Below are 72089 nucleotides of genomic sequence, written 5' to 3'. Positions count from 1 at the left end.
CTCCAAGTTAAGTCCTGGCTCCAGTGGCATTCAAGTTCCAAGTCAAGTCCTGTCTCCAGCGGCATTCAAGCACCAAGTCAAGCCCTGGTCCTGGCTGCATTCAAGCACCAAGTCAAGTCCTGTCCCTGGCAGCTTCCCAGTTCTGAGTCAAGTCCTGACCCTGGTGGTCTGTGATTCCTGTCCTACCCCTTTGTCTGAATCCCTTCTCTGCCCCTCTCACCTCTAGCCCTCGTCTGCAGACCCCGGCTGCACTTCGGTCTAGTTCTATCACCAGAGCTAGATAGGTACAGTCTGGTGTTCATTCGTGTTCATCTTGTCTTGTCTTGTCCTCGCATCCATGGGGTAAGTCAGGCCATCTTGCCATTGATCCACGGGGGGTCATGTCTTGTCTTGTCTGGTTCTTGCCTCCGTGGGGGTAAGTCTGGCAGTCTTGCCATTGCCCCATGAGGAGTCATGTCTTGTCTTGTCTTGTCCTTGCCTCCCTGGGGTAAGTCAGGCCATCTTGCCGTTGCCCCGTGGGGGGTCATGTTCTGTCTTGTCTTGTCCTCGCCTCCGTGGGGTAAGTCAGGCCATCTTGCTGTTGCCCTGCGGAGGGTCATGAGTCCTGTACCCAAGGTGGATTCCCGGCTCTCTGTTCTGTGTGTGAGTTCCGGCCCTATGCCCTGTACCCAAGGAGGAGTCCCGACTCTGTGTTCTGTGTATGTGTCCATAGTTCCAGGTACCTGCTCTCCCGAGACCGAGGCTCTGTGTTCCCATGTTCCTCCTCTCCCTAGCCCATGTCACGTCCTTGCCTGGTTCTGGAGTCCGAGCCCAAGGCAAGACCTTGCCCAGTCCAAGGCTTGGACCTTGTCCAAGGCTGGTCCTTGCCCAGTCTCTGGCTCGGAGTCCATACCCTAGCCTCTTGATGTCTCCTTCAGTTCTGGGAGCTGATTCTGAGTCCAAGCCCAGACCCCTAGTCCCAGCCTAGTTGTAGTCCTGAGTCCTAGTCCAGTTTCCTATTTCCTGCTCCTGCCTTGCTCTCCTGGTATCGAACAATAAACTAAATCTAAGCAACCTCACAAGATGTGTCTTGCATTTGGTTCCACCCTTGCTCCCAATGCCCCTGCCATTGTGACATACAGGGCCCTGGTGAGACCACACCTGGAGTATTGTGTACAGTTTTGGTCTCCAAATTTGAGGAAGGACATTCATGCTATTGAGGTAGTGCAGCGGAGGTTCATGAGGTTTGTTCCCGAGATGGCGGGACTGTCATTTGTTGAAAGATTGGAGCGACTGGGCTTGTATACACTGGAATTTAGAAGGATGAGAGGGGATCTGATTGAAACATACAAGATTATTAAGGGATTGGACACGCTAGAGTCAGGAAACATGGTCCCGATGTTGGGGGAGTCCAGAACCAGAGGCCACAATTTGAGAATAAGGGGTAGCCATCTAGAACGGAGTTGAGGAAAAACTGTTTCACCCGGCGAGTTGTGGATCTGTGGAATGCTCTGCCTCAGAAAATAGTGGAGGCCAATTGTCTGGATGCTTTCAAGAAAGAGTTAGATAGAGCTCTTAATGATGGCAGAGTCAATGGATATGGGGAGAAGGCAGGAACGGGGTACTGATTGTGGTTGATCAGCCATGATCACAGTGAATGGCGATGCTGGCTCGAAGGGCCGAATGGCCTACTCCTGCACCTATTGTCTATTGTCTCCCATAGTCCAAAGATATATCAGTTGTTAAGTTAATTGGTCATTGTATATGTGTCAACATATGTTAAATTGGTGGACTGCTGTGCAGCTTGGCTCGAAGGGCTGGAAGGGCTACTCCATGCTGTATCTCAATAGATAAATAAATAATGGGGTACCGTGGTGTGAGCACACCTCTCTATCATAAAGGTGGCAGTGCATTTCTCAGGGGATGGAGCTGCTGGAAGCAAACCCACTTTACTATTAGCAATGAGGGAGATGATGTCAGTACTGGCCATTCCATTAGGGAATTCACATTTGAGTCTCATGATCCTTCCAGCAAACTCATAGTGCTCCCACTCTACCTTGTCTGCACTGACTACATTACAATTCACACAAGTATCTGTGGAAATATGGGTGGGTAAAGTTAATAAATTGCTTGCCTTGGAGAGCAAACCTGCCATCCAGGTCTTGCTTCAGATTCTTGCAAGCCAAGACCAGAAAAACAAGTGTATGCTTGATTTGAAATTGACAAACTCATGAATTGTGTGTATATTTCAATAAACTTGTACAGATGTATTTCACGAAGGAAGATCTTAAATATCCTGTGTATGACAACGGTAAATTTGAATCATTATACAGTTATCCCATTCTCAATTTTGTTTGTTGCACATCAAGCAAATATTCACTTGTTCACTGGCCAGAACGGGTCAAAATTCAATGCTCTGAAATAGTTCACTCATTCTACAGTAGTTCCTGGACGTTGATGAAACTTTGGATCAACATCTTTCAATGAAAGAATGCCACCCTTACGATTGGGAAAAGGAAATTGTCACTGAAAAGGAAAAGTGAATATCCTCAATTCACATATCCTCCCAAGTTAAACAAAACAGTTTTATTCTTTGTCTGCTCCGATTTTCCTTCTTTCTCTGAGGGCTTCAGAAGAACCAGTCCCTCTGACTCAGTGACCCCTCTTTCCGTGGGAATCCGGACAGTGATTGTGGGCAGACAAGTGCAAGTGAACCCATCTGGCCCGGTGCTGCCCTCCTCAAACAGCCAGTAATCAGGGGCACTGACAGTGGCTGAGGCTTAACTTGTAATCCCAAGCAGGGACGTTGGTTGTAGTTACTGAACTCTCCAGGGAAGATCAATTGATCTATTCTGGAATAAGTAGCATGATGCGAACCTTGTTGATCTTTGTATCTCAATAAATGATTAAGGAGAAGAAATAGATTCAAACCTGCTCTGCCATTCAATAACTATATGACTGATCTTATTGTAAAATTTATGTCCCATTACTGCAAGTTCCAGGTAAACAGAGCCTTGAGGACAAGAGTTTGAAAGGTTTATGGCCCTCTGAGAGAGAAATGAACTTAACTTCACATCTATCCTAAGTGGACAAAACCTAATTTTTAAACACGAGTGTTTTGTTTTAGATTGCCTATAAGAGGAAACATCCTTTTTATTGGCCCCCTGCCAGGACCACTCAGGAGCTGATGATCCAATCAAATAAGCTGTCAGTCTTTAAAACTCCTGTGAATACAGGCCTCAACTTCCCTCACAAGATGATCCACATATCAGAGTACTGAATCTAGCAAAAACGAAGAAAGGAGAGAGGAAGCAAATCTACTGGAGAAGAATCTTATGCACTGGATTTAGTTGCATTTGGAAAAGCATAGGCTTAGTAGTGATAGTCAGAAGGGCTTTGTGAAGGGCAGATTGTGCCTTACAGAATAGACTAAGTTCATTCGGGAGATGACAAGGGCAATTGGTGAGGTTGTAAGAGTTGTTCACGTAAATTTTAGGAAGGTTTTTGTCAAGCTCCTTCAGGGTTGTCTGATGCAGTAGATTAATTCACTTGGAATCCATGATGACTTTAAAATTGGTTGGCAGTAGAAGAGAGAGGATAGTCGTGGAAGGGTAAAGTCCGGACTGGAGGACTATGGCCAGTGGTGTTCCAGAGGGATCAGTGCTGGCTCCACTGTTGTTTACAATGTAAAGAAAATGACTGGATGAAAATGCAGAATGGCTGATTGGTCGGCTTGCAGATGGCAGAAGGAATATAAAGAGTGTTTGCAGTATACCAGATGTTATCTCTTCAGTGCTCTTTTGAACGGAAACACAGATTGCTGAGTTCATATAACCTACTTGGACCTGATAGATCAGTCACCTGAACTAAATGGACTATACCCCATGATTCTGAAAGAGGTAGCTTAAAGATTGTGGAAACATAAGTAGTCATCTTTTAAGAATCATTCTGGAGGACAGGAAAACTGCAAACATCACTCCACTCTTAAAGAAAAGAAGGATGTAAAAGACAGGAAATTGGAAGCTAGTTAGTCTGAATTTGGTGGTTGGCAAGGTGTTAGATTCCATTCTTCAGCGTGAGGTTTTGGGGTACTTGGAGACACATGATAAAACAGGCTAAAATCAGCATGGTTTCCTGAATGGGAAATCTTGCCAGAAAATTCTTTTGGAATTCTTTGAGGATGTAACAGGTAGGATCAACGAAGGAGAATCAGTGTATGTTTTTACTTGGATTTTCAGAGGGCTTTGACAAGGTGCCATACATGAGGTTCCTGGAATGAGCTGCCAGGTGTGGTGAAGGAAGCAGATATGATATTCACATTTGAGAGGCTTTTAGATAGACATGGAAATGAAAGGATTGGAGACATAGAAACAGAAACCCTACAGCACAGTACAGGCCCTTCAGCCCACAACGCTGTGCTGAGCGTAATATTTTAGAAATTACCTTGGGTTACCCATAGCTCTGTATTTTTCTAAGGTACACGTACCTATCCAGGAGCCTCTTAAAAGACCTCATTGTATCCGCCTCCACCACTGTTGCTGGAAGCCCATTCCAAGCACACCACTCTTTGCGTAAAAAACTTACCCCTGACGTCCCCTCTGTATCTACTTCCAAGCACCTTAAAACTGAGCCCCCTTGTGTCAGCCATTTCAGCCCTGGGAAAAAGCCTCTGACTATCCACACCATCAATGCCGCTCATCCTCTTATACACCTCTATCAGGTCACCTCTCATTCTTCATTGCTCCAAGGAGAGAAGGCCAAGTTCACTCAACCTATTCTCATAAGGCATGCTCCCCAATCCAGGCAACATCCTTGCAAATCTCCTCTGCACATTTTCTACAGTTTCCACATCCTTCCTCTAGTGAGGTGACCAGAACTGAGCACAGTACTCCAAGTGGGGTCTGACCAGGGTCCTGTATTGCTGTAACATTACTTCCCGGCTCTTGAACTCAATCCCATGGTTGATGAAGGCCAATGCACCATATGCCTTCTTAACCACAGAGTCAACCTGCACAGCTGCTTTGAATATCCTATGGACACAGACCCCAAGGTCCCTCTGATCCTCCACATTGCCAAGAGTCTTACCATTAATACTATATTCTGCCATCATATTTGACCTACCAAAACAAACCACCTCACACTTATCTGGGTTGATATCCATCTGCCAATTCTCAGCCCAGTTTTGCATCCTATCAATGTCCTGCTGTAATCTCTAACAGCCCTCCACACTTTCCACAACACCTCGAACTTTTTTGTCATCAGCAAATTTACTAACCTATCTCTCCACTTCCTCATCAAAGTCATTTATAAAAATCACAAAGAGAAGGTGTCCTAGAACAGATCCTTGATGCGCACAACTGGTCACGAGCCTCCATGCAGAATATGACCCACCTACAACCGCACTTTGTGTTCTGTAGGCATACCAATTCTGGATCCACAAAGCAAGGTCTCCTTGGATCACATCCCTCCTTACTTTCTCAATTAGCCTTGCATGGGGTACCTTACCAAACGCCTTGCTGAAATCCATATATACAAAACGTACAGATCGACCTTCAATGTGTTTAGCCACATCCTCAAAAAATTCAATTGGCCTCATAAGCCACAACCTGCCTTTGACAAAGCCATGCTAACTCTTCCTAATCATATTCTGCCTCTCCAAATATTCATAAATCCTGCCTCTCAGGATCTTCTCCATTAATTTACCAACCGCTGAAGTAAGCCTATAATTTCCTGGGCTATCTCTTCTCCCTTTCTTGAATAAGAGAACACATCTGAAACCCTGCAATCCTTTGGAACCTCTCCTGTCCCCGTTAATGATGTAGAGATCATTGCCAGAGGCTCAGCAATCTCCTCCCTCACCTCCCACAGTAGACTGGGGTACATCTTGCCGGGTTCTGATGACTTATCCAACTTGATGCTTTCCAAAAGCTCTGGCAGATCCTGTTTCTTAACGTCTATATGTTCAAGCTTTTCAGTCTGCTGTAAGTCATCCTTACAATTGCCAAGGTCCTTTTTTGTGGTGAATACTGAAGCAAAGTATTCATTAAGTAACTCCGCTATCGCCTCCGGTTCTGTACATACTTTCCCACTGTCACACTTAATTGGTCCTGTTCTCTCACCTCTTATCCTCTTGCTCTTCACATACTTGTAGAATGCCTTGCAATTTTCCTTAATCTTTCTCACCATGGCCTTCTCATGGCCCCTGCTTGCTCTCCTAATTTCATTGTTAAGCTCCTTATTGCATGCCTTATGATTTTCTAGATCGCTATCATTACCTAATTTTTTGACTCTTTCGTAAGCTTTTCTTTTCTTCTTGACTAGATTTTCAACAATCTTGGTACACCACGGTTCCTGTACCCAGCCATCCTTTCCCTGTCTCATTGGAACTTACCTATGCAGAAAGCCACGCAAATATCCCCTGAACAATTGCTACATTTCTGCTGGACATTTCTCTAAGAACATTTGTTCCTAATTTATATTTCCAAGTTCCTGCCTGATAGCTTCATATTTTGCCTTATTCCAATTAAACATTTTCCTTACTTATCTGTTCCTATCCTTCTCCAATGCTACGGTAAAGGAGATAGAATTGTGATCACTATCTCGAAAAGCCTCTCCCACTGAGAGATCTGACACCTGACCAGGTTCATTTCCCAATACCAGACCATTGAATGGCGGGGCAGGTTCGATGGGCCGGATGGCCTGCTCCATAGTTCTTATGTTCTTATATTCAGCCCATCTGGCCCATCGAGCCTGCTCTACCATTCAATCAAAATCAAGGCTGACCTGACTGTGGACTTATCTCCACTTAAATGCCATTTGCCCAAAACCCTTAATTCCCCTACAATGCAAACTTCTATCAAACCTTGTCTTACTGAGGTAACCTACACTGCTTCATTGGGCAGAGAATTTCACAGATTCACCACTCTTTGGGAAAAGCAGTTCCTCCTAATCTCCATCATAAATTTACTCCCCCCAAATCCTGAGCCTAGGTCCCCTAGCTCTACTCTCACCTACCAGTGGAAGCAACTTTCTTTCCACAATCTTATCTATCCCTATCAAAATTTTATACTTTCCTATGAGATCTTCTCTCCACCTTCTGAGTTCCAGTGAGTACTGTTCCAAGCAACTCAATCTCTCCTCATAGTCTAATCCCCTCATCTATGGAATCAACCTCGTGAACCTCCTATGCATCGTTTCCAAACCCAGTACATCCTTCCACAAGTAAGAAGACCAGAACTCCATGCAGTGCTCCACATACGGCCTCACCAGTACCCTGTATAGTTGCAGCAGAACCTGCCCGCTCTTAATTTCAATCCCTCTACCAATGATGGACATCATTCCATTTGCCTTCTTGATAGCCTGCTGCACCTGCAAAACAAGCTTTTGTGATTCATGCACAAGCAGTCCCAAATCTCTCTGCACAGCAACATGCTGCAATCTGTTACCATTTAAATAATAATCTGATCTTCCATTTCTCCTTCCAAAGTGAACAACCTCGCATTCACCAACATTGTACTCCATCTGCCAGACCCTTGCCACTCACTTATCTTATCTATATCTCTCTGCAAGCTCTCTGTATCCTCTGAATAATTTGCTATTCTGCTCAATTTAGCGTCAGTAGTCAACTTAGATACTCTACGCTCTGTCCCTTCTTTCAGACCATTAAGCTATATCGCGAACAGTTATGGGCCCCCAACCAGTGCGGCACACCACTCATCACTGATTGCCAACCAGAGAAACACCCATGTATGCCAACTCTCTGCTCCCTATTAGTTACCCAATCCTCTATCCATGTTAAAATATCACCCCCAACTCTATACATCATTAGCTTATGGATAAGTCTTTTATGTGGCACCTTATCTAATGCCTTCTGGAAATCAAAGTAAATAACATCCAACTGTTCCCCTTCATCCACCGAACTTGATTTTTCCTCAAAGAACTCCAGTAAGTTTGTCAAACAGGACCTGCCTTTGCTGAATCCATGCTGTGCCCTGCATGATGGCCATTTCTTTCCAGATGCCTCTCTATTCTTCAATGATAGTTGGTGGTACTGACAGAAAGGCACACAGTCGGAGAACTTAACGTGTCTGTTCATCTTGCAGAGAGAGCAACAAATCAATGCGTATGCATAATTTCTCAGTAAATAATTAACGCTAAGGGGAGTCATTGCGCTGAATGAAATGGACTCATTACATTAGAGATGTAATCTGTAAGGACGCTGTATGTCCGCCAAGAGGCGTTCAAGGTTTGAGGTACATTTTTATCAAAACATATATGCAGAATACAACACTGAGATTTGTCTTCGCCAGGCAACCGTGAAACAAAGAAAACATTGGGACCGTTCGAAGAAAAACATCAATGCCTCTCCACCCGCTCCCCCATTTACAAAAAAAAAACAAATCATACTAACGGCAACAAGAAAACATCAACCCCCCCCCACACACAAAAATTAAATCTTGCAAATGGCACCAAGAACAAAATAAACCAAACCAATTACGTAAATAGTAACAAGACAAAACGGGCGTAAATGCAGAATATAAAATATGAAATGAAAGAATCGAAATGAACTACCGTCCAATTCATAAATCCCTGACACAGAACTACGGTATCATTCAAACACAGCGACCTTCCCTCAGGAGCGGTGATCGAGAGATGGTCACATGCAGACACCTTCTCCAGCAGCAGCGAGTGAGAGGCTGCGAGACGGCGGTGAACACTCTCACACATTCAAGGTGCTCCATTTTCCACTCAGTCTAAAGATGTACAGGTTCTAATCAAGATTCTGCAAAACCTGGGCCTCCGCACCTCACTCTGCAACTGGATTCTTGTCTTCCTCACCGGAAGACCACAGTCTTGTCACAACCACGGATTCGGCAGCGCAGTAGATACGGCAATTGCGTTTGTGAATATGAACGTATCAGCTAATTATTATTTAATCCTGATGGTATTTAACTCCGTACTTGTCGTCGTAGTTCTTGTCAAGACTTGGACAGAGCACAGCAATGCTTCGCTGCCTGTTTGCATTCGGCCTTCCCTGAGAAATTGGACTTTCGAGTCAAATGACTCTGAAGACCAGCGGTATTCGTTTTATATTTCAGACGTTCTTTTCAGCCGCAGTGCAGGCTGCGTTCTCCATTTGAGAGTTTTAGTTAACGGCCCTGTTTGGACTCGCATTTATTCTTTTATTTTCTCTTTAACACTTTGCATTAAAGTCTGTGAACTGTGGACCTGCTTCAGTCTCTCTCGCTCCGTACTGAGGGCATATTCGAACCTGGTAACAGCAAGACTCGAAAACACAAAGGTGGACCCAGCAGAGAGAAAGAGCAGCTGACCTTTGTCGTGAGATTGATTGGTCAGGTAGGAGACAAGCTACAAGCAATGGAATCTGTTCTCAGTGAAGTTACGGAGGTACTGAGGCAGATAACCTTGTGCCGACAAGCCCAGTCTCACTCGGTGGAACAGGTATCCTCCCTATCCGTAGCTGTTCACAGCTGACCACAGACAATTGGACTCAAGTGTCTGCGATTTCCGCACTCATGGCTGCTGTCCATGAACTTACTGTGAACAGTCAGCATCAGCTGACAGCCATTAACGTTCTTGCCAACCCAATTCGGCAGTTTCAGGTCGCCTCAGTCCCACTCCTGGAATCTCGCTGGTCCTCTTTTACTGCTGCCCCGACAAGCTCTGCTACTAATGCTCCTGCTCCCGCGCCTGGACCAGAGCAGACTCACACGACCTTACAGGAACCGAGTATTCCACCACCAGGCAGATATTCTGGTGATCCCGATGATTGTAGGAATTTTATTACCCAATGCGAGCTGACATTCCAAGCCCAGCCTGCTCATTTTGGTGATGATGTGCGAAAATTGGCGTACATGGTCAATCTTCTTTATGGACCTCCACTCAGTCTGTTCAACGCTTTACGGGAGCAAGGATACCCCGCAGCCCAGTCGTTCCGACATTTTGTGGCGGAGTTAAGGAGGGTTTTTGATCTTCCAGTACGCGGTCAGGAGGCTGCCCACCGACTCTTGGATCTGCGCGAAGGTAGAGGAACGGTGAGAGCCTATGCAGTTAAATTCCGTACCCTTGCAGTAGAGACGGGATGAAATGAGAGATCTCGCATCACTGCCTTCCTGCGTGAACTGAACGCAAGGACGCGGCATGAGATTGTTGTCCGGGAAGAGGAAGATAGTGTGGATGAGCTGATCAATCTGGCTATTCGAGTTGACGACCAAGTAATGAATGGTGCAGAGAAAGAAAGTTTCAATCTTCCTATACGCTGCCTGATCATCGTCTTTCCTCGCCCTCTTCCCCTCCCTCACCACCCATCACCCAGCCCACGGAGGAGCCTATGCAAGTGGGACGCATGGGCCTGTCTCAGGTGGAACGAGAGTGGTGCCGGAGAACAGGTTCCTGCCTCTATTGTGGTGATCCAGGACACTTCCGGGCGACATGTTCCAAGTGCCCAGTAATAGAGAATACCCGTCAGCAGAGAAGGGAATCCTGACGGGTCGGTTCTCTCTTCAGTCAGCTTCCCCAATTCTGTAATACTCGCAGCTTCCTTGTCATGGAGGTCTCAGACCCATGAACTTAAGTCGTTTATTGACTTTGGTGCGGCCCGGAACCTTATGGACATCTCTCTTGCTCAAGGATGGGAAGTTCCAGCTCGGGAATTAAGAGAGAAGATCAAGGTCAGGGCACTGGACGGTCGACCTCTGGGAACCGGCCAGATCCACTTTTCCAACCAACCCGTCCAACGGGTGCTCGAAGGCAACCGTCATGAAGAAATATCTTTCTATCCCGTTAATTCACCTGAACTGCCACTGGTACTTGGACTCCCCTGGTTATCCCGACATATCCCTCAGATCGATTGGTCTGTGAATATGCTGCAAGAGTGGGGACCGACATGCCTGTCTACCTGTCTGGGAGCAGCTCAAGCTCCATTCGATTATCGGCCCCTGAACAATAACACTGTGAAGGACCGCTAACCCCTTCCATTGCTGGCGTCTGCGTTTGAACATCTGCAGGGAGCAATCATATATTCCAAAAATTGATCTGCACAATGCTTACAATCTAATTCGCATAGGAGAAGGGGATGAGTGGAAAGCGGCTTTCAGCACCTATAATGGCCAATATGAATACCTGGTGATGTATTTTGGTCTGGCCAGCGCCCCCACTGTACTCTAGACCTTGGTTAACCATGTACTCAGGGACATGGTGAAACAGTTTGTGTTTATGTATTTAGATGACATCCTTATCTATTCCCGCTCTTATCAGGAGCATGTCCAGCAGGTCCAGAGAGTACTCTCAGATACCTTCTTGAAAATAACCTGTACGCCAATCTTGAAAAATGTGAACTCCATTAAGAACAGGTGTCGTTTTTGGGCTATATACTTACCCCCAACAGTGTTCAAATGGAACCTAGTATAGTTCAGGCAGTTGCAGTTGCACTTCATGGGGTTTGTGAACCTCCATCATCGCTTCATCCGGAATGTCGGCTCTATCGCGGCTCCAAATAATGCACTGACCAATAAGACCTCGGCAGGATTCCACTGGACTGACGATGTCGACCAAGCATTTTTAGAGCTAAAGCGACGTTTCCCCACTGCCCCGCTGCAGCAACACCCAGACCCATGTCAGGCATCCATTGTCGATGTGGATGCATCCGGTGTAGGCATTGGAGCTGTGCTCTCTCAGCGCTCGTTTGCAGATAGCCGGCTGCACCCTTGTGCCTTTCTTTCCCGTCGCTTGACTCCGGCAGAGGGCAATTTCGATGTTGGGAACATGGGGCGTCTGGCTGTCAAGGAGGCCTTCGATGAATGGTGACACTGGCTGGAGGGGCAGAGCATCCATTCCTGGTCTGACAGATCACACTGTTCAATTTCATCCTCACTTATCGGCCCGGCAGCAAGTATACAAAGGCCGACGCTTTCTCCCGGCAGTTTGACGGATCTGAGAACAATGCCGATCCAGAGCCCATTCTTCCTCGCTCGTGTATCGCTGCTCCGGTGATCTAGGGAATAGAGGCAAACGTGAGGGACGCCCAATAATTAGATACAGGCCCGGATGGGATTCCTCCCAACCGGCTGTTTGTCCCCGGTGCGGTGCGTTCCAAAGTGTTAGAATGGGGTCACTCCTCCCGTCTGGCTTGACAAGCGGGAATTTAACGGACTCAGGAGTTTATCAAGAGGTAATTTTGGTGGCCATCTATGTCCCAGGATGTCCACGACTTTGTACCTGCCTGTCCCACCTGCGCTCGGAACAAATTATCACTCCAGCGTCCTGCGGGTCTTTTATGTCCATTGCCTGTGCCCCACCGCCCCTGGTTCCATCTCTCTGCAGATTTCATCACTGGTCTGCTCCGGTCTAATGGAAACACCACCACTTAGGTCGTTGTGGATCGATTTTCCAAGGCTGCCCACTTCATTGCCCTCCCCAAGCTCTCATCGGCTCGGGAGACTGCCACACGCATGGTTCAACACGTGTTCAGGTTCCATGGCTTTCCTCAAGACATAGTTTCTGATCGTGGACCACGGTTCACTTCCCGCTTTTGGAGGCTTTCTGGTCTCTTGCAGCAGCCACGGCCAGCCTCCCGTCTGGCCTCCACCCCAAATCTAATGGCCAGACTGAGAGAGTGAACCAGGAGTTGGAGACAACCCTGCACTGTCTTGCCTCTTCCAACTCCACGTCCTGGAGCTTCCAATTGATTTGAGCGGAGATCACCCACAATAACCTCCAGTCGTCCTCCATCGGTATGTTTTCCTTTGAATGCCATGAGGCATTCCAGCCCCCGCTCTTCCCTGATCAGAAGATCGACTAAGGAGTTCCTGCTGCTGAACAGCTGATTCAGCGCTACCAGCGTACCTGGAGACGATCCATGGCTTCTCTGCTGCACGCCCAGAAGCAACATTCCCGGCAGGCTGATCGGATCCGTCGACAGGTAAGACCATTCACGCCAGGAGAGGAGGTCTGGCTGGCATCAACGGATCTTCCCCTGAAAGACGACAACTGGAAATTGGCAAAACGCTATGTGGGACCGTTTGTGGTGGAAAAGGCTGTCAACAAGGTGTCCTATAGATGTATCTGCCACCATCACTGAAGATCCACCCAGTATTCCATGTTTCCCACCTCAAGTGGGTAACTACCTCTCCCCTGACCCCAGTCACTCCACCTCCTTCCCGCCTGGTAGATGGTTTCCTTGTCTATACTGTGCGGCACCTCCTAGCATCTCGCCAGGTACGTGGTAAGGTCCAGTACCTTGTGGACTGGGAAGGGTTTTTTCCTGGTGAAAAATACAGTTTGAGTTTTTTCTACTGAAAATCTACATCCGCAAACATAACCCACCTCCACCTCTTCATCAATTGTTCCTTGTTGTTTCCTGATTATATGCTCCATGTTCCTGTCTCTTTTCCACAAGGCCCCACTATCTGCAAACAGTGACCTACCTATATCTATATCCACTGGTATCTTTGTGAAGTTATCATTGATCATAATGATGAAAAGTAACGGGCTAATCACACTACCTTGAGGTGTGTCATTTCCCACTATGTACTATTTTGATAATTCTGATCCAATCCAAACTGGAATTTTTCCACCAAACAAAAAATCTTTCATCCAATTAAAAATCTCCCACCAACATCCATCTTGTGCAGTTTAATTAAGAATCCTTCTTTCCACATCATATCATAGGCTTTTTCAATGTCAAAAGAGGCCAGCATTGCCCTCTTCTCAAGCTCATATTATAACTTTTCTGTTATCATCCTTTCCATTATCTTACATATATTTGATGTTAATGCTATTGGTCTGTAGCTAGTGGGTTTTGACGGATCCTTGCCAGGTTTCCTTATTGGAATTACTACTGCTTCTTTCCATGCACTTGGTAATCTTCCCTCCTCCCACACTCTGTTATAAAAATGCAGCAACTTCAAGAGCGCTCATTCTCCTAGACGTTTTCACATAATATAGCATATCAGATCTTTCCCTGGGGAGGTTGTTCTCGATCTCTTTATTGCTCTCACCATTTCTGACAACGTAAATGGATCATCAATTACATCATCTGTTCCTTCCCTCCTGTTTAACACACCTGGGTGTTGACTCATTGTCCTTTCCCTTCTCCTTCTCCCTTCTTCAGACAAATTTTCTGAACTGTGTATCTGTAGAAACAACTTGGCCATGATCTCCGCCTTATCCCTACTGGAGACTGCTGCTTCTTCCTCAGATATCATTACTGGATATTCCCATTCCCTTCTATCACCCCCCCACCATCCTCTTCATCATTCCCCATACCTCTCCCACAGATGTTGTTCTTCCTATTTTGTTTCAAAAACTCCTCCAACTTGCCCTCTGAGCTTGACATATAGTTCTCACCACTGCCTGTGCCTTCTTACATTGAATCAAATCCTGCATATTATGGGTTCTTTTAACTAGCTTGAATGCTCTATTTCTGTTTTTTACAGCCTGACAACATTCCCCTGGACAGCATGGTACCAGTTTTCTATTCATCCTATATTTACTCCTGGGTATAGCTCCTTCTGCTGCCATAATAATTGCTGAAGTCACCTGACTGTTTAAGTCATCTATATTTCCAAAAATGTCAATCTTTGTCAATGCTTCTTCACTCAACTTCTGGAACTTACCCCAACCTGCTTTTCCAAACACCCACTTTGGGATTCCACCACCTGGTCTTACTTCAACTCATTCACCCACTGAACATAAAACAGGGTAGTGATCACTTCCTACTGTTGAAGCAGTCCAAACTCCCTAGTTACTAACGCCAGCCAAGGTATTACATACTAATATAATATCTAATACTGACTCAGTTCCTGTTGTTATATTTATCCTTGTTCCTCTACTATCATTCATACACACCACATCCCTTTCTTCCATCAAACCTTCAATTACCTTTCCATTTGAATCTGTGATCGTATCAACCATATTGTGCTGTGAACATTGAAATTTGCACACCACACTGCCTTATGTCTGTGTTGTCCTTGTATCCTTAATAGGCTGTCCAAATCCAACCTTTTACATGGATTGTAGTTAATTATAACCACTGCCTCCCCTCTCTCCCACACTTCCACTACTATGTATTCCTGATCATCTCCTTTTTCCAGTACCTTATATGGTATACCTTGCTTGATTAACATAGCACAACCCCCTTCTCCCCCTAGATTTCTATCTTTCCTTATAATTGTATACCCATATACCACAAAGTCTAAAGTTGGTTTCACCTAAGTTTCCTGAATACACACTACATGCGGTTTTACAACCATTTCTTTAAAAAGTACTTGAATTTCTGGCTGTTGGCCAGTAAGCCCCTTGCATTCCATTGCACAATTAGTATTAACAACCCATGACACTTCCTGGCTTGACTGATTAGTGAGGTTCTCCCTCACTTCTTCCCAAGACAGTCCTACTGACCCCAAATGGTTCACTGCTGCATTGACCACCAGCTGAATTTTGTCCCTTCTTGACTTTACCTCAGCTGTATTATTAATCACTCTGGCAACAAATGTTACCAGAGCCTTTTTGTCTACATAAACCCTGTCATTTCTTCTTTGTTGCATCTCTTGCATCCCTATTACTCCCTGTGATGGAAGGGCAATATGCAGATTTCAGGATAAATCCAGTGGTGTTCCACAGGGATCAGTGCTTGCGCCTCTGTTGTTTACCATGTACAGTAAATGACTTGGATGAAAATACAGAGTGGCTGATTAGTCAGCTTGCAGATGGTAAAAGGAATACAAAAAGTGTTTACAGCGCACTAGATGTGATCTCAGCAGAGCTTCTTTGAACAGAAAGACAGAATGCTGAATTGAGACAAGCTACTTGGTCCTGAAACATCAACCACCTGGATTAGATGGACTACGTCCCAGGGTTCTGAAAAGGTAGATGATAAGATTGTGTTAGAATTTGTAGTTATCTTTGAAGATTCATTAGATTCGGCAATGGTTTTGGTGGACTGAAAATTACACATGCCCGTCCACTCCCTAAGAAGCGAGTGGCCAAAAGGAAGGAAATTATATTATATTCTAGTGGTTGGCAAGATTTTAGAGTGCATCCTTAAGGATGAGCTTCTGGGTATTTGGAGACCTTTGCTCTAGTGTATGTGACCCCTGCCATAACAGTAGTACAATCTGTTTGGCCAGGCTGGTTTCTCACTCTTTTAGAAGTTTAACTGGTCATTGTAAATTGTCCCATGATAACGTAAGGCATAAATCAGGGGTTGCTGGGCTATGTGGGTTGAAGAGCTGGAGGGGCCTTTTCCATTCTGTATCTCTAAATAAATACTAATAAATAAACTAAGTAGACAGCTTTGTGTGGGTGTGCATGTGTGTGATGAACCCTTCGGACCAGCGAGGGTTGTCGGGTAGCGGCAGGTCTCGATGCATGTGAATGTCATTTATTTGAGATTATTGGAGTTATTTTAATAACTAATTTTATCAATGAGCTGGTTGTCATTTTCAGGATGGTTGTCATGTGAAATTGGTTACCTGTGCTTCTTGTTCTTTGGCAATCAGTTTTTGATTTTGACCGCATAGGTTTCTTGCATTTTAGGTTCAATTTAAGATTATTCTGGACCAGCGCTCATTGCTCAGTCCTAGATTTTCGTTCTGTGAGTTCTATTCCTGAGTAAGTGAGCTCTTATTATTCTTTATATTATTCTCCAAATAAATCTTCTTCATTAATTTCTTCTATCTGCTGAGTCCTGAGTTTACACTGTACCCTCTTCCACTCGTCTGAAGACTATGACAGCAGGACACAGTGGGGACTGATGGCATGAACCGCATTTCCATGAAATACTTGCATCATTGCAGAAGGTCTCTGGTTTCACACACTTGCCTGTGTGTCCTGCAACGTGTTCCCAGAACTACCATGGAGAGCCAATTAATCTGCTGCCCTGGAGTGATACAAGGGGGACGCTGAAACTTGCCATGAGTTCTTAAATCAATGCTCCCTTGTCTTTCAGTTAGAATTTTCAGGGTTCCCGTTAGATACGTGTAAAGAGGCCTATATAATTTCCTTCCACTTGGGCAGAGCCCTTTCATGGGCAATGGCTTTATGGGAGAAGGATGCTGCTGTATATTCTGATATAAAGCTATTTCTAAGAATGATGAGGGGAATATTCTGTCATCCTGCTGTGGCCCTAGAGGGAGCCAGCAGACTCCTACAGCTACATCAGGGAGTGTGGTCCATGGCTGACCATTCCATTGATTTCTGTACCTTCATGACAGAGAGCAGGTGGGACAATGCTTATACAGGGATTAAATTCCCATTTTAAAGATGCTTTTGCCTCCAGGGACCAGGCAGAGTATTTGAAGGAATTTATGAACATGACCTTAAGAATTGACAATCATATATCTGAAAGAAGACTGGAGAGATGTGGTGAGTTCTCCCGGATGATTGGTTCTCAGAAATACTCAATGCCTACTCCACTTCCTCAATCTGATAGCCAAAGCAGATCCCTGCAGTCATCTCTCGAAAATCCCATGTAACCTGGAAGAACCCGGGTCTCCACAGCAGAGAGAGGGACATATGTGGCAGAGGTGTTGCTGGTACTGTGGTAAAGCTGGCCACTTCCAAGTTTGTTGGGAAAACTCCAAGGACTGTCAAGTGAGTGGGAAACTTTTAAAGATAGTCTCAGGACTCTCTTCCGCTTTGTCAAGTTCTGGATGGTTTTACCGTTCCTATTATCTTGGGGGAGACACCAGCATTCTGTGAGAGCCTTGGAAGAATCTGGCTCATCAGAGAATTTTTTGGACATCAGGATGGCTGAGAGAATCCAAATTCCTAACGTTCGCCTCTTCAATCTTATCTGTGCTAAGGCCCTGAATGGTAGACTTTTGAAATATGGACATATCCTTCATCTTCCTGTCCTCTCAAGTTGACTATTGGAAGTCATGAAGATCCATTTCATTTCCATCTTATTCATTCACCAGACAGTCCCCTAATAAGACCATATGATATAGAAGCAGAATAAGGCCTTGGCCCATTGATTCTGCTCCACCATTTCATCATAATGGATCCATTTTCTTTCTCAGCTCCAATCTCCTGTTATCTCTTTGTATCTTTCCATGCTTCACATGATCAAGAATCTAATCAACCTCTGCCTTAAATATACCCACTGATTTAGCCTCCACATTCACCTGTGGCAATGCATTCCATGGATTCATCACTCACTGGCTGAAGAAATTCCTCCTCATCTCCATTCTAAAAGTGTGCCTGTATTTTGAGGCTGTGTCCTCTGGTCTTGTACTCCCCCACCATAGGGAACATCCTCTCCACATCCACTCTATTGAGGCCTTTCAACATTCAATGAAGTCACCCCTCATTCTTCAGAATTGCAGTGAGTTGAGGCCGAGAGCATAAAATGCTCCTCATATGATAAGCTTTTCAATCCTGGAGTCGTTCTTGTGAACCTCCTTTGTACCCTCTCCAATGTCAGCATATCCGTTCTCAGATAAGGGGCCCAAAACTGCTCATAATACTCCCCTGTGCTTTATAAAGCCTGAGCATAGCATCCTTGTTTTTGTATTGTAACCCTCTCAAAATAAATGCTAACATCACATTTGCCTTCTTCACTGCCAGCTGAACTTACAAATTCACCATTAGGGAATCTTGCAGAAAGAGTCCCAAGTCATTTTGCACCTCAGATTTTTAAAATTCCTCTCCATTTAGAAAACAGTCTACCTTTTTATTTCTTCTTCCAAAGTGCATGACCAGACATTTCCTGACACTGTACTCCATCTGCCACTTTGCCCATTCTCCTAATTTATCTAAGTCCTTTTGTATGTTTTCTACTTGCTCAAAACTACCTGCCCTCCACCTATCTTAATATTGTCCACAAACCTGGCACAAAACCTTCAATTCCATCATCCAAGTCATTGGCATATAACATAAAAATAAGCAGTCCTAACAGAGACCTCTGTGGAACAGCACGAATCACAAGCAGCCAATCAGAAAAGGCTCCCTTTCTTCTCTAGTTTTGCCTCCTGCTAATCAGCCAATGCTCCATCCATGTTTATATCTTTCCTGTCATACCATCGCTCTTAACTTGTTAAGCAGCCTCATGTGCGGCACCTTGTCAAAGGTCTTCTGAAAATCCAAGTGCACAACATCTGATTCTCCTTTATCTAATCTGTGTGTTCTTTCTTCAAAAAATCCCAACAGTATTGTCAGGCCAGGTTTTCCCTTATGAAAACCATGCTGATTAAAGTATACTTCATCACATGCCTCCAAGTAACCCAAAACCACTTCTTTAACAATCGACTCCTACATCTTCCCAATCACTGAGGTCAGACTAACCAGTCAATAATTTTTTTTTGCCTCTCTCCCTTCTTGAAGAGTGGAATGACATTTGCAATTTTCCATTCCTCTGGTACCATACCAGAATGAATTGATTCTAGAAAGATTACTACTAACGTCTCTACAACTTCTTCAGCTACCTCTTTCAGAACCCTGGGGCAGATACCATCTGGTACAGGTGACTTACCTACCTTCAGACCTTTCAGTTTCCCAAGAATCTTCTCCCTAGATATCACAACTTTATACACTTCTGCTGCATAACTAACATGAAGCTCCAGCATACTGCTGGTGTCTTCTACAGTGAACACTGTTACAAAATACTTATTCAGTTCATCTGTCATTTCCTTGACCCTCATTACTACCTCTCCTGCATCATTTTTCAGCAGTCCAGTATCTTCTCTTGTCTTTCCCCTGCACTTGACGCATCAAAAGAAACTTTTGATATACTCTTTAATATTAATTTGTGAGCTTACTTTCTTATTCCATTTTTTCTTTCTTTGTGACTTTTTAGTTGCCTTCTGTTGGTTTCAAAAAGCTTCCCAATCCTCAAACTTCCCACTAACATTTGCTCAATGATATGCCCTCAGTTTGGCTTTCATGTTGTCTTTGACTTCTTTTGTCAGCCACGGCTGTGTCATCCTAACTTTAGAGTACTTCTTCCTCTTTGGGATGTATTTTTCCTGCACTTTCCAAATTGCTCTCAGAAAGTCCATGCATTATTACTTTGCTGTCATCTCTGCCAGTGTTCTGCTCTTATCAGTTTTGGCCAGTTCCTCTCTCATGCCTCTGTAATTCCCTTCACTCCTCTGTAATACTGGTACATAAATAAATAACCAGATATATAGATAGATATGTAAGTAACAAAATGGAACAAGCAAATAAACAGATTGATAGATAATCGGTAACAGTGCCTTGGGCCCACCTCTGTACCATAAATGTGACAGTGCTTTTCTCAGGAGACAGAGCTCCAGGAAACAAACCCACACAACCAGATTTCTCTACTTTCAGCAACAAGGGAGGTGATGTCAGTACTGGCCACTCCAGTGGGGAATTCACATTTGAGTATCTTCATCCTTCCACCAATCTCTTAATGCTCCCACTCTACCTTGTCTGTACTGACCACATTACAATTCACACAAGTAGCAGTGGAAATACGGGTTCAGTAAAGTCAATAAATTACTTATCTAAGACAGAAAACCTGCAAACTCAGTCTTGCTTTAGATTCTAGTGAGCTAGGAGAGGAGAGATTACATAAGTGAGGAACATGCTTGATTTGAAATTGACATACTCATGAATTGTGAGCATATTTCAATTAGTACCTATTTAATGAAGGAAGGGTTTACATATACTGTGAATGACGATGGTAAATATGGATCATCATACAGTTATCTCATTCTCAGATGTGTTTATTACACATCAAGCAAATTTTCACTTCCTCAGTGGCAGGAATGGGTCGGAATTCAACTTTGTGAAATAGTTCACCCATTGTACAGTACTTCTTGAATGTTGATGAAACTTTGGATCAAACTCTCTCAAAGAAAGAATACTATCCTTGTGATTGGGAACAGGAAGGGTAGCTGCCCTTCACATGGTGACCTTGTTTAGTTTCCACATTTCACCTATGGACATGGCCATGCTGTTGTTTTCAGTCCCAGAGATCCTGGAACCAAAACCTGGTCGCATCTGTGTCCTTTCTCGGACATGCCCAGGTTTAACGAATAAGGGCATACAGAAAGTAGCTTCAGTTAATAATTCTATATCAGTTGTACTGAGAAGAATAACTGCACATCCACAATTTACACATGTGTTTGTGTGGTTCAATTTTCCTCTTTCTCTGAGGGCATCAGGAGCATCTAACCCAGTGACAACGCTTCCCATGGGAATCCAGACAGTGAGTGTGGGCAGACAAGGGCAAGTGAATCCATCTCACCCAGTGCTGCCCTCCTCAAACAGCCAGCAATCAGGGCCACTGACAGTGAACAGCAGTGTGGACAACCTGGCTGAGGTTTCAGTTGTAATCCTGAGCAGGGACATTGGTTGTCGTAACTGCATTTTCCTTGGAAGAACAATTGATCAATTCTGGATTAGGCAGCATGATGTGGACCTTGTTGTTCTGTACATCTGAATAAATTATAATGTATAGACACAGTCTATTTTATTAAATCTATCTATACATTGACACTGGGATCAAAGACATATGTCTTCCTTGGATCCATTGCCTCATTTATTGCATTGAACTTGGGTCAACCCATTATGGGAACGATGTGGAGGCTTTAGAGAGGGTGCAGAAGAGGTTTATGGGGATGCTGTCTAAAGTTGAAGGCAGGTGCTATAGGGAGGGTTTGGATAAATCTGGTGTATTTTTCCCATGATAAAAGTGTCTGATATGAGATAGCATACATTTATGGTGAGAGGGGTAAGTTCAAAGGAGATCTGCAGTGTACATGTTAACACAAAGTGTGGTGAGTGCCGAGAATGCACTGCCAAAGTTGGTAGTGGATGTTAATATAATAAAAGGCTCTTAGGTAGGCACCTGAATATGCATAGAAGGAAGACAAATGAAGATTGTGTAGGGAAAACAATTGTTTATGAAAGCATTAATTAACCTCGTAGCTCAAAAGGCAAGTTCCTGTTCTGTACCTTTCCTATCATCACAGAAATCCAAATATCTCTATTTCTGTTCTACTTGAGGCACTATGGGTTCACAGACTTATGACCTGGGTTTGTATTATCTGGTGGGTGATCATTAATGAATGTCAATGATGCAGTGTGCTGGAGCTTTATTTAGGAGAATTGCTCCACTGGAGTTAATTATTTCATGAGATTCCACCAGTCGCTGACATCGTGAGTGTTCTTGGAGCTAAAGATAGCTTTAAGATCTGCCACTTTAATCCTTTAAATAAACATTCCTCCAAAAGAAAGAAATCAAGGGGCAAAAACCAAACTGTGAACTCCATCAGAACCAAATGCAGGAGCTGGCCTTTATAATTTTCCTCTGTGTAAATGACATAGAAAATGTAGCAGAGCGTTACAAATTGGAAAGTTAAAGGAGGAGACAGAGTGATAGAGATAGAGGTACATTGTCACACATTGGGTTTTGCTGAGGGTCGATTGCCCTTTTTGACTTTAAAGATCAGATGGCAGGCCGCGATAGCACACTCAGTGCCAAGTTGTTTATTGTGTGTCAGAGGTAAACATATATGTTTGGGATCTTTCTTTCTTGTATGTTAAATTTAAAATGGCTTCTTTGTTATGTGAAACTTGGCAATGCTTCTCTGTTATGTTACATGCTCAAAAAGTCTCCATCTAGACATTTGCTTGGGTTAATACAGATAGCAGGGTGCTATTAACCAATGTATCTTTTTTCGGATGATAATGCTGTCTCATATGACTGGGAACAAGCTCTTTGGCGGGGAGTAGGAGGAGAGACAGGGAGGACGGCGGATGTTCGGAAAGGCTCCAAGTCGATCACTTCGAGTGGTCCCGAGCTGTGAGTCGACAGGATCCGGGTGGTCGTCAGGAATTGATTGAGCTCCAACGGTTGTGCACGAAGAACTTGGACTTTGATAAGTCTGGCGCCTCTTTTTTATCCATTACTTCCTCTTCTGTATCGAATTTATATTAATTTCGTAGACTTAGTAATATCTATAAAGTGTACTTGGTAAAACATACTGGGTGTGCTGGCTGATGATTGATGTTTGGGATTGATTCAGGCGGCAGTGGTGCAGCAACCGACTCCGTGGGAAGCGTTGAGGCAGGTGCTGGCTGGGATTTCCCCGAGACATATACGAGCCAATATAATTGAGCGTTACATATAGAAAAAGAGCAAAAATATTTATAGTGCAAAAAATGGCAAAATAACCAAAATGACAGAAGTGAAAACACAGATATATACCATCAGAACTTCAGGACTACAGCCTTAAAACATCAGTCTAAAGTAATACACCTTATGGCTGGTGGTGCAGTGAGATCAGCGCCAGGCTCGAGAACAGAGGTTCTGAGTTTGATCCAGTGACAGACCACTCCGGAGCGCACTCTCCATCCGTGCCGGGTTGATGTTGAGTTCGCAACTTGACCTCGTTAAAAAAAAACACTGCCGCCTCCAGTATAAATTCCCACGTGGAATATTGTGGAGGATCAAGTACCCAAAACACACCCTCTCTCCCTCTTCAGCTACACCAAAATGAGCCTTTAAATAAGAAGCTCCTTATTCTCAGAGAAAAGGAATGTGGTGGTGGGGGGGGGGGTGCTGGGGGGAGGTACTGTTGTTACCTTGAGCCTGAGCAACTACACAAAATCAAAACACAGGATTTCACATCCTTCTTCATCCCACTCATCAATGAGGGGCTATTCCTGAAACTGGAAGCAACAACACACATAACGCGTCACTGAATGCCACTGAGGGGCAAGGACAAATAAAAGTGCCCCCACTGTGCATTAGCCTAACGTGCACCCGATAAGCATAATGTCAGCACAGCCAGACAGGGACAATGAGAATTTTGGGGCTACTGGTGGGAAGTGGGGGTCTGAGGAGGTTAATTGTGTTCAACCAGCTCAGTCACAGCTGCCTTTCCAACTCTCCAAAGTTTGAATAATGTGTATACTTGTACAGGCATATTGGGCTGGATGTTTCAGTATCCATATCAGAGATGACAAAGAAACTGGTCAGGGTAATGAATAACATTGGAGTAATTTGGGCCGGGGTGTGGGATGGGGAGGTGGAATCCAGCTTGTCTTGTCCCCATGTGCTGGTCATTTGTTTTAATGATGCTTCTGAAGGAGCCTTGCAGTGAAACACGATCCTACTCATCCAGACTGATTCCAGCCAGGTTCAGACCACCGAAACCATGCGGGATTTCACTACCTGCACTGTCCTCGATGTAATGATCAGTTGTGGAATATGTCCTTCAGCAGTTTACTACAGAGTGGGGTGGAATAAATCTGCAGTAATTCCTCTCCCCTCACTGACTCTTCAATTGTTATCCCACAATTGATCAGCCCACTGGCTTGGACTGCAGCTGGTTTTGGCAAAACAGTGCAGAGTGTAACAGAACTCACCAGTCTCAGGGCTGCACAGGTTCCCCCTTATTCCCATCTACTTCCTACAGAAGCAGTGGGCCATGCATTGGGAAGACAGGTACAAGTATGCTTAGGTAACATGTGAAGGGTGTGGTGCCGTGCTGGTATCTCACAGCTTCAGTGACCTGGATTTGATCCTGAGCTTGCCCATGAGAAATTTGTAATTTCCCCTTAGTGCAATGAAGAAACAATAGAATCAAAGGGTACTTGATGACATTAATGAGTAAAATGGAACTGGCATCAATGGGGTTACTCTGTTGGGAGCTGCTATGGACCCAATGGGCTGAATGGCCTCATTATGTGTTTTACTAATGTAGTATTTGGTTACTGATAATTTTTCAGTATAACATTACCACAAATGATAATTATCTTCCTCCTGTAGGAGGCACTGAGATATCACTAACTGGGAACAGGTTGGTGTGAGATGGTTAGAATTGTCCAAGGAATGGCTGCATGATGCTATTTTGAAGTGAGGTCCAGTATTGCTCAGTCATGTGCAATCTTCAGTGATGTGTCATGAATGCATTTAAGTGAATTTCCACATGAACATTGATTACTCATCGCCTTGGACCTGCTCTGATATTCAATCACATTATAGCTGATCTTTTTGAAACCTTAAAGTTCCAATACTCTATGTTCCAAGTAACCTTTCACCCTCTTCCAATTTGAAAGTATCAACTGGTTTTTCTTCCAAACACCCTTGAGAAAAAAAGTACAGTTTATGACCCTCTGAGAGAGAAACAAACTTATCTTCACATCTGTGCTAAACGGACAGCCCCTGACTTTTAAACATTAGCATCTTGTTCTAGAGGCTCCTACAAGAGGAGACATCCTGTCCATAGCCACCCTGCCAAGACCCTCCAGGAGATGATGATCTATTGAATTTCCCCCTCAGTCTTCAAAATTCCAGTGGACACAGGCCTCACCTTCCCTCACAAGATGATCTACACATCAGAGTACTGAATCCAGTGCAAGGGGAGATTAGAAAGAGAAAGCAGAGTTCCTCCTTCCAAGAGAGGAATCGTAGGCATTGGATTTAGCTGTATTTGGAAAAGTATGGGCTTATTAGTGATAGTCGGGATGGCTGTGTGCAAGGCAGATCATGCCTTACAGAATAGACTGAGGTGTTTGGGGAGGTGACAAAGATGATTGATGAGGGTAGAGCAGTAAAAGTTGTCTACGTAAATTTGAGGAAGTCTTTTGATAAGCTCCTTCAGGGTAGCCTGATGCAGAAGATCAATTCACATTGGATCCATGATGACTTTGTGGACTGGATTTAAGTTTAGTTTTCCATAAAAGACAGAGTGTAATAGTGGAAGGGCAATATCTCGATTGGAGGGCTATGGCTATTGGTGTTCCACAGGTATCAGTGCTGGGACCTCTGTTTTTTATGACGAAAAGCAAATGACTTGGATGAAAATACGGAGTGGCAGATTGGTAGGCTTGCCGGTGGCAAAAGGAATACAGAGAGTGTTTCTGGTATACCAGATGTGATCTCAGCAGTGCTCCTTTCAATAGAAGCACAGAATGCTGAATTCAGATAACCTACCTGGACCTGATAGATAAGTCACTTGAACCCGATGGACTACACCCCATGGTTCTGAAAGAGGTGGCTTAAAGATTGCGGAAGTATTAGCAGTCATTTTTCAAGAATCATTAGATTCTGGGATGGTTTTGGAGGACTGGAAAATGACAAATGTCACTCCACTCTTTAAGAAGACAGGGATGCAAAAGACAGGAAATTATCAGCCAGTTTGTCTGCCCTTGATGGTTGGCAAGATGCTGGAGCCCGTTCTTCCGGGTGAGGTTTTGGGGTACTTGGAGACACATGAAAAACAGGCCAAAATCAGCATGGTTTCCTCAATGGGAAACCTTACCTGAAAAATCTGTTGGAATTCTTTGAGGAAATAACAGCAAGATTGACAAAGGACAGTCAGTTCCTGTTTTTCACTTGGATTTTCAGAGCCTATAATAAGAGTACATGGATAGAAGACTGGCTGACAGACAGGAAGCAAAGTGTGGGAATAAAGAGGGCTTTTAGTACTTGACTGCCATGACTGTTGTTGTTCTGCTGGGGTCAGTCAGTGTTGGGAACATTTCATTTCCATCTCTATATTAGTGATTTAGATGATGAAATTAATAGCTTTATTGGGCAAGTTTGTGGACAATACAAAGATAGGTGGAGGGGAAGCTTGTATTGAGGAAGCAGAGATTATGCAGAAGGACACTGACAAATTTGGAAAATGGGCAAAGAAGTGGGAGATGGAAGACATAGTGAGGTGTTTGGCCATGCACTTTGTGAGAAGGAATAAGGGTGTAGAATATTTTCTTAACATGGGAAAATGTTCAGAAGTCAGAGGTGCAAAGCAGAACAGAGATGAAAAGGAAGTTCTTTGGCCAGAGGCTGTTGAATCTGTTGAAGTTTTTGCCAAATGCAGCTTTGGAGGCCATCTCAATGGGTTTATTTAAAACAGAGGTTGATAGGGTCTTGATTAGTAATGGTGTCAAAGCATATGGGGAGAAAGCAGGAGAATGGGGTTCAGAAGGACAATGAATCAACCATGAATCAATGGGGTTGAAAAGGATAATAAACTAAACATGACAGAGCAGACTCGATGGGTCAAATGGCCTAATTCTGCTCCTATGTCTTAGGTCTTATGGAGATCTTATAGTGGAAGGAAGATTCCTGATGAAGCAGCCGAACATGCTTGGGTTGAATGTATTCCATGAGGAACTGCTGCAGTGATATCATGGGCCTGGGACATTTGAAGTACAACAACCACAACATCTTTCTTCAGGTGAGATATGATTCCAGTCACTGGTGTGCTTTACTCATGATACCCATTGATTTCAGCGTTACCAGAATTTGATGGCATGTTTGAGGAGAACAGAACAGGCACCAATGGGATTGCTCTGTTGGGACCTTGCATGGACCGAATGGACTGAATGGCTTCATTATGTGTTTTGATAAATTGCACCACAAAACCACAACATATAGGAGCAGAAACAGGTCATTCAGCTCATCTACTCCGCTATTTCATCATGGCTGATTTATTATCCCTCTCATTCCCATTCTTCTGCCTTCTCCGCGTACACGTTGACGCGTTTACTTTTCAAGAAAATGTCAATCTCCTTTTTAAGTATACTTCATGACTTGGCCAGCACAGCCAACTGTCGCAATGAATTCCACAGACTCACCACCCTCTCGCTGAAGGAATTCCTCCTCATCAATGTTTGAAAGGGACGCCTTTGTTTTCTGAGACTGTTCCCTCTCGGGGAGTGCAGCTTGGGAACATGTCGGTGTGAGGTTTCTTTGTGTGATGGGAATGGTGGGTTTTGCCCATTGTAGCGTGGTGTTTTAGTGAGTTTGCTTTCTTTCTCAGGAACTCAGGGCTGCAGTGCCTGTGCTGTTGGAAATTGAACCTGGGAGTTCCCCTCCACTCTACCCGTCTATGCATGTGCAAATGGCACGGATCAAACTGCCAGCTGTACCAGGATTGCTGCGTCTCTCTTTACCTCTCCCTCTGTCACCCATCCCACCCCACTCCGTTCCCGCCTTTCTGTCTCCTGGGCGTTTTTCTCTCTCATCTCACCTTCGCTATCGGCTGTTTCTCTGTCACTCCTTCTTTCTCTATCCGTCTCATCTCTCCTTCCCTCTCTCATTATCTCTCTTTCTCTGACACACACACTCTTCCTCCCTCTGCCACCACTCTCATGCTCCTCAGAATGAACAACAGCAGGGAAGCAGCCATTGTTTGAAACCCCGGACTGAATCGCCCAATGGTGACTACCCCGTCCATCGAAGTAACGGCAAGGGGGTGAGGGGGAGGTCAGCAGTGGAGGGCTCTGAGCGAGTTGCTGGGGAGGGAGAGGAAGGATCAAAGTCGGAACAGGGTTCGGGAAATGAATGCAGTGGCGCTGCAGATCGAGAGAGGGTTCGGGTTCAGCCTAGGAAGCATTGGTCGGAGTGGGAAGGAGAAGGGAAGGAGGGCGAGGGTATGGCTGGGAGAGTAGTGGAAAAGGGACCAGTAGCTCACGTGAAATAAATCCTGTACTACTCTGTCTCTGGACTCCTGTAGCTGCATACCATCACCCAAAAGATAGTTGAGGAACAGTATTTCAACTTATTACTGGGAAGTTTACATCCCTTGTGACCCAACCATTTCAGATACCCAGACTTTCTGGTTTGTGTCAGTATTGGTAATTTCTGGAGAAACTTCATTAGCCCAGAACATAACTACAGTTTATTCCTCTCTCCACCAATGCTGCCACAGAAACTGAATATTTCCAGCCACGTTCATGTTCATTTCCTTGACTGACCTTCCCAACATCAACTGCTTTGTTCTCATCTTACATCGCAGCCTAATAGTCTACCCACCACCCTGACCCGTTTATTTCCAGTATCGCCGCAATGGAACTTCCTGTCATTCGTTGCTGATATTCGGTGTCCAAGGCTGCCGGAGAGATTTCCTGAACTTCACGAACCAGAGAGAGACGAGTCTCCCCTCTCTTCACTCCTCCCACTCGGTATCAGAATAGGGAAAACACGAAAGAAGACAAAACGCGCACACGGAAATCATTCCTGCACTGATCATCTTTATGGGTAGTTAGTCACCGTTACCGGCTGTCAGTCTGATCCTGACGACGGATCACAAAAACATTTATCCAGTTTCAGAGAAAACAATTTAACGCCTGAAATTTCCAGAAGAAAAGTAACTGTCCTCTTTAACACCGTGTAGCCTCCCAGTAGGAAAAAGAACAAAATCCGCCTCAAATCAGAGTACAAATGTTCCAACACCACAGTGGAAACTACAGAGAGCGGAACAGAAGGGAAGTACAGTGAAGAGCGAGTAACAGCGGTTGTCTTTTTTCCCGGAACCTGAAAATCGGTAAGTAGGGAACATTGGTGTTGCTCTGCTGTTGGTCAAGTCTCGGAAGACTGGAACGAGAGGAAGGGAGTAAAACACCACAACGAAACACGAATTAGCTGGAACCTGCAAATTCGCGAGCATGTTTGCCGAACCTGGTCCAGAGCCCGCCTGCGAGAACGCGCAGACCCCGCCCCGCGGCAGAGTCCGTGGTTGTGACACTATGAGACAGAAAGGCCACAAGCACAGCCTCCCAGAACTTGCCGTCCTCCATCACGGATGTGTTAGACCAGGAGTCCCCAACCTTTTTTGCAGTGCGGACCGGTTGCATATTGCAATATTCTTGCGGACCGGCGGACCGGCCGACCGGGGGCGTTGTGGGGGGGGGGGTGGGCGGGATAGTTGCCAACGGACAAGAGCAGCAGTCAAATACGTTGCGTTTACCCACTGAAGACTACAATGACCATGAAGCCTTGCGCGGGCACCACTGCGCATGAGTGAACCTGCCGATTATTTTTCCCCAAATCGTGTTTGGCGATTCTGTTTGGAGGGGATGTTAATCATGACCGGGATATCGGTGATAAGTGGCTAATACACTCAATTTCGTTTCTAAAAGGCTTTATCTAACGAATTTAATATTAAACACACAGCGCATTTTCCTCGCATGAATATAGCGATGTCAATTATCAGGGGAGGACAGGGGAGCTAAGTGTTGAAAGAACTTCCAGTAGAAGTGTCAGAAGCAGGTTCGATATTATAATTTAAAGAAAAATTGAATAGGTATATGGACAGGAAAGTAAATGGAGGGTTATGGGCTGAGTGCAGGTCAGTGGGACTAGGTGAGAGTAGCATTTGGCACGGACCAGAAGGGCAGAGATGGCTTGTTTCCGTGCTGTAATTGTTATATGGTTATATAAGTCAATAGCATCATAACATTTTAAGTAACGTTTGGATATTAAATACAGCCCATATTTTCCCCGTATGAAGCTATAAAATCATTGCAACGCACCAATATCGCTGAATCAGTGGGAGCCCCGGGCTTGCTTTCCTGCAACAAGACGGCCCTATCGAGGGGTGATGGGAGACAGCGATACTCGAATGGGGTTCCTTATGTCCAGTCTAATCCGCAATTTAGTTTTTGTTACATTCATCGCAGAGATATGTTGGAAATGGAAGCAACGTTTTCAGTGCTTCCATGGCTATCTCAGGATATTGAGCCTTGACTTTGATCCAGAATGCCGGCAGAGATGTTATGTCAAACATACTTCTCAGCCCGGCGTCATTTGCAAGCTCGAGGAGTTGATCTCCTTCCCGCGCTGACATGGACGACGCATGCGTTCAAGATCAACAGTGGGCGTGACGGGAATGAGGAAAGGTGCAGCTGACTCATATCGCCAAATCATATCGTTTCCTCGCGGCCCGGTAGCGCATGCTCTGCGGCCCGGTATCGGTCCGCGGCCCAGTGGTTGGGGACCACCGTGTTAGACAGCTGCAAGCGGGAGAGTCAGGACCATACAATGACGCTGGAGGAGCTGGCTGACTCCATCCATTCCTTCAAATCGAACAAAATTCCCTGAATTAATGGCTTACAGTACTCAGCTCTGAAAGACCTTTTCATGTTAAATCAAATGGAATAAAGTTGAATAATCAGTTAAGCCATACGCAGAGACAGTCCAACGAGACAGCGTCCTTCTGAGGCCAAGGTGCATAGTATACAGTACATTCAAGTTAGCGAGCGAGAGAGAGAGACACACACACATCGTTACGTAAGAAAACACACGTATAGTCCATTGATGGTAAACCTCTCGCCAATACAGCCTGTCATTCCACCGATTGAACACGGGAGGATAGCTCCCAACCGAACACGGACTCCACACTACACCCCTTCAGCGTCGTCTCACCTGGACTGTAGCAGCATGCAAGCCCCCTGGAGGTCCAGTCCTAGCTAAAACTGAAGCAACGCTGCTGCCTCGTCGCTTGCAGCATCTTACATTATCGACGTCCAACAGCATCTTCGATCTTTGGAGAGAAGTTCCAGATAGGCACTCACAGTTACACTGCATGCTGCTTTCGCACACCAACTCTGATGGCTTCCAGTATCAGGTCACAACATGGTCTTGGCCCAGGTCAGCTCCTCCGAACATTCTCCAGCCCATCTGCCAGCTTCTCTTTCTCCCATTTGAGCGTCGGCTCCTTCGACACCCTGGCCTGCGGGTCCTAACAATGAACTAATGGTGTAGACCTGTGGCAGCCGTAGTTGTTGGAGAGCAGTAGAGTCTTAGGATAATTAAAACAACACACATTTTAAAAAGAAAAGTGCACCTTTGGTTGACTGCTGCATTCGGATGCATCGCCATCTTACCAGAAGTCACAACGTTGCAAATGCAGAATTTCAAACTCTGAGCTGCCGCATGAAGAAGGACACCCGGAACTCTACAGCCAAACTGCTACAAGATTTTACTTTCAAACTTTTAAAGTATATCCAAAGGCAAACTACTGCAGCAGCTGTAAAACTGAAATTAAAGTAGAGACACTGAACAATTCTGATGGTATCCATTGGAGAGAGAAACAGGGTTTAAATATCCGTCTTTCATCAGAGACAGTGATATCTTTTCTATTTCATTGGTCAGTTGGAATTCTGCTACCAAATCAGACTGGCCATTTGAAATGACGTATGGTGGACATATCTACCCAGTGGGAACTGATTTCTGAACAGAGATTTCTGATCAGTGAATTCACAATATTTTGCTGTAAAGGCTGATTTTTTTCTGAGTCTTTTGAAGGATTGCTTCTTTTTCTTTCAGTCATTGCTCGTTGATAAATCTGGAAAGCCCCATATATTGGAGGATTGATTTTGCTGGCCGTAAGGGAGTTTCTAAGGACAGTTTTGCATAAATCACCAGACCAAATAATTAAAGCGATGGCACTCAGTGACAAGTCTGTTTAAAGATGAATAGCTGAAATATCTGAGAATGTGGAAGGCACATTATACAATGGAACTTGTTCCCTTTTCTTGTTTGTGTGCTGTATAGGACCTTTGCCAAAGTCATCAGAAAGATGAGAGGATAAAATGTGTGACCTTGACAGACAATGGAGGGACCCAAGTGAAATGTTCTCTGTGCACGGATGGATTTACCCTCTTCCACTCCAATGTGAAGTCGGTTTGCAAATTGATCGGCATGGCTAAGCAGTCAGGCTGCCAACTCAAACTGCTCACAGAGCCAGTTGCCAAAGAGCGAGGCCATGCTCTATCGCAAATGGCCCAAATGAGCCAATGTCTCCCTCATCAACAGGTCTGCTTAATTGAGGGTGCTGGGGATCTCATTCTGAGGGGCTGAGGGGTGCAACAGGAATTGACTGGAGCAGATTGGGAGAGTAAAGTGGGACTGTGGGGAAAATGCTCCTATCATTAAGTGAGAAGAACTAGCAATCCGGCGTGAGATGTTCTCAGGGCTGCTACAATTGGTGCAGATGTGGCTCATCCCCCCGCTCTGCTCCTCTAGTTTGGAAATGACCCAGATTGTCCTCCGGTTCATCTGGGAATCTAAGAAGGAGCAAATAAGACTGGTTACAATGCACAAGTCCTTGGACAACCAAGGCAAAAATGTTCAAAATGTCTCCATGTGCTGTTGCTTCAGAGTGTGCATGGAACCTAAGCCCGTGGACCCCAAGTACCATTATTGAGGTTCTATCTGTCCTGGGTTTTGAGAATGATGGGTCTGGCCATTGAACATCCGAGTCAACGGGACGCTTGGTGCAGCCACTTGTAAAGGCTTGGTGGGGAAGGACCACATGGAAGGTTCTTCTGCTACAGGACAGGGAGTAGCTGGGTTTGGTGAAGAAGCTCATGAGTTATTGCCCTAAGTGTAGCACCCATCAGAGACTACATAAGTGACAATAGAGTTATTGGCTTTAAGGAATTTAACTGAACACTACATAATGCCTATTTAGAGAATAAAAAGGCATTGCACCATTTATTTTTGTAAATATTTTATAAATCAAGTTGATTTTGGAACAGAAATGCTTTGGGTACCATTTTCACTGACCATGCCCATCTCCAGTCACACAGCATGTCATTTGCAGTAGCCTGGAAGCATAGCACATTGTTAAGGAGGGTTTTAACCATTCTCTTCACTTGGTACCACGAGATGGGCAACAAGTAGAAAACATTCTTCCAGGGTGCATCACAACCTCGTATGGAAGTTGTCCTGTCCAAGACCGGAAGAAGCTGCAGAAGATCGTGAACATGGCGCAGCCCATCACAGAAACCAATCTTCCGTCCTTGGACTCACTTTACACCGCATGCTGTCGGAGCAGTGCTGCCAAGATAATCAAGGACACGACCCACCCAGCCAACACACTTTTTGTCCTTCTTCCCTCTGGGAGAAGGCTCAGGAGCTTCAAGACTCGTATGGCCAGATTTGGGAACAGCTTCTTCCCAACTGTGATAAGACTGCTGAACGGATTCTGAACTGGATCTGGGCCGTACCCTCCAAATGCCTGGACCAGCCTCTCGGTTTTTTTGTACTACCTTACTTTACATTTTTCTATTTTCTATTTATGAGTTATAATTTAAATTTTTAATATTTACTATCGATTTGTAATCCAGGGAGCAGGAAGCGCAGAATCAAATATCGCTGAGATGATTGTACATTCTAGTATCAATTGTTTGGTGACAATAAAGTATAAAGTAAAGTATCAGCTTTGCCAGTGACAGCCACATTCCTAGAATGTGGAATATCTGAGGCTGACCAGAGTCCCAGGATCTGGAACAGTGCTCTTGGAGGAAAGGGAGCCCAGATGACACTGCACCAATAAGTTTATACATGCATTTATCTTCTTTAAACACCAAAGAAATTAAATGTCTGTTGAGTAAGTCAGGTCTTAAGTCAGTCAGAATGCGTGCTAGCAATGTTGGAACCCTAGTGCGGAGGAAAGACAGAGTCCAATGTAGAGATGACAACTAGTGTTTATTCTTAAGAATTCCAAAAGCAACCTCGCGAGACGTAACATTCTCAAAACTAGGACCATTAACCCTAAATTGTGTCGCCACTTAAATATTACAAATAACATGGAATTCCCGAGATAAGTTACACAAGTTTAAACATAAAACACCCAGAGTCTGCATGACAAAGAGTGAGTCACTCAAAAAAAACAAGGAAAACAATTAACAAAAATTAACCAATAATAGTGCTCTTAAAGATCTCAGAGCCCAATTCTCTCCAGCTTGCCAGACAAGACCAAATACCTCTTTACAAAGTCATATTACTATGTTTCGAGTGAGATTCTCCTTGTTAATAGAGGCAGTCTGATAGAAACAGCTCTGGCAGGGAATCTTACAGCAATGGAAATGGATACCCCGGACAATGTAGGACCTCAAGAGGCTTCCTGTTTTCTGGAGAATGACAGGTACAGGAAGTATTTTCAGCTGAAGGTGCACATCCTCTGACTTTGGAGCTTGGGCAATAACAGTCCATCCACAAGGCTGAATGTTTCATGTGCAGTCGGCTTCAGGACGTGGTCATCCTGCAGCTAAAGTGAGTGCATGTATCAGGGAGACTAGGAGATCACCAGGCAGACTGGTGCAGGGAGATAGGTCAGCAGAGCCGTGAGGACTCCCTGCTCTCTAACTGTATGATATTCAGAGTACTGATTGGGGATACTCTTCCTCTCGGGACAGAGGCATGGCCAGACAAGTGGGTTCATTGTGCAGGCAGAGGAACAGGAAGAGGAATGGCTCCTAATTTGTGGAGCAGAATATCAAACTTTTCATCAAAGGAATTCGTCAGTTGGAGGGTAATAGGCTTAAACAAGCAAACATCAACATTCATTCTATCCACCAGGGGTGTACAATGAATTCAGTGTGATCCACTTATAAAATATCCTGCTGTTACATCCCCATGTTACTCTAACAACTCCTTCCAAACCTTACAGCTCAACTGCAAGTACACAAGGTCAGAATAAGCAGGAAGTGTCCCCTGCAAGTTCACTTCCAAGTTACAAACTATCCTGACTTGGAAATATCTCGCAAATAGATAAAAATATCTAGTCTTAGAGCTCAGAATAATTTCTATAAATTTACTGTGATAGGGAGTTTCCTGAATGTTTAGCCTGTGGGAGAAAGTAACTAAAACATGAATGGTTTGAGTTCGTAATATGTTGTGTGATGTGTGGCCACCCGTGAGTTCACATGAGTTTTATCGATCTCTATCTCACAGCCAAGGTATTAGTGCAGGGAGATTCAACTGTTATATTGAAAATGGAGCCAGTTAATTATCTGAAACTGCTGGACTGTGGGGAGTAAGGCTGGGGCATGCAATGTTTTAAATATTGAACTAGTCTGAGGTTAACAGGCCAAATGGCCTCACTTTCTGAGGGAACCATTCTGATTCACCATTATTGTTATGATGACCTGTGAGTCTGAGACTGAGAATTTAGTTCTGGCACCTGCCAAGTAAAGCCTTGTTTTTGTGCAGTTCATAAAGTTGATAATTGACTGATATTTCCCAGTTTCTTCACTTGTTTCTGTACTATCTAGTCACTGAGATTAAATGACAGCATCCATCTCCAGTGTAGTACAATTCGCTTTGTAACTCTGGTTAGATCTGGAGATGATATTGTCCAGAAGTTTCTTAGGGAGTCAAAAGGAGTTGCCACCTTTATGGTTACAGCTGTTTTATCAGATGTTCATCATGGTAGAGATCAGATAAGTCCAGCCTGTACCAGCAAACAAAGCAGAAAAAATCACAAAGGAATGTGAACAAATGCTTCACTTCCATATTGGAAAACCAGTTGGACTGCTCCCTGATAACAAACCCAAGAGCAGTGACTGATTCACACATCAGTTTGACAAATATACAGTAGAAATAGATAACTCCTGGTTGCTAAAAATCTACAGATAAATAGAATCAAGATTCGAGATTGTTTAATGTCATTTCCAGCCACTGTGCAAGTGCAAAGAAAAACAAAATAATTGTTACTCCAGATCAGATGCAGCATAAAAAGCCAGAAAATAAGGAATACAATACTAAATAGCACAATAAATATAAATACCATAAGGACATAAGACATAGGAGCAGAAATAGCCCATCTGGCCCATTGAGTCTGCTCTGCCAATCAATCATGGTTGATCCTTTTTTTCCCTCCTCCTCAACCCCAGTTCCTGGCCTTCTCAAATACATGAGATAGCTTACATACACAGATTGATTGTATGTCCATAAACTGACACTAGGCACAGGAGTGTCTGTACATAAGGTAACTGTGACAGGAAATGATGAAGTAGAGGTGGTGAGGGTGTGCATTTAAAGATGGAGGAGTTAGTCATCCTTTGTACTTGAGGAAATTAACTCTTTTTGAATCTAGTGGTCCTGGTGTGGATGCTATGCAGCATCCTCCCAGCTGGGAGTGGGACAGTCAATGTGCAGGGTTGGTGGGATCCTTCATGACATTACTGGCACCATTCTGCTTATGCGTCCTTGATGGTGGGTCAACTTGTGCCACTGATGCATTGGGCATACCCATGGTATTGAACTTGCTGTCCACCACAGAGCAGTTTCCTAACCATGCAATGAGAAAGCTTGTTAGGATGCTCTGTATTGCACATCTGCAGAAGGACATGAGTAAAGATGTGCACAGTCCAGCTCACTTCAGCCTCCTCGGAAGTAGAAGTGTAGGTGAGTTTTCCCAAGTGTGCAGGATGTCTTCTGGGATGATGAGACGTGATGCATGATGTGTGGCCAATGTGATGTGTGTGGTGTGAGTTCTCCTGACATCAATAACAATCTTCCTTGTCTTGCTGACATTGAGGAACAAGTTAGTTGCCTGGAACCAGGCATCAAACTCTTCCACCTCCTCTCTGAAGGCTGTATTATCATTGTTGGTGATGAGCCCCACCACTGTTGTGTCACTGGGAAACCTGACAATGTGATTACTTAATATTTGGCTGTGAAGTGATGTGAGAGCAGAGTGTTTAACAATGGGGTCAGCGCAGAGCCCTGGGGGTGGGGGCACCCGTGTTAAGGATCATGGAGAGGGAGGAGCAGTTGTGCATCCTGACTGTCTGAGGTCTGTTTGTTGGGAAGTCCAACAACCAGTTGGACGGTGGTGCATTTAGACTGAAGAGTAGGAGTTTGTTCACCAAGGTCTGTGGGACAATAGTGTTGAATGCTGAACTGCAATCCAGAAACAGCATTCTGACAGTCCTGCTGGAGGGTCTTGGCCTGAAACGTCGACTGTACTCTTTTCGATAGGTGCTGCCTGGCATGCTGAGTTGCTCCAGCATTTTATGTGTGTTGCCTGGATTTCCAGCATCTGCAGATTTTCTCTTGTTCTGACACAAGTGCTCCTGTTTTCTCGGTGTACCAGGGCCAGGTGCATGACAGATGCTATTGCATTCGTCATTCGATAAACATATTTGTGAGTGTCCAGTGTGGTGGGAATGAGCTTTTGATGTGTGCCATTACCAGCTGTTCAAAGCACTTCATGAACATTGGTGTCAGTGACACCAGTTGATAGTCATTTAATTCTGACATTGCAGAGTACTGTTGTAGAGGAATGATGGTGGCTGATCTGAAGCATATATATTCAAAGTCATAGTCATAGTCATACTTTATTGATCCCGAGGGAAATTGGTTTTCATTACAGTTGCACCATAAACAATTAAATAGTAATAAAACCATAAATAATTAAATAGTAATATGTAAACTATGCCAGGAAATAAGTCCAGGACCAGCCTATTGGTCAAGGTGTCTGACCCTCCAAGGGAGGATTTGTGATGCTTGATGGCCACAGGCAGGAATGACTTCCTATGATGCTCAGTGTTGCATCTCGGTGGAATGAGTCTCTGGCTGAATGTACTCCTGTGCCCAACCAGTCCATTATGTAGTGGATTGGAGGGTGGCTAATGTAACCCCACTTTTTAAAAAAGGAGGGAGAGAGAAACTGGGGAATTATAGACCGGTTAGCCTAACGTCGGTGGTGGGGAAACTGCTGGAGTCAGTTATCAAGGATGTGATAACAGCACATTTGGAAAGCGGTGAAATGATCGAACAAAGTCAGCATGGATTTGTGAAAGGAAAATCATGTCTGACGAATCTCATAGAATTTTTTGAGGATGTAACTAGTAGAGTGGATAGGGGAGAACCAGTGGATGTGGTATATTTGGATTTTCAAAAGGCTTTTGACAAGGTCCCACACGGGAGATTAGTGTGCAAACTTAAAGCACACGGTATTGGGGGTAAGGTATTGGTGTGGGTGGAGAATTGGTTAGCAGACAGGAAGCAAAGAGTGGGAATAAACGGGACCTTTTCAGAATGGCAGGCAGTGACTAGTGGGGTACCACAAGGCTCAGTGCTGGGACCCCAGTTGTTTACAATATATATTAATGACTTGGATGAGGGAATTAAATGCAGCATCTCCAAGTTTGCGAATGACACGAAGCTGGGTGGCAGTGTTAGCAGTGAGGAGGATGCTAAGAGGATCCAGGGTGACTTGGATAGGTTGGGTGAGTGGGCAAATTCATGGCAGATGCAATTTAATGTGGATAAATGTGAAGTTATCCACTTTGGTGTCAAAAATAGGAAAACAGATTATTATCTGAATGGTGGCCGATTAGGAAAAGGGGAGGTGCAACGAGACCTGGGTGTCATTATACACCAGTCATTGAAAGTGGGCATGCAGGTACAGCAGGCGGTGAAAAAGGCGAATGGTATGCTGGCAATTATAGCGAGAGGATTCGAGTACAGGAGCAGGGAGGTACTACTGCAGTTGTACAAGGCCTTGGTGAGACCACACCTGGAGTATTGTGTGCAGTTTTGGTCCCCTAATCTAAGGAAAGACATCTTTGCCTTAGAGGGAGTACAAAGAAGGTTCACCAGATTGATTCCTGGGATGGCAGGACTTTCATATGAAGAAAGACTGGATGAACTGGGCTTGTACTCGTTGGAATTTAGAAGATTGAGGGGGGAGCTGATTGAAACGTATAACATCCTAAAGGGATTGGACAGGCTAGATGCAGGAAGATTGTTCCCGATGTTGGGGAATTCCAGAACGAGGGGCCACCGTTTGAGGATAGAGGGGAAGCCTTTTAGGACCGAGATTAGGAAAAACTTCTTCACACAGAGAGTGGTGAATCTGTGGAATTCTCTGCCACGGGAAACAGTTGAGGCCAGTTCATTGGCTATATTTAAGAGGGAGTTAGATATGGCCCTTGTGGCTACGGGGGTCAGGGGGTATGGAGGGAAGGCTGGGGCGGGGTTCTGAGTTGGATGATCAGCCATGATCATAATAAATGGCGGTGCAGGCTCGAAGGGCCGAATGGCCTACTCCTGCACCTATAATAAAATTAAAATAAAAGATGGTATGCAACTTCGTCAGAGAGTCCAGTTCCATCCCCACAACAGCACAACACATGGGACAGCAGTCTGGATGAGTGAAGTGTTGTAGATGTCCGTGTGGAGGTCAGTGAGCTGGTGTGTACATTTCCTGAGTGCTCAGCCTGGGATGTTGTCTGGCCCGGCTGCCTTATGGGGTTTGAATCTCTTCGGAGTCCTTGTGATGATACAAACATGAAAGCAAGTGTAAGCAAAACTAACACTAGAAAAAGACAATAAAAACAATAATTTGAGCTTTAATTAACACAGCTCAGTCAGAATCAGAACCAGGTTTATTATCACTGACAGATCCAATACCCTTCCCTTGTGACTCTCTCTTTGGTAACATGAAATCATTTAAAATCTGAGGACAATAACATGCAAGGTCGGACATTATTAGCAGTTCTTCATGGGATAAACTGTCGAAAACATTGATGGTGACAAAACAAATGATGGTGATGAGGAGGTGTACAGGAGTGAGATAGATCAGCTGGTTGAATTGTATTGCAACAACAACCTTGCACTTAACGTCAGTAGCAACAATGAACTGGTAGTGGACTTCAGGAAGCGGAAGTTGAAGGAACACACACCAGTCCTCATTGAGGGATCAGCATTAGAAAGTGTGTGCAGTTTCATTCAAAAGGCGATGACTCAAACAGACAGTATCCGACATTAAGGTACCATCATTCAGGACATGCCCTCTTCCTAATGCTGCCATCAAGGGGAGATACAGGAGCCTCAAGACACCACCCAATGTTTCAGGAACAGCTTCCTCCTCTCTGCCATCATATTTTTGAACGGACAATGAATCCATGAGTACTGCAACAGTACTTTTCCTTCTCTTTTTCACTACTTGTTTAATTTAATCTTAATAATTCTTTCTGTCCCCTAATGGGTGGTGTATTGTGTATATTTCCCTCAATCTTGAGGCCTGGGAGTTTGAGGGTTCCGTGTAGATATGGGAACAGGTTGAAGAGTGGAGTGACCGTCAGCCTCCACCTGTAGATGGATGACCTCAAGCTGTAGGCCAGAAATGAAAGAGACATTGACTTACTAATCCACCTGACAACGGTGTACGGCAGAGACATTGGGATGTCAGTTGAACTGGAAAAGCGTAGCTGGATGGTAGTGAAAAGAGGGAAACTCATCAATTCTAAAGGAATCGAGTTACCTGAAGGCAACATATCTGATGTTCAGGACACCTACAAACACCTGGATATCCTACAGACACAAGGAATTCACAATGAGGACACAAGGGAGGCTACAACATCCAAGTACCTCCAAAAAGTGAGAGAGTTCCTAAAGAGCCAGCTGATTGGCAAGAATATGGTCAGAGTCATCAACACATTCGCCCTGCCAGTTATCAGATACCCAGTTGCAATAATGTGCTGGACAAGGAACGAGCTGGAAACCGCTGACATCAAGACCCTGGAACAACTAAAAATACATGCATGCTTTCACCCAAAGTCTAACATTGAACGACTCCACACCTGCTGGAATAAAGGAGGATGAGGTCTTGGAAGTGTCAAGGCCACAGTCCTGGGAGAAATGTGAAACTTCTGTGAGTATGTCAGGAAGATGGCCCTTAGGGATGACCTGCTTAGAGAATACCTCAGACAGTAAGCTGTCATGTTCCGGTCCATGAAGTTCGTATTTCGGTTCACGGTCCGGTCCATCGGCCCTTGGTCCAGGTTTTCCTGTCTACCCTGAATCTGTTCTTGCTGAGTTCTAATTGAGGCAGCTGATGCTAGTTGGTGCTGGCTATATAAATACCTTCAGAGACCCAGGCGTGGCTGCTGGATTGTTCTTGTCCTTACTCCTTGTATCCCTTGCTCTGCCTTCTGTTTCCTCACCTGCAGCCTTGCCTTTCTTGCCGGTAACTCTCACCTCGCCTGAAGTTCTTGTCTCGCCTTGCTTTGCCAGAAGCCTTGCCTTGTCCTGCCGGTAACTCTCGCCTCACCTGAAGTTCTCGTCTTGCCTTGCATTGCCTGAAGCTTTGCCTTGTCTTGCTGGTAACTCTCGCCTCGTCTTGCCTGCACCAACCTGTACCTAGCTCCCTTCCTGTCCCTTGCCTTCGCCCAGGTAAGCTAGGCTGACTTGCCGTTACCTGCGGTTGGTTCTGTCCCTTCTTGTCCCTTGCCTCTGTTGGGTGGTGATCCGCGCCCTGCCCAGGAATACCGCGCCCTGCCCAGGTGAACCGTGCCCTGCCCAGGAGGAGCCTGCCAAGCCTCGCCTCAAGTCTCCTGCTTCCTGCCAAGCCTCACCTCAAGTCTCTAGCCTCAAGCCTGAAGACTCCAGCCTCCTGCCTCCTGCCAAGCCTTGCCTCAAGTCTCCAGCCTCCATCCTCCTACCAAGCCTTGCCTCAAGACTCCAGCCTCCTGCCTCCTGCCAAGCTTCGCCTCAAGTCTCTAGCCTCCTGCCAAGCCTCGTCTCAAGTCTCTAGCCTCCTGCCAAGCCTTGCCTCAAATCTCTAGCCTCCTGCCAAGCCTCGTCTCAAATCTCTAGCCTCCTGCCAAGCCTCGCCTCAAATCTTTAGCCTCAAGCCTGAAGACTCCAGCCTCCTGCCTCCTGCCAAGCCTCGCCTCAGGTCTCCAGCCTCCTGCCAAGCCTCGCCTCAGGTCTCCAGCTTCCTGCCAAGCCTCGCCTCAAGTCTCCAGCCTCCTGCCAAGCCTCGCCTCAAGTCTCCAGCCTCCAGCCACCTGCCAAGCCTCGCCTCCAGCCAAGCCTCACCTCAAGTCTCTTGCCTCCAGCCTCCTGTCAAGCCAAGTCTCCAGCCTCTAACCTCAAGCCTGGAGACTCCAGCCTCCTGCCTCCTGCCTCCTGCCTCCTGCCAAGCCAAGTCTCTAGCCTCTAGCCTCAAGTCTGAAGACTCCAGCCTCCTGCCTCCTGCCAAGCCAAGTCTCTAGCCTCTAGCCTCAAGTCTGAAGACTCCTGCCTCCTGCCTCCTGCCAAGCCAAGTCTCTAGCCTCTAGCCTCAAGCCTGAAGACTCCAGCCTCCTGCCTCCTGCCAAGCCAAGTCTCTAGTCTCTAGCCTCAGCCTGAAGGCTCCAGCCTCGTCCTGCCTTCCTGCCAAGCTTTGTCCTTGCCTGGTTCTGGGGTCCGAGCCAGAGGCAAGACCCAGGTACTGGGTCCTTTTCCAGTCTCTGGCTCAGAGTCCAAGCCCAGGCTCCTAGCTCTCTTGTCCAGTCCTGTTCCGGGTTCCTGTTTTCATGTCCATGTCCTTGCCCTCAGTCTGTATCCTAGTCCCGTCCCATGTCCTTCAGTGTCTGTGTCTTGTACTTGGGTCCACTGCCAGCCTCCTCTTTATGACACAAGCAGGGACATGGAAATGGAAGTGGGTGAAGCAGAGCCAGAGGACCAGACGGCATGGCAGGACAAGTCAGTGAACAGGATGTACCATCCTGACAGGGCTGAGGAACAGCACAGAAGTACTGCTCATGGCTGCACAAGAACAGACACTGAACACAAGAGCAATAGAAGCAGGGGTCGATTAAAGCAAACAAGACTCAAGATGCAGACTGTGGAAGGAGTCCACTGAAACCATCCAGCACATAGTAGCAGAGTGTAAGATGCAGACAGGGACAGCATACACAGTCAAGTTGCAGGAATTGTGTACAGGAACATCTGCACTGAGAATAGATTGGACACCCGCAAGATCAAATGAGGAACACCTGAGAAGATAGTGGAGAATGACAGAACTAAGATCCTGTGGGACTTCCAAATATAGACTAATAAGCAGGTATTGGCCAAGCAACCAGACATAGTAACACAGGACAAGAAACAGGAGAAAGCAATGCTAATAGATGTGGCACTCCCAATTGATAGTAACATCAGGAAGAAAGAATATGAGAAGCTGGAGAAATACCAGGGTTTGAAAGAGCAGATACAAAGAACATGGAAGATTAAAGCCAGAGTAATTCCGCTGGTGACAGGTGCACTTGGAGCTGTGACACTGGACTGGGAGAGTGGCTCCAACCAATGCCAAGAACAAGATCTGATATGTCTGTCCAGAAGAGTGCACGACTAGGGACGGCAAGGATACTGTGCCAAACCCTCAAGCCCACAGGCCTCTGGTAGATGACCCAAGATTGAGGGAGAAATACACATACACACCACCCATAGCAGGTGAGAAAACATATGTGCCCCTTATTGAAATTTATCATTTATTAAATTATTATGGAATGTAACATAGTGTTGCTGCAAAACACCCAATTTCATAATGTATGCCAGTGATATTAAATATGATTCTGATTCAGAAACATTCCCCTTAACGAAAATACTGCCACAAAATGTTTAACATGGAAACTTACTGTCAATATAAGTAAACACTTCAGTTATTGTTCAGACAATATTATTGTTTGTATCCAGAGTTTCAACCATAAATGATCCTGCTTCACTCTATAGAGTCCGATATTTCAATAGTATGAATACACTAATACAATCTGACAATAATATTCCAACTTGTTATCAATGAACTGTAGAATATTAAGACCCAAAATTCTTGTCATTGATAAAATTTAACTGAGATTTTCTGATCCTTGGAATGAAAATACTACTTTGAAAGCCAGCTGCACTCATTTCAATATAAAAAGTTTGACTGGGTGAGGCAAGGCTGCTGTGAGTTTGTCCTGCAGCAGTTTACACTATGAATGGAGGAGGCCTGGAATGTAACACTGTGAGAAAGTATTCCATGGGAAATTGTCTATTATTGTTAATGTGGAAGAAACAACCCATTTTAATGAACAATTCTATAATTAAAAATTGCTTCACAATAAAAAAAAACAGCTTTGGTTCAGTTTAGAGCAGCTGCTGCCTGGGTATGAAAACAACAAACATCTGTGGCCACAGCAGGATATGAGCTGTTATTTTAAGGAGAGGTACAGCCTAGAATGCTTACATTTGCCATTTCTATCAAATATCACAGTTTCTGTTCGACCTGATATTATTTTAAGTATCTGTGAAGCACTTGACCATTAAAGGGACATTATATCCAGTGCTCCCCTTGAGTAATGGCAGTGAAAATAAGAATTCCTTCAGAAATTGTGCCATATTGGTTGTCAGATTAACTCCACTCACCAGATTCATTCACTGAATTCCAGGGGAAGAAAATGTTATTCAGGTCGATAGTTTAACTGTGCGATGGTCAGTTAACCCACATTATAGAAATGAAGAGAGTTGTAGAATATGGCTTCCATTAACTGCTCTCTACTTTCCAAGAACCTATTGATCACACCTACCAGTACGACCATTGACAGAAGAATCTTCCATATGTGGATTGGTGAGGTTGAGGTCAAGTATGTTTCTCTCTGCTGTTGCTCATTCATTGCCTGCTGCAGGCTCTCACTCGAAGCTTTGTCTTTCAGGACATGGCCAACTCAGTCTGTGTTGGTGCAACCCAACCACTCTTGGTGACCACCATAGAAGTCCCAGTAAACATTCTGTGTTCTTGCTTCTATTAGTACTTACTCTGTGTTGCTCAACATAGGGAACATCGATTCATCCGTGGAGGGAGGCCAGGAGATTGTAATCAGGAGGAGGTCTCTGTGTCCATGTTTCTCTTGATGTTATGAGACTTCACTGTGTCTGCATTCAATGCTCCAGGCACCAAGGGCTCCTCTCCCCTGCTGGTACACCATTGTACCCCCAGCTCCAGAGGGTCATTTAGGACAAGACACACCCAGGATGGTGAGGGTGAAATTGCCATTTTGTCTCTCCTGCTCCTGTGTATTTCTGGAGCCACGCTTTGCACAATGTAATGTCAAGCAACCCAGAAACAGGACATCTCTGCAGGATGATGGATTTCCAGCATCTGCAGCATCTCTTGTGTTTATCATCATTGTGGAAGTTCCTCTGGGAAGTATACTCATCCCAACTGCTTCATCAGTGACCTTCCTCCCATCATAAAGTCAGCAGTGGGGTGTTCACAGACATTTGCAGAATGTTCAGTTCCACTTGTAACCCCTCAGCTAATGCTGCAGTCCCAGCCTGTACGCCACTCAGACGTAGAAAACATTCAGCCATGGGCTGATAAGTGACAAGTGATATTTGCACCCATAGTGTCAGGCAATGACTATCTCCAAGAACAGAGAATCTAACTCCCTAGGATTGACATTCAATAACATTAACATTGCTAAATCCTCTACCATAAATATCCCAAGAGTTCACGTTGACTGGAAAATTATGTGGACTATTGAAATAAATACCATTGTCCCAGGACTGGCTCAAAGGCTGGATATTATGTAGTGGGTGACTCACCTCTTGCCATCACAAGATACTTACATTTTTTTATATTCAGTAGGTAAAGATTTGATGGAATATTTTCCGCTTACTTGGATGAGTGCAATCCCAACGATTCTCAAGAACCTCTGCATCACCCTGTATGACTAGTGACGAGTACCTCAAAATTAACCGAAGTATTCATTCCCTCCACCTCTTCCCAGAGTAGCAGAGTAGCAGTACAAGGTGTACCTCAGTTATTCACTCAGCTCTCAAACACCAGCTAGACTACCTAGAGCAGTGTTTTGCAATCATTTTTAGCCCAATGCCCCCCTTTAAGCATCTTCATACTTGCCAACACTGCTCTTAGGCACAATGTACTTTCTGGCAACCCCATGGTTTAAAAACATGTCTATCATATGCTGACATGGGAAAATTGATTCTGCTTTAAATTCTTATTTTTCTTTAAACCTAGCTTACACAGTACCTGTACACTGTACAGCAGCTTCGATATCAATGTGATCCTTGAGCTTGATGGTTTTTAGCAAGAGTTGAAATATCTGTTTCAAGTTGTGACAGCAAAAGCTTTACATCCCCACATGTAACAACGTCCAAGCAGTTTCAGTTTTCTTTTTGTGAGTATGTGGTTCACTGCACTGAAACCACTTTCAACAAAGTAGGAGGATGGAAGTGCAATGAAGAGCAGTTTGGTTCTTCTCCAAAGACCAGGGAACATTATATGACAGTGTAACCACATATAACAAAAGCCAACATTTTTAAAAAATCATTTTTGCTTCTTCATCATTCTGAATTTTGTTAATTTCTTTTTGCAAGCTCTCTTCCTGCTCGTCCACCTTGCAAAGAAATGGCTTAATGTTCCAGTCTGGAATTTAAAGATTGTTCAAATCCTTGAATTGATTCTGAAAATCCTTCTTCAGTGACTGCAGGTATAAGCAGTACTCTTTTGAATCATTGTCTGAGAAAGAGAATGCCATACTATCCATGCAGGGAAATTGTGTAAACGTTCTTCTCCCAGTGTTTTGCTTACATGTATATTTCCAATTTTCTGATAAAAGTAGCTTAGTACTTTTTGCCTGGATTAAATTAATATTCTCGCTCTGCAGTTTGCAGTTTCATATTTATAATGCTCATTTTGTCATACAGATTGCCTAGGTATGCCACATCTCAATGTAGAAGTTTAATCTTGTTTCCCAAGTTCTTGTCAACTTTGAGCAAAAATTCAACCACAGTGTCAAAAAGGTTGAAGAAACATTTTAAGCAGCAGCCTTTTGACAGCCATCTGTCATATATGGTGCTCCATCTGATGCACAAGAAATCATGGTCCTAATCAGAATACTTTTATTCTCAATATACATTTTGATCTCATCTTAGATTGATTCTCTGTTGTTTTTTGTTTTTATCTTTTCACAATGGAGAATCTCTTCGTAAACTTTTCCATTTTTGATAGACCGTAAGTATGCCATTAGCAATGTCTCGTTGTTTTGCACAGTTGGCTCATCCAGTTGTATCCCAAATTCAGTTTCTTATAGCACTGTGCATAGTCGATATCAATGTCTTCACTCATTTCGTCAACACAAATAGCTACAGAATTATTACTTTGAGGAATTGATTTTAAAATACTGCTTTCTGTTGTGAGATCAGTGGTGAGCACTTCTGATACAGCAGGCATGATTAAATTTTCACTAATAGGATGAGATTTTTCACATTTTGCTATCATTTTGGAAATGCGGTAAGAAGCCACGAGACCACTATCAAAGTCATCTTTCAATTTCTTGACAAATGATTCCAGTCAAACACTTGCTTCACATTGTGGAACTGGGTAATACCATAATTAGCTTTTTTCATAGCATCGTTTATGGAAGTTTTCCTGCAAACTAGATGGTTTCATGGCTTCATTAGATACAACAGTATTACAAATAGACACATGAAGCATTGCTGATCTGATGGGAATGAAATTAAACCAGACTCCAGATATGTAACATTGCATTGTTGCACTTTCTGTTGTTTTCATTTCTTAGCAGGATTGGAATTGAAGGCTTCTTTGCCTTCAGACTTGTAGAGATCATGCGGTACATATTTATCTATCATAAACAGGGCTAAATTAAAGTAAAAAATTAACACAAGGTGGGAATGCCTCTCGCATGTTGATGATGGCAGTGAGTTGGCATGGGTAGAAAGATGGTAGTGACATACAAAGGAGCGAAGAGGTGAAGACGATCAGAACAGTGAAAATTACGTTAACAAGGAATCAGATTAGAATCTGAATGGTAGTCAGGATAGAGGTAATGTTGGCAAGCAATTATACTATTCAAGTTAGTGCAACTGACCAATCATGTAAGGTCTCATAATTATAGTGCCATGAAAGGGTGCCGCTTACCGCACCCCCTGGCCCTTCCCCCACCCCCAAGGATCTTGAATGCATCCCAATATACTTCTTTTTCTCCTAATGCCCCCTTAGGACACGTAATTGCCCACATTGGGAGTCACTGGCCTAGAGGGACAAGTGCAGTAGATGCAGACAAGCACCACCACCTGCAGTATCTCCTCCAACTTGCAAACCATCAAGACCTGGAAATGCATCACTGGTCCACCACTGTGGTTCAGGAATATTCTCTCGGACATCACTGTCAGAATACCTTCCCCAGTTCAGCAACAGTGTGACAGTACAGTTCACAACCAATGTTCACAGGATGAGCAATGGATACTGGGCCTGCCAGTGATGCCCAGATTCCATCAATGAAGTTTTAAAATTGAGAAATCAATGTACGCCCATTCGTACATTTACTGAATCACAGTTTAATTTGGTTATAGATATTAGTCATAAGAGCCAGATTCTTGTAGATTGGTTTGTATGCAAAAATGGAAGGAGGCAGATTTTAAGATCAGACATCTTCTTTCCCCCAACTGATGAGATCAAAAGTTCAACCACTTCCTGAATTGGATATTGAACTGGAATTGGTTTACTATTGTCACATGCACTGAGGTACCATTGTACCGCACATTCAAGCAGTACAAGCAAATACAATAATGGAATTCACAGTAAAGTGTAGCAACCATAGAGAAAATGCAGAGCAGGTAGACAATAAGTGCAAGATTAGAATGAGGTGGATTGCAAGGTCAAGAATCTATCTTATCGTACTAGAGGATCATTCAATAGTCTTATAACTGCAAGCAGAAGATATTCTTGAGCCTGCTGGTACATGCTTTCAAACTTTTTCTGATTAGCCTGATGCGAAAGGAGTTAAGAGATAATGTCCAGGGTGGAAAGGGTCTTTGATTATGCTGGTTGCTTTAATGAGGCAGCAAGAAATATAGACAGAGTCCATGGAGGAGAGGATGGGTTTCTTGCTGTGCTGAGATATATGTACAACTGTCTCAGTACCATTGATATGGACAGGATCGTATGCCAATGATCTTGTCAATTCCTGAAGTAACTGACTAGATCATTTGCTTGGTTGACATCGAGGGAAACGTTCTTGTCATGACACCATGTTACTGAGCTCTCTGCATTTTCTTGTATTCTGGCTCATTGTTCTTTGAGTTATGGCCCACGAATGTGTTGGAGCAAAGTTGGGCTGTGCAGTATTGAGTGCAGATGAATATCATCTCCAGGTTGAATATGTCAGTTATATTTTGATAAATAATTTACTTTGAACTTTGAACTTAGACTGTACAGGGAGTAGAGTAGTGCCTGACTACAAAATCTTGTGGAACACCAGTGTGGAAAATACTCTTGGCAGTGGTAGTGCTGCCCAGCTTTACTGATTGGGATCTCTTGGTCAGGAAGTCAAACTTCCTGTTGAAAAAGGAGGTCTTGGATCTTTGAGATGAATTTGCCTGGGATGACAATATTGAAGCTGGGGCTGTAGTCAATAAACAATAGACTAACATAGGTGTCTTTACTGTCCTGATGCTGCAGAGATGGCTGTAGAGTCAGGGAGATGATGTCCACCATGGACGAATTGCAGTGGGCTGAGGTTGACTGGGATGATGAAGTCATTGCGTGCCATGACCGGCCTCTCAAAATGTTGAAGTCTGGATGACTGCCACATTGGAGAAAGGATCGGCGTGCGATGTGTCAGCTGAGGGCCTTTAGCACAGACCACAAAGCTTAAAGTGAGGCAAAGGCACTTGTTGATCTGAAGAAGTGGTGGGGTATTTTCATTGTGCGGCTCATCTATGTTATTGAATCCACCAGCATTGAATTAGAGTGAGTAAAATGATATCTATTTAGGAAATATTCTCCAGTCTGAATTGAACAAGTCCACCTTTCAATCAATAGGAATCGTGGTCTACAGCCAATGTTTGACAATACTATAGTGAACGATTTTGATATCAGGTCTGGTGCAGATTTCTGTATTAAATGCAGAGCAGAAGCTTTTGCAGTATCATGTCGGCAGACAAAGTCAAGCAAAATCTCTCATTCAATTTGGTGGTATTTGTTCTAAATGGAAGAATAAAGTATGAGTTTGTCCAATTGTACATTACCAAGACCAAGAACCCCCAGGTGGACAATGATACCTCGCTGGATTATATAACAAGTGTGGATGTGAGGAAGTGGCTGGAACATATTTCACAGGATTGACTCAAACTAGATACAGGTTCCAAAGTGTTTGTAACAAATGTTGACTGTTCTTTCATTTCCTTAGACACTGCCTGACCTGCTGAGTTCCTCCAGCAATTTGTGAGTGTTGCTCTGTAGGTGAGCATGTTCTCCTATGAGATACCTGCTCATTATATCTGGGTGGTTGATTGAGACCTGTGCCCATTGTCAAGCAAAGTGAGTGAAATGTTTGGCTGGATCCACTACAAAAAGTTTTCTGGAGATCTGGAAGGGAAAGTCTGTCTGACACAAGGAAGGAAGGACACTGCATGGGGTACTGGATCGGCAAGCATGGAGTAAGCTGGAGGTAAATTTCTGGGATGAGTGAGTTGTCTTTGTCCTGAGCAGAAAAGCAAATTTTAAAAAAGCAAGATGTTGGGGGAATTCAGCAGGTAAGGCAGCATCTGTGGAGGGAAATGGACAATAGATGTATTGGGTAGGGTCCTTTCATCTAGACTGAATGACAAGAGGGCAGATATCCAGTATAAAATGGTGAAGGGAAGGGGTGGAACTAGAGGTGCAAGTGAGAAATGGATCAATGTGAAGGGTGCGAGGTGACAGATAGATGGAGAAAGGGGAGGTGGAAATGATGACAAAGATAGTAGGTGATAGATGGACGAAACAAGGGCTGAAGATGATGGAATCTGATTGGGGAAGTTGGGTAATGGAAACAAGTGAGAAAGATGGGGAGGGCAGATGGGAATGGTGAGGGAGGGGAGACGTAGTGGAACAAGTGTATGGGTCATGGGCAGATGTTGTAGGTAGAGTGAGTGACAGAAATTGAGTGTTAGAAGATAAGGAGACCTTAGGAAAAATGGCTAGACCAGGAGAGGGAAAAAAAAGGAAGAGAGGAGGAACAGTTGATTGCAAATTAGAGAATTCAGTTCTCATGCCATTAGACTGTGGGCTACCCAGGTGGCATAGAAGGTGATGGTCCTCTATTTTGTGTTTATCTTTGCCATGGAAGAGGACGAGGCTGAGCACAGACACATCAGTGTCGGAACAGGTTTGAAAATTAAATGGATAACAACTGGGTGCCACAGATAGTCATGGCAGACAGAACACAGATGCTGAGGAAAGTGCCATGCTTCACCAGTGCTGGGGTGGCTACATTGGGAGAACCAGATGCAATAATCTAGGCCGGAGGCTTTGCATTTAATTTTGCATTTGCATGTTTCACCAGGAACCAGACGCCTGATCTTGAAAGCTACCCCCGTCAACAAGTCTATCAATTCCCTCTTAGCTCCCACCATTCTCAATATTTATATTCCAATAAAAAATCATCAAGTTCTCAGTATCAAAGTTTTAGGACAGAAAATCTATGAACAAATGAAAATATGATTCAGTAAGTTATCAACTTAGGTCTATGAAGAATTCTTGAATATTTAAAATACATTCTTGGGATTTGGGCATCATTGTCAAGGCCAATATCAATTACCCATCCCTCATGGAGTGGTGGTGAACCATGGACTGGACTCGCTACCAAACTTCTGAGGAAGGTGCTCTCACAGTGACACTGGGCAGGGTGTTTCAGCAGGTCATTTGAAAGACTGGTGATACATTCACGCCAGGAAGCCAGTTTGAGAGGGGGCCTGAAGAGGTGGTAATCTTCTACATCGCCTGCACTTGTCCTTCCTGGTGACCTTGGCCACTGTTTGGGAGGTACAGTCGGAGGAGCTGAGTATATAACTTGAGATTTCCCACCCTGCAGCCACTGTGGGCTGTGGTGGAATGAGTGAATGTCTCGAGGAGTTATTCCGGGAGGTGTGATCAAGAGGGCTACTGTGTCCAAGATGACACTGAGCTTCTTTTGAGTTATTGGGACTGTTGTCAAACCAGTCAGTGAAGAATACTCCATGATTAGATATAATAAGACCATAGATAAAGGAACTGATTTAGGCCATTTGGCCCATTAAGTCTGCTCTGCCATTTTGTCATGGCTGATCCATTATCCCTCTCATCCCCAATCTCCTGCCTTCTCTCATATGCCATCATGCCCTGACTATACAAGAATCTATCAATCTCTGCCTTAAAATATACCCAATGACTTGGCCTCTAGAACCACCTGTGGCAACGAATTCCATAGATTCACCACTCTCTAGCTACAAGTTCCTCCTCATGTGCATTCTAGCAGAATGCTCCTCTATTCTGAGGATGTTTCCCCTGGTCTTCGGCTCTCCATCATGGGAAACATCCTCTCCTCATCCACTCTATTAAACCCTTTCAACATCTGATAGGTTTCAATGAGGTCAGCCCTCATTCTTTTGAATTCCAGCGATTACAGGCCCAGAGCCATCAAACACACTTCATATGACACATTTTTCAATCCCAGAAACACTTTCATGAACGTCCGTCGGACCTGCTCTAGTTTGAGCACATCCTTTCTTAGATAAGGGACTCAAAACTGCTTACAATACTCCAAGTGAGGTCTTACCAGTGCTTTATAAAGACTTAACATTATATCATTGCTTTTATATTCTCATCCTCTTGAAATGAATGCCAACATCACATTAGCCTTCTTCTCCATTGACTCAACCTGCAAATTAACCTGCAGAGAATCCTGCACAAGGAGTCCCAAGCCCCTTTGCATCTCATATTTTTGCATTTTCTCTCCATTTATAAAAATTGTCTATCCTTTTATTTCCTCTAACGAAGTGTTTGACCTTACACTTCCCAAAACTGTATTCCATCTGCCACTTCTTTTCCCATCCTCCTAATCTGTCTAAGTCCTTCTGTAGCCCCTTTACTTCCTCAAACCTACCTGCCGCTCACCCTATCTTTGTATTGTCCGTAAACCTTGCCACAAAGCCAACAATTCTATCATCCAAGTTATTGTTTTATAACAGAAAAGAAGCAGTGCCAACATACCCCATGTAGAGTACACTGGCCACTGGCAGCCAACCAGAAATGGCTCCCCTTATTCCCACATTTTGCCTGCTGCCAATCAGCCACTGCTTTATCCATGCTCGTATCATTCCTGTAATACCATGGACTCTGAACTTGTTAAGCAGCCTCACGCGCGCACCTTGTTGAATGTCTGCTGAAAATCCAAATACAGAACATCCACCAATTCTCCGTTGTCTATCCTGATTGTTATTTCTTCCAAGAGTTCCAGCAGAATTGTCAGACAAAATTTTCCTTTGAGGAAGCCGTGCTCACTATGGCCCATTTGAAAATATTATGCCTGGATATGCTGTGTGGATAGTTGAAAGACCGAGAGTTATGAGAATGTGATCCACCCATCACCATATAACAGCCTCTGACCTAATCCTGGGTCTAAGCTATTTATCTGGCTGGAACATTTGAGCTTCTGGACAATGTTAACCCTCAGGATATTGATAGTGGAGGATTCAGCAATGTCACTGTCATTGAATGTCAAGGCTCTGTGCTGAGATTCTGTTTTCTTGGGTATTGTCATTGCCTGACACAATAGGTTGTAAATATCTCTGGTCACTTATCAGCATATTACTGAATGTTGTCAAGGACTAGGTGGCCGTCAGGCTGGGTCTGCAGCATTAGCCGAGGGGTGAAAAGTGAAATTGGCCATTCTGCTGCTAAGTTGGCAGAGTTCCGAAGCACCGAGCTTGCAGAATGAGCCTGTGTCAGGTAAAGAGTGAGCAACATTAGGGAGAAACGTAATTGACCTCAGTCTCACCAATCCACCGATGACAGATGGTCTGTCAATGATTGCATGGGTAGAAGTGGCCACTGGAACATCCTTTTGGGGACAAATTCCATTTCTACATTGAGGACTTCCTCTATTGCATGATGTTGTATGGCATAACAGACATGTTACAGAGAATAAATCCAGAACAGCTGACAGCTCAGTACGGGGCATCTCTGAGGCTCTCTGGACTATTAGCATCAGCAGAATTGTCCACCACCATAATCTGTAACCTCACTGTAATCTCATATCCCTGAACCTCCTTCACTGTCAAGCCAGGGCATCTACTCCAGTTGAATGATGAGCACAGCAGGGGTTCTGGGAGCAGCACCAGCCAAACCCAACACTGATGAGGTCTCGGCATGGAGAAAACACAGCATCGCTTCATTTCTCTGTCTTTTGATTGCAATAGAAAGGGAAACAGGCTCAGAAAATGTAATGGGAGTGAATTCACCATCACCCAATTAAACCCATCAGCTCTGATTAACATTTCCTTCCAAATTCAATGAATAAACCTGAGAGGTAATGTTACTCAACAACCAACATGACAGAATTTCTGAAGCAATTCTTGTTCTGAATGTCACAATTCAAGGAGAGCATCAGAGATAATATCCCTTTAAACTGCCAGTGTCTGATCGATTCTTAAAGTTAAAAAGGGTAGAACAGAAACTATGATATTTGGGTATTGTCATATAAAACGCAGATATTAACGTCTTGGCTAAGTTCGGGCCAGCCCCTCACCTTAAAATAACAGCTCATTTCCTGCTGGGACTGCAGATGATTTTTTTCACGGTTAATTCAGGTTAGGTTTAAATCGGTAGTTGCTGGGCGGCGCAGAGCAAACGTCTGGGAGGGCCAATTCCATGCGGAATGTCTAAATAAATAAACATAAATATACTTTGTAGACAGTTGTGTGTGTGAGATGAACTAGCAGAGATTGATTAACTTCGCATGTCACTGGCCTGCCAAGGATCAGCAGTTGGATGACATGAGCAGCTTCTTCATGAAATACTTGCATCAACATTTTAACAGACTCTGCATTTGTGCATTCACTGTGTGGACTGCTATGTTTTTCCAGAACTTCTGTGGAGAGTCAATTATCCTGCCGGCTCTGGAGCAATACAATAGGGACCCTGATTCTTACAGTGGGTTCTTAAATCAATGCTCCCTTGTCTTTGATTTACAACATGAAAGGTTCTCTCAGACAGGAGTAAGGTGGCCTAGATAATTTCCCTCTTATCGGCCAGGCCCGTTCATGCTCAATAACTTTATGGCAGAAAGATGCTCCTGTGTGATCTGATATAAATTTCTTTCTAAGAGTGGGGAGGCCTTTGTCAACCTGCCGGAGGCTCAGAGACACCCAGCTGACTCCTCCAGCTGCATCAGGGTGTGTGATCCATCGCCGACTATTCCATTGATTTCCGTATCCTAGTGGCAGAGCGTGGTTGGGACAATGAGATTTTGATTGCTCTATTCAGACAGGGATTAAATGACCAGCATTAAGGCATTCTTGCAACCAGGGACCAGGTAGAGTATTTGGAGGAATTGATGGACATGGCCATGAGAATTGACAACCATATTTCTGGAAGAAGAAAGGTGTGACGTGACAATCGGGGCATGACTGCGCAAGCGTGTGGACATCAGCCAGTGAGAACAGCGAGAAAAGTTTAAAAGGAGACAGCTTTTTCATGAGGGTGTCAGAGTAGAGAAATACAGAGCAGAAAAGGCTTTGGCTCAATGGGGCTTCGGCAATAACGGGTCAAGGTGAGGTAGATTTCTGTGCAGGTTACAGACAGGAAGTATGTGTGGGAGGCCGGTGTTCTGTGCTCGGTGTCAGATGTGGGAAGTCTGGGAGACTACCAGTCTCCAGGACGGCCACATCTATGCCGGGTGTGTCGAACTGCAGCTCCATAAGGACCGTGTTAGGGAACTGGAGATGCAGTTCGATGACTTTTGTCAGGTCAGGGAGAGTGAGGAGGTGATAGAGGCAGCTAGTCACACCGGGGCCTGGAGAGACAGATAAGTGGGTAAGAGTCAGGAGAGGGAAGGGCAGGTGTCAAAGGCTAGAGAGCACCACTGTGGCTGTACCCCTTAACAATAAGTACTCCTGTTTGAGTACTACTGGGGGGAACGGCCTACCTGGGGGAAACAACAGTGGCCGTGCCTCTGGCACAGAGGCTGGCCCTGTGGCTCAGAAGGGTAGGAAAAGGAAGAAGATGGCATCTGTGATCGGGGACTCTATGGTTCGGGGGTCAGACGCGTGATTCTGTGGATGCAGGAAAGAAGTACGGATGGTAGTTTGCCTCCCAGATGCCAGAATCCGGGATGTTCCTGATCGCATACATGATATCCTGAAGTGGGAAGGTGAAGAGCCAGAGGTTGTGGGACATATTGGAACCAATGACATGGGCAGGAAAAGGGAGGAGGTCCTGAAAGCAGACTACAGGGAGTTAGGAAGGAAGTTGAGAAGCAGGACAACAAAGGTAGTCATCTCGGGATTACTGCCTGTGCCATGTGACAGTGAGCATAGGAATAGAGTGAGGTGGAGGATAAATGCGTGGCTAAGGGATTGGAGCAGGGGGCAGGGATTCAGATTTCAGTATCATTGGGACCTCTTTAGTGGCAGAAGTGACCTGTACAAAAAGGATGGGTTGCACTTGAATCTGAGGGGGACCATTATCCTGGCGGGGAGGTTTGCAAAGTCCATAGGGGAGAATTTAAACTGGAATTGCCGGGGTGTGGGAACAAAACTGAAGAGTTGGAGGAAGAGGCAGTTGGCTCACAAATAGAGAAAGCTTGGAGACAGTGCAAGAGGGAGGACAGGCAGGTGATGGGGAAGGGATGCGCACAGGCGGGTGGTTTGAGATGTGTCTATTTTAAGGCAAGGAGTATTATGAACAAAGCGAATGAGCTTAGAGTGTGGATCAGTACTTGGAGCTATGATGTTGTGGCCATTACAGAGACTTAGATGGTACAGGGCAGGAATAGTTACTTTGAGTGCCAGGCTTTAGATGTTTCAGAAAGGACAGGGAGGGAGGCAAAAGAGTTGGGGGCATGGCACTGTTGATCAGAGATAGTGTCACAGCTGCAGAAAAGGAGGAAGACATGGAGAAGTTGTCTATGAAGTCTCTGTAGGTGGAAGTCAAGAACTGGAAGGGGTCAATAAATCTATAGTAACAGGGACATCAAGGAGCAGATAGGGAGACAGATTATGGAAAGGCTTAATAACAATAGGGTTGTCATGGTGGGAGATTTCAATTTCCCTAATATCGATTGGCATATCCCTGGAGCATGGGGTTGAAATGAGATGGAGTGGTTAGGTGTGTTCAAAAAGGTTTCTTGACACAATATGTAAGTATGCCTACAAGAGGAGAGGCTGTATTTGATCTGGTATTGGGAAATGAACCTGGTCATGGGTCAGATCTCTCAGTGGGAGTGCATTTTGGAGATAATGATCACAATTCTATCTCATTTCCCATAGCATTGGAGAGGGATAGGAACAGACAAGTTAGGAAAGCGTTTAATTGGAGTAAGTGGAAATATGAGGCTATCAGGCAGGAAATTGGAAGCATAAGTTGGGAACAGATGTTCTCAGGGAAATGTATAGAAGAAATGTGGCAAATGTTCAGGGGATCTTTGTGTGGAGTTCTGCGTAGGTACAGTGGCATGCAAATGTTTGAGCGCCTCTGATCAAAATTTCTGTTACTGTGAATAGTTAAGTGAGTAGAAGATGAACTAATCTCCAAAAGTTATAAAGTTAAAGATGAAACATTCCTTTCAACATTTTAAGCAAGATCAGTGTATTATTTTTGTTTTGTACAATTTTGGAGTGAAAAAAAAGAAAAGGAGCACCATGCAAAAGTTTGTGCACCCCAAGAGATTTAATCTCTCAGATAACTTTTACCAGGGTCTCAGACCTTAATTCGCTTGTTAGGGCTATGGCTTGTTCACAATCATCGTTAGGAAAGGCCAGGTGATGCAAATTTCAAAGCTTTATAAATACCCTGATTCCTCAAACCTTGTCCCAACAATCAGTAGCCATGGGCTCCTCTAAGCAGCTGCCTAGCACTCTGAAAATTAAAATAAGTGATGCCTACAAAGCAGGAGAAGGCTATAGGAAGACAGCAAAGCATTTTCAGGTACAGCAGCCATTTCCTCAGTTCATAATATAGTTAAGAAATGGCAGTTAACAGGAACGGTGGAGGTCAAGTTGATGTCTGGAAGACCAAGAAAGCTTTCTGAGGGAACTGCTCGTAGGATTGCTGGAAAGGCACTACAAACCCCCGTTTGACTGCAAAATACCTTCTGGAAGATTTTGCAGATTCTGGAATGGGGGTGCACTGTTCTACTGTGCAGCGACAACAGCACAAATATGACCTTGATGGAAGAGTCATCAGAAGAAAACCTTTCCTGCGTCCTCACCACAAAATATGGCCTCAGAAGTTTGCAAAGGAACATCTAAAAAAGCCTGATGCATTTTGGAAACAAGTCCCAGGGACTGATGAAGTTAAAATAGAACTTTTTGGCTGCAATGAGCAAGGTATGTTTGGAGAAAAAAGGATGTAGAATTTTGTGAAAAGAACAGCCCTCCAACTGTTAAGCATGGGGGTGGATCGATCATGCTTTGGGGTTGTGTTGCAGCCAGTGGCATGGGGAACATTGCACTGGTAGAGGGAAGAATGAATTCAATTAAATACCAGCAAATTCTGCAAGCAAACATCACACCATCTGTAAAAAAGCTGAAGATGAAAAGAAGATGGCTTCTGCAACAGGATAATGATCCTGAACTCATCTCCAAATTCACAATGGACTACCACAAGAGGCGCAAACTGAATGTTATGCCATGGCCCCCACAGTCCCGCGACCTAAACATCATTGAAAATCTGTGGATAGTCCTCAAACGAGCAGTGCATGCAAGACGGCCCAAGAATCTCACAGAACTAGAAGCCTTTTGCAAGGAAGAATTGAAAGACTCTTAGCTGGCTACAGAAAACATTTGCAAGCTGTTATACTTGCCAAAGGGGGTGTTATTCAGTACTGACCATGCAGGGTGCCCAAACTTTTGCTTCAGGCCCTTTTCCTTTTTTGTTATTTTGAAACTGTAAAAGATGGAAATAAAAAAGTTTTCTTGCTTAAAATATTAAAGAAATGTGTCATCTTTAAGTTTATGCCTTTTGGAAATTAGGTCATCTTTCACTCGCTTATCTATTCACAGTAACAGAAATTTTGACTGAGGTGCCCAAACTTTTGCATGTCACTGTATGTTCCAATGAGACAGAGAAGGGATGGTAGGGTACAGGAACCATGGTGTACAAAGGCCATTGTAAATCTAGTCAAAAAGAAAAGAAGAGCTTATAAAAGGTTCAAAAAACTAGGTAATGATAGAGATCGAGAAGATTATAAGGTGAGCAGGAAGGAGCTTAAGAAAGAAATTAGGAGAGCCAGAAGGGGCCATGAGAAGGCCTTGGCAGACAGGATTAAGGAAAACCCCAAGGCATTCTACAAGTATGTGAAGAGCATTTCACATTCACAAATTAGTGATAACACCCTCCAAAGAGGAGTCCAATTCTGCTATATGCTGTTGACAATACATATCTGAACTTGTGCACTGCATGATCTTCTGCTTCTCAGCTTTCCCTGACCTATATGAATCTGTCATACAAGCATTAAAGGATTTTCCAATTCCAAATGAGGTAAAACAAAACAGCTACTCTGTCAGAATGTGTGAATGTCACAAAATAGTACATTGGAAGCTTTGTACTCTGGACTTCCTAAAAGATCAATGCAAGAAAGATAGGACTAGCTAATCTTGGCAATACCTACTATATGAAGAGTGTCATTCAGGTCCTTTTCATGTTTTCTGACTTCAGGCATGCTGTTATGCTACTCATGGAGAGTGATTCACAGTCACTAATGATGAAACTTCAATGGTTCTTTCTTTTCCTGGAACATAGCCAGAGACCTGCCATTCTCCCAGCAGCTTCTTGAAAGCTTCATCTCCTCCATAGTTTAATCAAAGTGTGCAATAGGACGGTCAGAGTATATAAGATATCTATTGGAAAGCTACATGAAGAAGAGAAGACTAGTAAAGGAATTCTCATGGACAAAGACTTTCAGACAGTGAACCTCATGGAGAATTTTGAGATCCAATGGAAACAAAATTAGAAAGAATGTTTGGTGGGAAGATGGTGACTGGGATCCTTTGTCATTGTTATAATGTTTCCTTCTGAGAGGTTGCTTTTACAGATGTATCCCTAACATTTCTGTCACCTAACAAGGTCCTATAAATGTGTAGTCATTCAAATGACTCTAATATTTCAATGAAGATTACTAGTGCAGATAATTTGGTATCACAAGCTGAGCAACAACACATGACTGTTAAGTTTCCAAATAAACAGACACAAAAATCATATAAGGAGTTTCAGTGCAAGTGTTAATCAGTTCCCATGGAAAAACAAAAGAGGAGACTGAAGTATTTATAATTAGTTCCTTGTTACAGAATGATTTTACAGAGGCCTCCAGGGCAAATAAATCTGTGACTCAGCAAATTGTAGATCAGTGTCTGACCTTAGTTATTACTTTCTTACACCAGAAATGCTGCCAGGTGATAACAGATCATTAGATGTAGGAAAGATGGTGAAATTGACAAGTTCTGCAGAAAATCAGCATATAGTATTGATGCATTTGTAAATGTAATGGTAAAAGTTGGGGAAGTATGCATGAGAAGTTTTGGACTGAGGACCGATCCACACAACCAACAATAAGACAGGCATAGCTGGGCACATATGAATACATATCGTTTTGAGCTTCTGGAGTGTTGTTGAAGCTGTCCTTATACAGACAACCGGAGAGCATTCTATCACCCTACTAACTTGAGCTCTGTCAGTGCTGGACAGGATTTGATGAGTTAGGAGGTGAGTTACTCGCCACAGGAACATCTGATCTGCTTTTGTAGCCCTGTTGCGTACTGTATATGGTTACTTCAGTATCGTGTGAATGGTAAGGCCATGAATTCAAAAATGGTAGATGGGACCCGGCAGTTGGAAGACATCAAAATGTTGAAGATGAGGTATCCTGGATATATAAAGTTCACTGAATTATACAACACGTACCAGCCTCTTGTCCTAACTGGTCCATGCCAACCAAAATCTCCATCCCAGTTAGTCCCATTTGCAATTTTTTGGCCCATAACATTCTAAACATGTCCAATCCATGTACATGTCCAACCGTCTTTTAAAATTTGTCAGTATACATGTCTCAACCCCTTCCTCTGGCAGTGCATTTCACAAAGATGCCATACTTTGTTGTGTAAAATAAGTTATCTCTCAAGTTTAAAAATTCATGATTCAAGATTGTTTAATATCGTTTCCTGTACACGAGTATAAAGGAAAACACAAGGATTGTTACTTGGGATGTGATGCAGCACAAAGGCCCTGCAAAAGATAAATAACACAGTAATAATAATTTAAAAACACAATTAGTATAAATGCATAAGATAGCTTCTCTACATTGATTGAATGCATGCCAATAAAGTGATGCCAGGCTGTACATAAGGCTATTAACAAAAAATAATAAAGTAGTGGTGGAGTTAGTGGGTAGAGGGGTTGATCCACTCTTTTTCTCGGCATCCATTAGGGTTGAGAGACCATGGATTTGTGCCTTGGAAGGTTTCCAGGGCAGAGGCCTGAGGGGGTTGTATCGGAGATCGGCAGTTGCCCATGCTGCAAGTCTCCCCTCTCCACGCCAGCGATGTTATGCAAGGAAAGGACATTAGGGCTGATAGAGCTTGGCACCGGTGTCATCGTAGAGCAATGTGTGGTTAAGTGCCTTGCTCAAGGACACAACATGCTGCCTCTGCTGAGGCTTGAACTAGTGGTCTTCAGATCACTAGACCGACGCCTTAACCATGATCCATCTTACTGCTTGGGGAAAGTGACGGCTTTTGAGTCTGGTGGTGTCGGTATGGATGTTATGTAGCTCCTCCCTAATGGGAGTGGGACAAACTGTCCATGGGGAGGGTGGCTGGGATCCTTTGTGATTTTACTGGCACTTTTCTGGCACCTTTCTGTATATATGTCCTTGATGGTGGGTATGCTGTAGGATGACGTGAGTATGGATGTGCAAAGTCCAGCTCTCATTTGCCTCTTCAGAAAGTGGGAGTGTTTATGAGCTGTTGTGACTGTGTAGGATGTGTTGTTGGACCAGGTGTGTGATGTGGTCTCCCAGGAGTTTGAAGCTGCTTGCAGTTTCCACTGCTGTGCCGCCAGTGTCAATGGGATGTACGAGTTCTGCTGAAATTGATCATCTTCTTTGTCTTGCTGACATCTGGGAAGAGGTTATTCACCTGGCAACAGTCTTGAACTCTTCCAGTTCCTTTCTGTAGGCTGTCTCAGCACTGTTGGTGATGGGCCCTACCTCGGTAATGTAAGGTGTTCCCTCTCAACTTAATTCTATGTACTCTTGTGTTTAATTCCCCAAAAATGGAAAAACAGAGGCATTCATCCCATCTATGCCCTTCATAGCCATATACACCTCTCTGTGATCAGTTCTAACCTGATTAACCTCAGCCTATAACACAGTCCCATAAGACCTGGAAACTCGTAAATCTTGCCAGTAACTGTATTCTTTCCAGTTTAATAATATCTTTCCAACAGCAGGGCAAACAACATTGAACATAATGCACCAAGTGTGACCATTGTAGCATCTTGTACAACCGCAACATGGCCTCCCAACTGTTGTACTCATTGCTGTGACTGATGAAGTCCAATGTGCCAAAAGCCTTTTTTACCACCCAGTCTACCTGTGACTCCACTTTCAGTTGGTTGGTTGGTTGGTTGTTCGTCCATCATTGACGTCGATGAGGACCTTGACACCATTATGATGGTGTTGAGACTAGCGCGTGATTTGGATTTAAATGAGGGAGAGTTGCGCAGCGTCAGCCTCACTCTCTCTTCCTTAATTCCCATCTGGATCCAGTAGCAAGACAGAGTCAAGACGGCTGGAGATGGGACTAGGGGCAGTGGATGACCAGGACGTCTTCTGTGTCTTGTCGTGCTCTACACGTTCCATGACACTTGCAGAAACTGCTTTCTTGACCGTTGGACCTTCCATAGGTCTTGTCCGCTCAATCCGCCGGAGTCTGTCTTCACATGCTGGGATAGACAACTCCCTATCACACCGAGGGTTTGAGACCCGTCCGCTACCCTCACCTGGTTTAGCCGGCTTGTCGAAGCTGTTGCCCGGGGTGTGGCCGCTGTCGCATGCAAACAGCTACGGGGAGCCACAGGTGAGAGCTGACTGCCAGGTGGGGACCAAAGGTAGACTAACCGCCCTGAAAAGGACGCAACATGTTCCCCCACCAGACGTGCTACCACTCCCTGACACCCCATACACCCCAACTTTCAGTTAAGCTTGTACTTGCACTCCAAGGTACCTCTCTTCACCATCACTCCATGTTCATGTGAAAGTTCGACCTAGACTTGATCTTGCAAAATGCAATGCCTTGCACTTAGAAACATAGAAACACAGAAAACCTACGCACAATTCAGGTGCTTTGGCCCACAAAGCTGTGCTGAACATGTCCCTAACTTAGAACTACCTAGGCTTTACCTATAGCCCCCTATTTTTTTAACCTCCATGTAGTCATCCAGGAGTCTCTTAAAAGACCCTATTGTTCCCCCATCCACCCCACCTCTGCCGGCAGCCCATTCCACGCACTCAACACTCTGCGTGAAAAACATACCCCTGACATCCCCTCTTTACCTACTTCCAAGCACCTTAAAACTGTGCCCTCTCATGCTAGCCATTTCAGCCCTGGGGAAAAGCCTCTGACTATCCACACGATCAAAGCCTCTCATTATCTTGAACGCCTCTATCAGGTCACCTCTCATCCTCCGTCGCTCCAAGGAGAAAAGGCCGAGTTCACTCAACCTATTCTCATAAGGCATACTCCCCAATCCAGGCAACATCTTTGTAATCTCCTCTGCACCCTTTTTATGGTTTCCAAGTCCTTCCTCTAGTGAGGTGACCAGAATTGAGCACAGTACTCCAAGTGGGGTCTGACCAGGGTTCTATTTAGCTGCAACGTTACCTCTCGGTAATGTTATCCAAATTAAACTCTATTTTACATTCTTCATCTCACTTCCCCAGCTGATCAAGCTGCCCCTGTAATTATGAATGATCTTCTTCATTATTTACTTTTAATCATGTCTTCTATGTTCTGATTCAAATTGTTGGTACATATGAGAAACATCAATGGGTCCTGCACCATCCGTCGAGGCACAGCATTAATCATAAGAAACCAGACCGAGAAACTATCCTGAAATATCCTGTGAGTGCCCATGGTCAATATGGGTTATTATACAGATCTCCCATTCTCAGCTGTGTTTGTTGCACATCAAGCAAACCTTCACGAGTGCAATGTCTGGAATGGGTCAAAATTCAATGCTCTGAAATAGTTCATACATCGACATAACTTCTTGGATGTTGATCAAACAAGATTAAATGCTCTCAGTGGAAGAATTCTACCCTTGGTGTTGGGTACAGGAAGTGTGGCTGCCCTTTACCAGGTGACTTTGTTTTGGTCGAACATTTCATCTATGTACATGTGTACGCTATGGTTTCCAAAACATGGCCTCAACACTGTCATTTTTCAGACAAGGCCAGGATTACCTCTTAATTCTAATGAGGGCTATCAGGAAGTAGCTGAATAGAATATGGGAATTTTCCACCTCTGCCCAAAGATAAACCGCTCAGCTTGAATCTTTGTATGCTCCAATTTTCCCTATTTCTCTGAAAGCATCAGGCTCATCAGACTCACTGACCCAGTGACCCCTCTTCCCATGGGAATCCAGACAGTGAGTGTGGCAGACAAGAGCAAGTGAACCTATTTGGCCCAGTGCTGCCCTCCTCACACAGCCAACAATCAGGGTCACTGACAGAGAGCAGGAGTGTGGACATGCTGGCTGAGCTTTAACTTGTAATTTGAAGCAGGGATGCTGGTTGTAGTTACAGTACTGTAATCTCTGGGGAAGATCAATTGATCCATTTTGGAAAGGTAGCACGACACGGACCTTTTTGGTCTGTACACCTCAATAAATGATTATTGCATAGACATATTTTGTTATGTAAGTCTATCCACTTATTGATAGCTATTATGAATGACATACATCTCCCCTGAATCCATTGCTCTATTTATTGCATTCAGTTCTGGTCATCCCAATACGAGATAGATGGGGAGGCTTTAGAGAGGATACAAAAGAGTTTACCAGGATGCTGCATAAAGTTGAGGGCAGGTGGGAAAAGGAGCGATTGGATAAATCTGGTATATTTTCACATGGTAAAAGTGTCTGAAACTTGAGGGCATTCATTTAAGTTGAGGGGGCTCAGTTGAATGGAGATTTGCAGACCATATGCTTCCAGAAAGAATGGTGAGTGCCAAGAATGTACTACCAGAGTTGGTAGCAGAGGCAAATATGTATTATTTCTGTTTCTTTCCTATCTTCACAGAATCTAATTATCTCCATTTCTTTTCTGTTTGAGATATTATGGATTCAGAGATTAATGACCTGGGTTTGCATTATCCAGTGGGTGATCATTAACGAATGTCAATGATGCAGAGTGCTGGAGCTTCATTTAGGAGAATTGCCCCACTGGAGTTAATTATTTCATTACCTTCCACCAGTCTCTGACATCCTGAATAACCTTGCAGCACAAAGTAGCTATAAGATCTGCCACTTTAATCCTTTAAATAAACTTCCCTCCAAAAGAAGGAAATCAAGGGGCTAAGATCAAATTGTAGACTCCACCAGGAACTGGTCTTCAGAATTTTCCTTTTTGCAATCAAATAGAGCTGTAGACAGTCTAAATGTGTGCCAAGCTTCAGAAGGAGCATTTGGAATATCAAAGCATCTGACCTATATAAAAAAAATAATACAGAGGCAAGAGGATGAAGAGAATGACAAGAGATTTGTGTGAGAATCATGAAAATTTGGATGTCTTAACAACAAAACAGTTGGAGGCATGGAAAATGTACTGAAGACTTAGAAGTAGAAAGCTAAAAAAGGAGACAGAAAAATAGAGACAGAGGCACATGACACAAATAATGAGAATTTAAAATTAGACACAGGGTATCAAATTAGAGCAAGTCTAGATGGACAATCTATCAATGGATCCTGATGGGACATCTCATTTGTATCAATGAAAGTGATGTATATACTGCTGTTAAGGACAAAATTTGTTGCCCTTCTTCATTAAGAGAAGGCATTCCTGATGGGCTGCTTTCTCAACCATCCAAAATTTGTATCATGTATATACGGTACTTCGGCAGTGATATTGGGCTGGAGGTTCAAGTATCCATAGCAGAGACAACAAAGAAACTATTCAGGATAATGAGTGACATTGGGGTGAGGAAGTGGAATCCAGCTCATCTTGTTCCCAAGTGCTGGTCTCTCTTGACCTTTGTGATGGTGCAAGTCATTTGTGTTAATGATGTTGCTGAAGAAACCTTGCAGTGAATCTCGATCCTCACTCATCCGGACGGATTCCATCCAGGCTCAGACACTGTAACATGCTGTATTTCACTACCTGTAGTGTCATTGATATTATAATCAGCTGTGTAATCTGTCCTTCAGCAGTTTTCTCCAGAGTGGGGTTGAATAAATCTGCTGTTATTCCTCTGCCTCACTGACTCTCCAATCATTATTCCACAATTGATCAGCTCATAGTTTGGACTGCAACTGCTTTTGGCAAAATAGAACAGAGTAAAACTGAACTCAACAGTCCCAGAGCTGACCAAGTTCCGCCTTATTCGCATCTACTTCCTACAGAAGCAGTGGGCCATGCATTAGGAGTACAGACAGAGGATGCTTAGGTAGAAGCATCCATTTTCTTCAGCGGTTGAACGGGGCAGGACTGTGCAAGCGTGTGTAAGTCAGCCCGTGAGGCAGCGGGAGTATTTAAATGAGAGCAGTTTGACAGAGCGGGCGACGTTGTAGGGAGCGATGGAGTAGTGGGAGACAGAATAGGTAGGCTTTGCCTCGAGAGGCTTCGGCGAACAAAGGCTGAGGACGAGCTTCACTGCAAGTGAGGTAAGGCCGGGTAAGTTCCTTTAAAAGGAGAACGGCCTGCAGCGGTATTTTATTTGAAGCAAGAAAGGCGGCGTGTCTGCAGCATATCGGGTAGGTCATGACAACTGAGATCAGCCCCGAGGTTTGTTCATCCTGCAGCATGTGGGAAATCAGGGATACTTCCAGTGTCCCTGACGACTATGTGTGCAGGAAATGTGTCCAGCTGCAGCTTCTGGCAGACCGCCAGTGGATGGAGCTACGATTGGATTCATACTAGAGCTTCCGTCATGCTAAGAAAGTTGTGAATAGCATGTTCAGTGAGTTGGCCACACTGCAGGTAAAGGCTACACAGGCAGAAAGGGAATGGGTGGCCACTCGACAGCGTAGCAGTAGGCAGGTAGTGCAGGAGTCCTCTGGGATCATCTCCCTCCAAAACAGATATACTGTTTTGGATACTGTTGGGGGAGATGTCTCATCAGAGGAAGGCAGGGTGGCTCTGCGGCACAGGGGGGAAGGAAAAGGAGTGGGAGAGCTATAGTGATAGGGGATTCGATTGTAAAGGGAATAGATAGGCGTTTCTGTGGCTGGAAAATGAGACTCCAGGAGGGTATGTTGCCTCCCTGGTGCAAGGGTCAAGGATGTATCCAAGCAGCTGCAGGACATTCTGGAGTGTGAGGGTGAACAGCCAGTTAGCGTGGTGCACATAGGTACCAACGATATAGGTAAAAAAACGGGATGAGGTCCTACAAGGTGAATTTAGGGAGTTAGGAGATAAACTAAAAAGTAGGACCACAAAGGTAATAATCTCTGGATTACTACCAGTGCCATGTGCTAGTCAGAGTAGAAATAGGAGGATATATCAGATGAATATATGGCTTGAAAAATGGTGCAAGGGGGAGGGATTCAATTTTCTAGGGCATTGGAACCAGTTCTGGGGGAGGTAGGACTGGTACAAACAGGACGGTCTGCACCTGGGCTGGACTGGAACCAATGTCCTAGGGGAGGCGTTTGCTACTGTTGTTCAGGAGGATTTAAACTAAGGTGACAGGGGGATGGGAACGAGTGCAAAGAGACAGAGGGGTGTAAAATGAGTGTAGAAGCAAAAAGTAGTAAGGTGAAACGTAAAAGTGGCAGGCAGGCAAATCCAGGGCAAAAATCAAAAAGGGCCTCTTTTCAACATAATTGTATAAGGGTTAAGAGTGTTGTAAAAACAAGCCTGAAGGCTTTGTGTGTCAATGCAAGGAGCATTTGTAACAAGGTGGATGAATTGAATGTGCAGATAATTATTAATAAATATGATATAGTTGGGATCACAGAGACATGGCTCCAGGGTGACCAAGGATGGGAGCTCAACATTCAGGGATATTCAATATTCAGGAGGGATAGACATGAAAGAAAAGGAGGTGGGGTAGCATTGCTGGTTAGAGAGGAGATTAACACAATAGAAAGGAAGGACATTAGCCTGGAGGATGTGGAATTGATATGGGTAGAGCTGCATAACACTAAGGGGCAGAAGACGCTGGTGGGAGTTGCATACAGGCCACCCAACAGTAGTAGTGAGGTTGGGGATGGCATTAAACAGGAAATTAGAAATGCATGCAATAAAGGAACAGCAGTTATAATGGGTGACTTCAATCTACATATATATTGGCTGAACCAAATTGGTAAGGGTGCTGAGGAAGAGGATTTCTTGGAATGTATGCGGGATGGTTTTCTGAACCAACATGTCGAGGAACCAGCGAGACGGCAGGCTATTCTAGACTGGGTATTGAGTAATGAGGAGGGGTTAGTTAGCAATCTTGTCATGCGAGGCCCCTTGGGTAAGAGTGACCATGATATGGTGGAATTCTTCATTAAGATGGAGAGTGACATAGTTAATTCAGAAACAAAGGTGCTGAACTTAAAGAAGGGTAACTTTGAAGGTATGAGACATGAATTAGTTAACATAGACTGGCAAATGATACTTAAAGGGTTGACAGTGGATATACAATGGCAAGCATTTAAAGATCACATGAATGAACTACAACAATTCTTCATCTCAGTTTCTCAAAAGAATAAACCAGGGAAGGTAGTGCACCCGTAGCTGACAAGGGAAATTAGGGATAGTATCAATTCCAAAGAAGAAACATACAAATTAGCCAGAAAAAGCAGCACACCTGAGGACTGGGAGAAATTCAGAGTCCAGTAGAGGAGGACAAAGGACTTAATTAGGAAAGGGAATAAATCCGGTTTGATCCATAGCAATAATTTGAGGTAACACCTTCTCCAATCTAGTTGCTAGAATTTTTGAAAAAATTTTAGAGTCTACATTCAAAAGAGATATCGGTCTGTATGATGCACAATCAGTAGGATCTTTATTCTTTTTAAGAATTAAGGAAATAGAGGCTTCGTAAAATGATTGTGGTAATTTACCTAAACTGATTGCTTCCTTGAATATTCTAGACAACTTAGAAGAAAGAATGGAGGAAAAAAAAATTAAAAATTCCACTGTAAACCCATCCAGACCGGGTGCTTTGCCGGAATTCAATGATGAGATTGCAGTTATTATTTCTTCCTCTGAAATGGAAGTTTCTAATGATAGGGACTCTTCGGTTGATAATTTCGGAAAACTCAATTTACCTAAAAAATCATGCATGAAATTAGAATCATGAGGAAAATCAGAGTGATATAAAGAGGTATAAAATTCTTGAAAGGTTTGGTTTATCCCAACATGATCAACTGTGAAAGTATCATCCTGTTTGCGAATCTTAGTAATTTGACGTTTAACCGAATCAAATTTCAATTGGTTGGCCAGTAATTTACCCAATTTATCGCTATGAATATAAAAATCACTTCTAGTTCTCATTAATTGATTTTCAATCGAGGATGTTAATAATAAGCTATGTTCCAATTGGAGTTCAACTTTGTGTTTGTACAGCTCCTTACTGGGAGAAATAGCATATTTTTTATCGACTTCTTTAATTTTATCAACCAACAAAAGTATTTCATTGTTAACACGTCTTTTCAAACCGGCCGAATAGGAAATAATCTGACCACGGATATAAGCTTTAAAGGCGTCCCAAACAGTTCCATTGGAAATTTCTTCCATAGTATTAGTTGAAAAGAAGAAATCAATCTGCTCCTTTATAAATTTGACAAAGTCCTGATCTTGAAGCAAAATAGGGTTAAATCGCCATTGTCTGCTAGTACAAGAGGTGTCCATTAACTTGATGAAAAGTTTCATTGGAGCATGATCTGAAATAACAATACTGTCATAATTACAATCAAGTACATATGGAATCAAACGAGAGTCAATCAAGAAATAATCAATTCGAGAAAAAGAACGATGAACATGTGAAAAAAAGGAGAATTCCTTATCATTGGGATTTAGAAATCTCCAAATTTCTGAAATCCCAGAATCCAACATAAAAGAGTTAATAATAGTAGCCGAATTATTCGGTAAAGCCGGACTAGCTATGGATCAAACCGGATTTATTAAAAATCGCTATTCATCCTTTAATATTAGGAGGTTAATGAATATTGTTTATACCCCCTCATTTACTACCCCAGAATGTATTATCTCTTTAGATGCTGAGAAAGCCTTTGACAGAGTTGAATGGCCTTATTTATTTAATGTTCTTGAGAAATATAATTTTAATTTGACATTTATATCTTGGATTAAATTGTTATACTACTCCCCGGTAGCCTCGGTTTGTACAAATAATTATAGATCTCCTTTTTTCGTCTTTTTCGTGGCACTAGGCAAGGTTGCCCTCTTAGTCCTTTACTATTCAATATTGCTCTTGAACCTTTAGCAATTGCTATTCGTGACTCGCCAAATATTGTTGGTATCACCCGTGGAAATGAAATACATAAATTATGATTATATGCAGATGATTTGTTCTTATACATCTCTAACCCGGAGAAGTCAATTCCTGCTATCTTAGATCTGTTAGCTCAATTTAGTAACTTCTCTGGTTACAAATTGAATCTTAATAAGAGTGAATTATTCCCTTTAAATAAGCATGTACCTATTTATGGACGTTTACCATTTAAATTGGTTACTGATTCATTTATATATTTAGGGATAACAATTATGAAAAAATATAAAGATTTATTTAAAGCTAATTTTTTACCTTTAATTGATCAGATTAAACTTCTATTTACCAAATGGTCGCCAATCTCTTTGTCTTTGATTGGTCAGATTAATGCTATTAAGATGATCATTTTGCCCAAATTTTTGTATATATTCCAATCGGTTCCAATTTTCATCCCAAAATCTTTTTTTGATAACGTAGATTCAAAAATTTCCTCATATATTTGGCAAAATAAAAACCCTAGGTTAGGTAAAAGGTACCTACAGAAATCTAAAAAGGAGGGGGGGCCTTGCCATCCCGAATTTTAGATTTTATTACTGGGCAATTAATATTCGATATTTAAAATTTTGGTTACGAGATTTGGACGTATCTTTAAGCCCTCACTGGGTAAATCTTGAATCTAATTCATTACAAGGGTTTTCCTTGGGTTCGGTTTTAGGAACTTCACTTCCTTTTACTTCTTTTAAATTATATAAACAAATGAATAACCCAATAGTTAAGCATACTTTACGTATATGGTTTCAATTCCAAAGATTTTTTGGGTTTAATCAATTTATTCTAGCAAATTTTCTTTTTCAACCTTCCACGATGGATCAAGCTTACTTTGATTGGAAAACCAAAGGTATAATATCTTTTCGTGATTTATTTTTGGATAATTGTTTTATGCCTTTTGATCAACTCTCTAATAAATATAATTTACCCAGATCTCACTTTTTTAGATATTTACAGATTAGAAACTTTTTAATTACTGTTTCCCCTAATTTTCCACACCCATATCCAATGGAGATTTTGGAAAAAATCTTGGATTGAAATCTCTCTCAGAAAAGTGTAGTAGCAATTA

General features: G+C 43.8%; 1 pseudogene; it reads left to right on the top strand.

The window, feature by feature from the left end:
• Positions 1–29373: 29373 nt before the first annotated feature.
• On the top strand, positions 29374–62400 carry LOC134337169 (ubiquitin carboxyl-terminal hydrolase 35-like; annotated as a pseudogene).
• Positions 62401–72089: the final 9689 nt, after the last annotated feature.

Source organism: Mobula hypostoma, chromosome 24 (genome assembly GCF_963921235.1).
Source record: "Mobula hypostoma chromosome 24, sMobHyp1.1, whole genome shotgun sequence".
Taxonomy (NCBI): domain Eukaryota; kingdom Metazoa; phylum Chordata; class Chondrichthyes; order Myliobatiformes; family Myliobatidae; genus Mobula; species Mobula hypostoma.
The sequence above is the reverse complement of the archived record's forward strand: the minus strand, read 5'-3'. Positions and strand labels throughout refer to the sequence as shown.